This window comes from Hippocampus bargibanti, linkage group LG03 (genome assembly GCF_051943395.1).
Source record: "Hippocampus bargibanti isolate YZ-2025 linkage group LG03, ASM5194339v1, whole genome shotgun sequence".
NCBI classification, from domain to species: Eukaryota; Metazoa; Chordata; class Actinopteri; order Syngnathiformes; family Syngnathidae; genus Hippocampus; species Hippocampus bargibanti.
In genome coordinates this window covers 20916323-20977270 of record NC_142736.1, presented here as the reverse complement: position 1 = coordinate 20977270, position 60948 = coordinate 20916323, and the positions used below count along the sequence as shown (strand labels likewise).

Sequence of the window (60948 nt, the reverse complement as noted above, 5' to 3'; positions counted from 1 at the left end):
TCAGGAATGGCGTTCCATGTTATTTTCAATTCCCGAATACATTTGGGAATGGCAGTGAATGAGTTAAACTTTACCTGTTAAGGTTATAGTTTAGCATTCTTTGACTCGAGTGAACAATCCAGTTTTATAGACTTAAACATAAAATGACCCGCCAAAAAAAATTCCATGAACATTTTGGTGTTTATTATTGTTTTCAGCGACTAACCTCTCCTCGTATTCACTTCAAAAGTCTCACTTTTGTTCTCTGGTCTGTTAGCTGCAGTAACATTTTGTCAAAAAGTGACCTCATGGCATCGCCATGTGCCAAGTTGAATAAAACAAACGGCCACAATCCTAAACATACACGAGTAAAGTGACTGCGAGGCCCCCGTGCTGTCAGTTTCAGGGGTAAACTCGTGACCTTGGGTTCCCGTGCGAAGGACACGTTGTACTCTACACGCTCCGGCAGCTGCTTCCAAATTCACCCAGTGAGGCCCTTTTAACTCACATAAGCATGTAAGAAGCATGCTTCCAATGACATCGTGCACGCTTGTGCCAGTGAAGCTGTCAGCCTGAATTTGAGCGCCACATGAATAATTACAGGCTGTTGAAGCCATTCTAGTCTAATATTTAAAGTCGGACCACCATGGCCTTGAAGTTGGTATCTAATTTGACTTTGAGTGGCCACAAAAAAAGCATTCCCGAATCTGAAATGTAATGCGAGGGCCTGCGGGGGGTTTGCCCATGTCGTTTATTATAATGGAGACCATTTTGCTCAAAAAAATTCTTCCATTTGAAATCTGAGCTGGGGGATTAAAAAAAAATGTCTACCACTACAACGCTGCTCAGCATGTCCAGAAACAATCAATGCCCTTTTCATGTTGACGTTAAACGCACCATGTACGTGTGTGTGGTTTGCACAAATCAACAATAGTAATGTTTTATTCTGCAAAGTGATATTTAACCTTACACGCAACACCCGTATCTTGTGTATCCAAGTTACTTATTGATGTTTTGAGGCTTGTGATCGTGTTTAAAACAATCTCTTCAGCCAAAGTACGTAAATTCTAAGTTGTTTACTGGTAACATAGTTTCCCCGCTATGCCATTTATCTTGTAGGATATTTTCAAAACCTCATATCACACACCACCAAAAAATGTCACCAAAAATATGCATGCATATATAAACAATGATAATCTGGTCTCAATTTATTCACAAATGTGTACTCTGTGACAGCTGAGGCTGTTAAGTTGAACAATGCACGTGAATTCACTGGTGTCAAATTACGGGCCACTGTGGCTGGTATACTGCATGTTTTCAATGTTTCCCTCCTTCAACACAATTCAGTCAAGTGATCAGCTTATCAATAAACTCTGATTATCCTTCTCATTTGAATAAGGTGTGTTTGGAGGATGAGTAGCATCTAAAACATGCAGGAAATGTGGCCCTCGAGGACTGTAGTTGGACACCCGTGTGTTCATCGGTCCGCTGGCGTTTAGTGGAAGATTACCGTATTTTCCGTTGTATAAAGCGCAACTAAAAGCCTTGACTTGCTTCAAAAGATGACCCTGCGCCTGATATGTAAAGTATTATTGAGCCACAACAGGTCTCGCAACTCCTGTCAGCACCCACGACTCCATTTTCCACCATAGAAGAAGCAGTGTGAAACTTCAGACGCTACTGTAGCGCCTTACAATGTGGTGTGCCTTATATTTGGAAAACATTTATATATTTAGAAAACTTTTTTCATTCATTGAAGGTCCGTTGTATACTCTGGTGCTCCTTATACATGAAAAATGTTTGAAAATACACCATTCACTGAGGGTGCGCCTTATACACTGAAAAAAAAACCGTAACAGCCTGTCACTTTGCATCCCTAACAACGATAGATGAACAAACATTATTTTTTTTTCGATGGATAGGTATTGTTTCATTGTCTTGCGACGCTGTGGTTGAGAATAACTTGTTTGTCCATTTTTATAAAATACCACATAAAACAACACAATTCCCTAAATGAAAGAAATTGGAAAATTGTGTTAAAACCAGTGAATTATTGGATTGGATTGGATTTGCCTTTATTAGTCTCGCAGTGGAGAAATTTACATTTCACAGCAGCAAAGTTATGAAAGAAATGAAAGTAGAAAACCATCATATTGAGTCATCTGGGGTCCCCAAGGCAAACCTGCTGACATTGCCTTCCACATCTATTGTGTACAGCAATGTCAAAAAAAAAAAGAAATCTTGTCGGTAATACAGAAGAACATAAAAAAATATGTAACATAGTTTAACAATTTTGGAGCACTTTAATACCATGTAGTTTCAAAAATGTCTGAGTAAAATGTGGAATCAACTCTCCACTTTGTTTTATGCAGTGCTACTTCATGGAACTGGCAAGAGTGTTTGTCTCCTGCTGTTTTCCATCCACGCTTGGTGTCACTGTGAAAAATGTCACTCGTAATTTTGATTAACAAAAGAAAAATGTTTCCATTCAACTGGAATAAAAACGTTTTCAAATCTACACATGTCCAGTGAAAGACAAGAGTAGTTGAAACAATAATGAAATATTTAAATGGTGAAGTAAGTACATGAATTAATACGTCTGTGTAAGCTCTCAGTCGTACAGGAGTGGTCATCTGTACAAAAGTGAAGGTTTCGGACGTTTCGCCTCCTATCCAAGAGGCTTCGTCAGCGAACTAAAGTCTGACTGGTCGTATCGGCCCCATTTATATATCGCTAATGTCCAGACATGGCGGCGCCGGACACAGCTATGATAGGTCCCTACTCTCAGGTTGGGGGGGCAGAGGACCCCTCCCTGTGGCCCCACTGATTTTTCCTACATTCCTGACTAACGACTGGCCTATTACCCCCACTCCCACCGGTATCACCTCATCAGCATAACGACCCTCATCAGCATTACGAAAGTTGCCTCACCTGTTTTGCCTAAGCAGGCTATTGTATGAACGATCCAAATTGAACCTCACCCCACCAGACCGGTTTAATGAAGGATTCAGTTGTTTTATGAGAATCACTTCTTTTACCCCCCTTTCAAACCATCTATGTTCTTTCGCTAAGATTTTAACCTCATTGTCGTCAAATGAGTGGTTGCTAGCTTTTAGGTGCAAATGTACTGCCGATTGAGGCCCACTAGTATTATCCCTGCGATGTTGATAAAGTCTTTTTTTGAGAATTTGTTGAGTCTCCCCAATGTACTGCTCTTTACAATTTTCATTCTTACAATGTATTGAATAAACTACATTACTTTGTTTTTCATTTGGTAGCCTATCTTTTGGATGCACTAATTTTTGCCTTAACGTGTTTATCGGTTTGAAATAAGTAGGAATTTTCTGTTGCCAAAGGACTCTTTGTAATTTTTCCGAAACTCCTGCAATGTACGGTACTGCTACTCCTCTCCTTTTTGTATCTTGAGAATTATTGGTTTCATTCCCTATTCTTTCTATCTGACATTTGTTGAATGACCACTGAGGGTACCCACAGTTAGTGAGTGCTCTCCTGATATGTTTTGACTCCTGAATTAATACTAAAACAATGTTTGCCTTAAGCTTCTGTTTTTATGTGATGTTTAGGGCGGCCCATAGAAACCTTAGGGCCCCGAGCAATAACTTGTTTGCCTGGTTGTAAATCCAACCCTGTTTGTATTCTAATAGTAGCAATACAGTACTTGTGTTCAGGATTGTATAGTCTGTTACTCAAATCACTTTTGCGCATTACTTCTTCTCATGCAGTGACTGTGTTGATGTTTGTCTACACAGCTCTAAATATGCCCTACTGTGATTGATTGGTGTCTCTCATCTAGTCACCTTGAACATGCTCCAACTCACCCTGTTCCCTTAACAAAGAAGAGCGCAATAGAGAATGAATGAATAACTTCTTGAAATAGCGACACAGGTGAAAAAATGGCAAGTTCATGTAATTTTCTTTCAGATATACGTAGTCTCTTTCCAAAAAAATGTTAAATGTTAATCGTATTATTGGGGTTGTGTATGCGATATGCCTATTCTCATTTTCATGGGATCATTTCTCAGCGTTCATCTTTTTGGTGAGTTATGATGTCTTAAACAACCGACGTCTCCGGACAAGTTGTGTCCATAATTTGTAAAATGGCTTCAAATGACTTCTACTGATCGTATTTTACAAAGATTCCACCGCATATAGCTATATTTTACGTTTTAAGACTCTCTCTGTCTGACTCTAAGACTGTCTCTGTGTTGTCATATTATTTTACTTTTTTTTTGTTCTTCTGACTTAAATATGGTGCTGCGATAGTGGCTGCCTTTCCAGAAGCTTTTGTATTTAATTTTTGTACTTCTTTCCTTCCTTTTTCTCTTCCTTCCATAACTTTGCTGCTGTGAAATGTAAATGTCTCCACTGCGAGACTATTAAAGGCTAATCCAATCCATTCCAATTATTTGGGCCTCAAAAAAGGATTACATCTATAGTAAAGGTGGTATTAATACATAGATGCCATTATTTAACTGAGTGAGGATTAAAAACAGTTCAGAATCCCTCCTGTTTATTTGCCTTTTTTAATTTTAATGTGTGGGAACCAACCCTCTGTTATTTGTTGTTGAGCTAACAAATGTATAAAATACTCAACTCAACTGCAATCGCTTAGTATCAGAAAATTGCGATCTATCACTCAAATGTATGTAAACACGTGTTCTTTTGCCCACATCAAACTCAAAAGCTCTTTGCTGTACTGCATTCTCTACTAACAGCGTCTTCCCATGCCAAGTGCACATGACTGTGTCCTTTTGTTGTCCAGACAATTTGTTGCTCCACAGAGCGTCATAGTCTGGCGCAAGTTCCCTGAAAATTAGCCAATTGGAAGGGTATGTTTTGTTCTAACTTAACTAAAACCACCTAAATGTATTACAAAGCCAACTCGCCGAATTGATTTCACCAAAAGTGGCGTGGGGTCCAATTGTGTCGATTATTTTGACTTGGAGTCCAGGGTTGCCCTTTTGCTGCGTCTTTGACCACAGGTGAAACGTAAGTCAATGGAAACCATAAAAGTTGCTCAACTTTGTGGCGTCTTGCAACCTGTGCGGATGTTTCAATGCTTTTCTGCGGTTTGTTTTGCTAATCAGCTTCATGTTCAGCTCGTCTATGTGCGTCATGTTTAGAGGTCCTCCAAACCACATCCTCCTATTTAAATAAACCCGTGCACTGTAATACATATGGAATACAGTGTGCGTGTGTGTGCGCACACGCGTGTGCCTGTGTTCGTGTGTGATGGTGGTTCCCCTTGAACGCCACAAAAAACTGCAATCCCACCTGCTTATGATTATATAATGCCTGAGAAGTTTCCACTGAAATTGTATGAATTATGTATTGAAGTGTACACACAAAGTATGCTACTCACCCACTCACAAAGTGCAGATACTGTACTTTTAGTGTAACGTGAATACATTTTTAGAATATAGTTATATTTTTTATCACAAATAATTTTTTCACACAAAATGATGTATCTTCTCTTGCCTGTTTACTCTGTTTCCAACGTCCATGGATAAATCGATGAAAAGGTTTCTTCAGCCGTCATCTGTACTTCTTTGAAGGAATCGGACGTTTCGTTCCTCATCCAAGGAGCTTTGTCAGCAACCTAAAGTTACGTGGTAACGACCTAAGAAGTCTGTTATATGCACAATCCAAATTAAACCTCAGACCACTATGGCGATTTAGAGAAGGGGTTTGCTGGTTTGAAAGGGGCGAAAAAGAAGCTATTTTTTTGTATTCTATTTGCTGATATTTTTAAAAGGTGAAGTGTAAACTGTTCAAAAGAACTTGGGTACCAACAGAACACCTTTCTCTCAAAAATGAATGAAAGGTGCATCTTGTTCCTTGTTGTGTGTCAATGTCTAAAGTAAAGCAATTATTCTTTCAAGTAAAACACGCACGCACATTCATTCACATCATAACTCCCTGCCATTTTTACACAAGAGGAGTAGAGCTTAGCAAAGAAACATAAAATAATAAAGTTAGCACGGTTCTCAGTTTTATCTCAGAAGTCTGACTTTATCAGAATCGTGACTTTATCTCAAAATTCAGATTTTGAAGTGAGGATTCACTTTAAAGTCTGACTTCTGAGATAAAAGTGAGAATCCTGCCATACTTTCTTTTCTTCGTTGGGCCTAATCCTCTTCCATACACTTTGACCCCATCAAATCCATAGTAGCATTTTAATCACTGTCTCTGTCATGACATTTGTTTCCACATGATGGCGCAGTGGAACATGAGGCCTCATGATGCAGTGGCCAAAAAGCAAACCATTTGGATGGAAAGCGTCATTGCTTCATGATGTCTCATTTTGCCATGACGAACATCTAGTTACAATGTATTTTTTAAAATAATCTGCACCCACTACATTTTCTTTGGTAAAAGATGAACCAGGATGTTATAGTAACATGATAGCTTGATGTTTATCGATGAGAAGGTTTCTTCAGCCGTCATCTGTACTTTTTGAAGGTGTCGTCCGACACCTTCAAAGTTCAGTACATATGACGGCTAAAGAAACCTTCTCATCGATGGACCACTCCTGTACGACTGAGAGCTTACACAGACGTATAGCTTGATGTTGTAATTTAAATGCAACTACCACCAAAGAGGTAGTGTGGAAAACCCAGAATTGCCAAGTGTTACTGTACATTTGTGTCATTCATGTGCCAACTAGACACTTGCCACACTGATTGCTGAACTGGATGATGGCATAGATTTTAGTCTACATTCATCTCAACACATCGATAATTACACATATTTTTAGCCCCCTTAATCAATGAACCATTCAATCAGGATTTAGGCAAAACCCTTTATATCACAGGTGTCAAAGTCAAGGCCCAGGGGCCAAATCCGGCCCGTCACATCATTTTTTAGGGCCGCGAAAGCAAATCAAACTTGTGAAATTCCATGATACTTGCTAAGATCCTGACCAAAATGTCATATTTTTGAATGTAAACCACAATAACAGTCATTATTCTTGACTTCAGATTTGAAAACTAGTTTTTCATTAATTGGTTGTGCGCTCTATATGTAATATGTGGAGGGGCTTAAACATTCTAATGGCCTCCCCAAATTCATAACGGCCCTCAAGAAGAAACCTTAACTATAATGTGGCCCGCGGCAAAAAATGACTTTGACACCCCTGCTTTAGATCCTTCCGAGATTTTCTTTTTAAATCTTATTTTAGCAAAAACTATGTTAGCATACCTACTAACATACCAGTTTTGGGAAGGTTCATTTGGGTTCAAGGTCCATAAAGGAGGAAGGAGTGCAGTGAGGATGAGTGGACAAAAAAATAAAATAAATCCATCCCCTCACACTCTTAACATCTTGTGCAAAATCTTCCTTTCATTGCTGCAAATGATTGATGATGATGGATGGCAACTGCATATTTCATTCAAATTTGCATTCCCTGTCCCAATACTTGAGTTAGTTGGGGGTGCCAAAATGGATTCCCCTGCTGACATTATCAAAATGAATCCATCCATATTATCGAGTGTTTGTCCTTGTTATAAGTTCCAGGCGAGCTGTGGTCTATCCCATCTTACTTTTAGGCAAAATAACAGGGTACCAACTGAGGAGTTGGAGGTTCAGTTCCCGCCCGTTGCGAGAATGTCTAAATGTCCTTGAGCATGATGCTGAACCCCCAGCTGGTCCTGATGTCCCGTCATCTGTAGGTCAATGAGGTAACAGTTTAGTAGCTGATGTTGAAAAAGTAACAGCCCATTTCCCATTTAAACACCAATACCTCCAACTGGATCCCATTTGTTTATATAACACCTTAGACAACCCTGACATGAAGTTGTTAGCCTCGATTTGAAGATTAAAACATCCTTTGTGTTCGTGAGTTCCTGTCAAGTGCTTGCACATGCACAAGTGAGCAAAAGTCAGTCAGCCGAGCTCCATTCTGGGCTCCTCATCCAGCTGCTCGACTCATTTGTCAGTGAGATGATTAACATTATTTGTAGTTTTCCCTCCTGACGCGAGGCTGCCGCTCATATGCACACAGAGCCAGGAACATTTCAGGGAAGTTGGTGTGGCGGAGGCTTCCCCCCCCCCCCCCCCCGCTTTCCCTTCCCCTCCTCTGATCCTGAGGGGTCCTTTCTCTATATAAGGCTCTTCAAACTGCTCCCACTGTAGACACATCCTCCGTGCTGACAACTCTCTGCCGGTCCTCACACGGGAATACAAGACAGCCCTCAAGCAAGTGAATCGAGACCAAAGACGAGCAGAGGTGAGATAACAAAAGTTTATTGTTGTTGCCTGAATCTTCCGTCAGACATTTTTTTTCTCTTTATTAATACACGTTTTGTCAGGTGCGTTCCATTCTGTCATTGTACAGTTGAATGATGATGAATTTGGTTGAAGGCTCTCTGCAGCCCTCTCAACCCTCATTGAAATGGATGAGAAATCAACATTGTAATCCAAGATGAGTTTTGGAGAGCTAAATTATGATTTAAGAACTTCTTTCACGTCTGTCATTCATTCTTTTGTGAATACATCGACAGGCAAACGAACTCAGCCCCAATATCACTGTCATTCCTCTCATAATGGAACTACATAAGGCGTAAAGAAAAGTGATAAATGACATTACCTAATCATCCATTCAATTTGAGACTATTTTCATCCAGCCTGAACAAGCTGGTATATGTTAAACTAATCGCCTGTCAAGGCTAAAATATTTATTTAGTGAAAAATGCTTTCTGCAATGTTTGATTTTATCAGACATTGGACCATTTTTACTAACTTTAGGCTCACAATGAGACTTGGACAAACGTAGTTGGCCCTTGCCTGCCTGGAAAAGAAAGAAAGATGGATGATCATGTAGCTAAAGGATTTGTTCATCCCGTGAGGGAAATTAAATCTTTGCGAGAATGATGAATTAAAATAAACCCGATTTGAAGTGCACAGTGTATGAAATCTGACACACAGAAAGTTGCACATTGTCATTTGAACAATGAGCACTACGAAATGAGATGTAAATTTGAATATAAACTGTACAGTACATGGATGTCCAAACTTGAGAACCACATCCCAAAAATGGGAGGAGGAGCAACAACTTCATCTTGTGTATTTGACATATGTCATACTAAAAACCCTCCAACATACAGTCAGTCAGCATGTGCTAAGGGGATACCAGATATTGTGCGACATTTTTGTGATAAAGCTTCGTTAAAAATAAGTTTTTTAAACTCATTCACTGTCAGACGATGTGCAAAAATGTGTCCACTCCAGTGTCAGAGTTTTTGTCATTTTCAGTAAAATTGCAGGACCCACAGAATATTGAGTTTTAGGACAACATAATCATTCAATGCAGCGCAAGTAACCTTAGACTCTCTTCTTTCATCAGACAAAAATATTTAATTCCTAAGTTATATGTGTCTCGAGTTTGCTGAGCATGAAGTGGGGGCAGCTGTACAAAAGGCAAATGCTGCCCCCTCGTGGGAGGGAAAAACATTGCTAGGGGGCTGACCGGCACTTTATCGGCACCCCTGCAAGAAAAACCAAAACCGTGAATGGTGCTCCACGTCATGCTTTTCAATTTCCAAAGAAATTTCGTAATGAGTTAAAAACTGTTATTTTTGTTTTATTCTATATTTTGTTCAATTGTAATCAAAAATGTTGGCACTGAATCAAATCTACATTAGTCAGCCCAATTTTTTTTTAACACAACTCAAGAAAAACTGCACTCAACTGTATGGGACTGTATCGTAAATTACAGTCATCACATTAATTCCCCATATAACAGAAAAAAGTGAGCACAAAACAAGCATGCTCCCAAATCGCTGCATTAATAGTGGCTGGATGTTGTGAAATATGCTGAAGAGCTCTCAGTGAGCGACCGTCTGAAGCGCGGCTCATATTTTACTTGGATATGCATAACCAACACTGGTGAAGAGATGACTTGCATCCTGAATAATACATTTGTCTTGACACTCTCGTATGAGAAAATGTGTCACCAACTCCCCCCCCCCAAAAAAAAGGCCATGATATGGCCCTCCGGCCTTATTTTGAACACCACCAATGTGACAATTGTCGATGTATATATATGGTCAAGCTTGAAATTATTCGTACCATTGGGTTATTAATGACTGTGTATAATGAAGGCATAATGTATGTTAATGGGAAAATTAATAGTACATACACGCCACCTTTTATGACTCGGGAAGTGGAGTTTACATGCAAGCGTGCTGCTGAGGCGAACGAAAGGTCAACCCCATCCCCTCTGCAGAGAGTTCTCCGGAGTTCTGCGTGAAGCAACAGTATGCATTCATATCTTCTCGCCCCATTTGTCACTAGAGTCTAAAATTCAGGAGACGCATGAGAAGGGCCCGGGCAGCGACACCGCTCTCGGTTGAGTGCGAGCAGCAGCAGTAGGGTGTGGTGCCTGGTTCCTGATGTAGGCATCAGGAACTCAGCTGGCACAGCGTGTTGACACAGAGACGGTGCCAGACCTCAAGCCGCCTCTTTGCAGCCAGGGGGAAAGAGTTGAAGGGATTCAAGGATAAGGAGCGAAGCGTTGCAAGCGAGAACTCGTGTTTATTTTCTTGTCGGTTCACACGGACCCGCTGCACCTTTCTCGCTTTATTTGAAGAAGTCCTCCCTCTTGTTAGACATTAAATCATTATTGGCCGCAACATTAGCGACCAAATGAGATCCAATACTTGGCTCTGGCCACCCCAAAAAAATGGCTACACAGGATAATAATGTACGTAATAATGTTCGCTTTTTATTGAGACATCAGAATGATGGTCTTTTAATGTGGTGCAGAACACTGTTTAGTATTGTAGCTGTGATTTGCAATTAACAAATCCCTGCAAGTCTGAGTTTTATTATCAACTGTTATCTACAATGACTGAATTTTTTTATAAAGCTGGTGCTGTCAGGACTTTTTTTTAATGAATCACCCTACAATTTAAATGCTATCAAATGATGACTAAAACTAATAGATTAGTAGACTCATTCACTGTCAGACAATGTGCAAAAATGTGTCCATTCCAGTGCCAAGGTTTTTGTTATTTTCACTGAAATTGCAGGACACAGAGTATTGAGTTTTAGGACGGCATAAACATTCAATGCATCTTAGGAAACCTTTGACTCACGTCTTTCATAAGAATAAAGAGTATATGGGCCTGGCAAACGCTGCCCCCTCATGGGAGGGAAAAACATTGCCAGAGGTCTGACCAGCGCTTTATCGGCATAGAAAAACCAAAACCCGAACAAATTCGGGAATGGCGCTCCACGTCATGATTTTCAATTTCCGAATACATTTGGGAATGGCAGTGAAATAGTTAAAACTGGTAGATTAAAACTGGTAGACTCAAACTGGTAGATTACCTTATAGTGGTTCGTTGAGATGTGTATGTTCCTTGACACTGATCGTAATCGATCGTCTATCCTGATGGGAATGTCATTTAATATTTCCAGCTTCTCTGAAAAACCCGACAAAAATACACTCTAGAATAATTTTCTTGTAAGAAAATATACAGTATTTCAGTCATTAAATAGAAAGTTAAAAATTAAGCTGTTTTGGGCAAGTTCTTTGCTTCTGTTCAATAGACATTGTGCTACTCTGCTGGTGTGCTCACCTTGGCCACCTGGGGACGGTAAAATACAGATTACATGGAGGCAGCTCAGCTGATTCAGCAAGCTGCAGTCATATTAGTGATTCTATACAGAGGAAAAAGAAGATATGCCTGTGAATATTTGTCTACATGGGGTTGCGCTCCCGTTTGTGTTCAAATATTTATTCCCTAACGGGTTGCTGAACTCAAGCATCAACGCTATTAGTTAGCATGTCAATGGTCCATTATGTGTTTAGCATCAAGACAGAGGACTTAATGTTTTAACTCGAAACATAATGCTGCATTGTTACTGAAAAGTGATTCATCTGGAAATAGGTTATGATGCATCTGAAGACCGTGTGCAAGCTAGAGTCATAATCACTTGTAATTTACATTCCAGTAGACAAACTGAGATCATCTGTTTAAAACGAGCCATTTGACACGTATGCTCATGATTGTACATGAGTCACGAGTGCACAAACGACAGCATTTCTAGTTTATCCTCTTGTCACATTACACATAAGCGGTTATGTGTGATGCGGTTAAAAACTGCGATGCAGTTAAAAACTCAAAACAAGAGGAAGTTTTTAGTGCATGAGCTGTGTAACCCGTCAATGATTCTAATTTGTACCCTCACAAAAGGGAGAAACTGATGAAATGTTCCCCCCTGTCAGGTGGTGTCAGGACCAGCCCCCACCCTCATATAAAAAAACACTGCTGTGTTCAATCCTCACAGTGTCAACAATGGCCTTCATCCCTCTCCTCACCGTCCTGCTGCTGTCTTGGCTCGGAAGCTCGACGTCGGTCTTCCTGCCCGACTCCAAGGAGCTCAGGCAGCTGTTGAGTCGCTACGAGGACCAAGAAGTGGGTCACAACAGCACCGGCCAAAATGAAAGGGGCAGCAGGACCACACGTGCCATCCGCTGGTCAGACCGGGAGGAAATCCTCCAACTGCACAACAAGCTGAGGGGCTCGGTTTACCCCAGTGCGGCCAACATGGAGTACATGGTGAGGCACACTTGGGAAGCTCGTTGCGCACGACACCATTTGGATAGGTCAGAACCAAAAATTGCCTTTTAAAATACCCTCAATGTCATTCGTTTTTGCTGTTATCACCCCCCTCCCCCCAAATATTAGCCAAAATGCTTTTCTGAGTCAACTACAAGGGATGTTTCATATTTTCATTTGTTTACGAATGAAGGTTTCGGTGAACGTGCATATAAACTGGTTGGGTTCTCAAAATAGCAAAAGAGTCAAAATCATTTAGCTTTTTTTTCTTTTTTTTTCATGGGAGGGTGTTCACGGGGCAGCTTGAAGCATTCTTGACAACTGGCTGAGTTTCGACCACATTTGCACAGCATCCTGCAGACATCTGCACTTTTTTGTATCCTGGGGTTACGTCAAAACAGTGAAGGTGAAAAAAATGCAAGACTGAGACTGTATATACAAAGCATCAAAAGTCGAGTGTGCCTTGACGCAGGCACAAGATCAAGTAGCACATATGTGCAATACAGCAAATAAAAGTGAACTGTCCTTGTTTGCTGAAACATTGATGAAGGGTTAATCATCCATTCTTGATCTCAAATTATGAATCTATTTTGAAAATCTTAAAAAAAAACAATTTGCTATAGACAATGATGAGTATAAATAAACTGACACTTGGTTAACCACGGCGCTCCATTTCATGTAATAGATTAGGTGGGCATGGAAAGTGAAATGTGCTTAAGGATGAAAATACCTGAACAAAGTGCTGCTGCATATATTAAAAAAACATTTTCTCTCAGTTGGAAACAGGCTGTCATGACGGCACACTAGTACCAGCCTGCTGTTTCTTTTTAACAAGCTCGAAAATAATGCTGACTTTGTACCTGCTTCATGCTGGAGAAAACAAATGAGGGAGGGAGGGGGGCCTGTTCGGAGCCTACATGGCACTGGAGTTTGAAAAGTAGAGCAATTATTGTTTTTGGGACTCCTCGAAGGTTAGACAGGGTGATGGGTTTTGTGTGTGTGTGTGTGTGTGTGTGTGTGTGTGTGTGTGTGTGTGTGTGTGTGTGTGTGTGTGTTTGCTCACCAAATGACTGGAAATTTACTGAGGTGTAAAGTTAGGTGTTGTCTCTGCTACGGAGAGCTGTTTAAGCATTTATTCAATGGCCTCAAAATGTACGACCTTTCTATGAAAATATAAGTACGCTCCTTGTCCTCACTAATAAGATAATTTAGCATCCCAGAAGACTAACGCGGGTGGACTAGTATACTGAGGGTCTCACTACTAGTACTTTTTTCATGCCTGTGTGACATATCTGTATACTTTGACAACTATGGCATACTAGTAGGGAAACTACAAATTAGTGAACCAAAACTGCACTAGTTAACGCATGTATTGTAATTTCCGCTCTATAAGGCATACCTAAAAGCCTTCAAATTGTTCAAAGAATGACCATATGCCTTATAATCAAGTGCACCTTATTCATGAAAAAAAAAGTGGTAAAATATGCCATTCATTTAAAATGCACTTTGTAATCCGATGTGCCTTACAATCCGGAAAATACGGTGCATCAATTGAAAACTGTAATTAAATTAGTGCGGAACTAAGGAAGAAATTGCATCACTTGAAATGGCATCAGAATGACCAAGTGCGCAGGACTCCTATGAAAAACAAGGTCTTACTAATACATTTTTTTTTCTCCCGACACTGAGTCACTTTTGTTTTTTGGTACACAGACATGACCAGGTAACTGCTGTGCTGCACTTGGCCCAAATAGTAGGAATCCGTCATACACTATTCAGAGTCCTAGATCTTACTGGGGACAACCCAGATGTCCACTCATAGCTTTGCCCAATGTTATATGTAGTTAATATGCAGGAATGTGAAAGGCAAGGCAAGTAAGGCCACGGTCATTCTTTAAATACCCCGTTGTCCATTACTCCACTTCGGTGGAGGAATTTTTGTGAACTTAGACTCAAAGTTCAGATGTGAAGATGGGTTGTCCAAATGAACCTTCCGAGTTGATTCACAGGTGTGGGATGACGAGCTGGAGAGGTCTGCCACTCACTGGGCCGAGGTGTGCCAGTGGGATCATGGACCTCAAGACCTGCTCATGTCCATCGGGCAGAACCTAGCTGTTCACTGGGGCAGGTGAGACCCTTTCAAAATGTCTTCTTTTGCCCACTTTGATCATGATGAGATTTATTTTCCATGTTGTAGCTGTTCCTCACTGAACATTTTCAGACAAACGTGTGTTTACAAGTATGAATCACATTTGTAAATAACAAGCGGTGGCTATCAGAAATGTGACTGACTACTACTGGCCCAAATTTAAAGGACAACCGACGTCTCCGGACAAGTTGTGTCCATAATTTGTAAAATGACTTCAAATGACTTCTACTGAGCGTATTTTACAAAGATTCCACCGCATGTAGCTATATTTTACGTTTTAAGGCTCGCGCTCAATATTCAGGAAGTCTTGTTTTTGAGTTGGTGATGAGTCTGTACGTGACGTCACGAAAGGACCGCCCCTGACCGTAAAAAAAGACGCATTGTAGGGAAGGAATTTATCAGCCTGTGGAAACAGAGATGGCCACAGCCATTTTGTGCCTCTTTTTTTAGGTGAGAGATTTCCCCCCAATGTTGCCTCAAAATGGCACAAATAAATTATTTAATCGATTGCAAACATGTATGCTTTCCTCTTCAGAACTATTTGAATCATATGCATAACTGGAGGTGTAACAAGAAAGCATATACTCCGAATCTGAATTGATTCACTAGCAATGCAAGACGTCTTGGCGTGACATCACGAACTGGGGGCGGGACTTTCTGAAAATGCCCAATTCGCAGCTCAATTTTTTGCAGATTTATTGGTGTTTTGCATTTGACTAAAAATATCATCCTGCGTGTTTTGGGTATTTTAGACGCTATAAAACGTTTTTCTGATGTCAGTTAAAAAACAAAAAAGTGCCGTCGGTTGTCCTTTAAATGATGAGGAAAACCGGCGTGTGTTGGGTTGTACTGCCAAACCGTTTGGTTGTTTGTAAGTCGGTTTGATAAAACATGCTGGTAGGCAACAGCGCACTGTCCATTTCACCATAAAAGGAGCACATCAGGGCCATGAATTCCCAACACATCTATTTTTGAATCAACTCACTTGACCTGATGTTTTGTCTCCCTTTGATTTGTTTCACGTCATGGCATCAATCCAAGTGAGAATTCACACGTCGAAACTACAGTGGAAAAGAAGAAGGCTATGTTTATCATCCTGTTTTCATGATCAAATGACATGTAATGTTTGATAATTAATGATAACAATGAGGAAAGCTAATGCCGAGGCTACCCAGGAGAACATGAAATGTCTCGTAGTTTATAAATATAAAAATAGTATATTTTTTTAATTAATTGCCGATAATCCACTAATTACTTCAAAATCAATAGTTTGCCTTTAAAATGTAGCACTTGGACACTAAGTGACTCCTTCCTCCTCCCGCATAATCCAGCACAGTGTGTGTGTGTGTTAGGCTAATTTACACACAGTGTCACTAAGTGCATCTGCCGGTAACTCATTTCACGTTGACATTCACTGGCAATCACTTAAGTGTTGTCGACAGGCCATTCTGGCTGAGAGTTGGTGACAATTGTGCCAATTGCAAGAAATCATTTTTCCTGTATCCGCTGTTGGCCGCCACCACACTGCCATTCATGTGAGCTTTTACTTTCCTCCTCCTTCCAGAGGGCACTCTAAATTGAGCCAAAATTCAGCCAAACTGTGCTAACTGTTTAAAATGAATTTATTGGCAGTTTAGTGTTAACCATGTGCATGTTGTTGGGGGCGTCTTCTGTCCACCATTAAGTCGCTGAAACATATTTCCACTGCTCCTACATTTAATATTTCATTTTTTTGGTCAACTGTTTTGGGTCGACACAATATTTGGACAAAGATATTGGGAAACACCACCATCCATCATGTGCCGTTTGGTCAATGTCATGTCCAGTAAGTCGGGGTTGACTGTTGTATGTTTGATCACAGTAGGCCTCTGTGCGTTGCCATCACAGCAGGTGCCCTTCCAGGAATCTGCTCTGATTCTCACTCAGCCGTCATATCTCCCCCCTTTCACTTCTTTTCTTCCCTTGCCAGCACACCCACTGAGGATTCCCTTTTCCCGCTCCCTTGGCTCTCGCTCCCCCCCCCCCCCCATCATCCTACCCCCAACCGCTCCACTACTCGCTGTGCTCTTCAATACCCTAAAAAGGCATGTTTACATAATATAATTTGTCAGACGGTGGGACAATGTTTACTTATTCTTTGTAGTTATTTTAATTTCCCATATTATGGAGGGGAAGAATTGCTGAGAAGCTCTAGTGGTACTATAAACTTTTTGACCAAGCTTACTTTTTTATGTGTGCAGATACCGCTCACCCGCCTTCCATGTTCAGGCCTGGTATGATGAAGTGAAAGACTACACCTATCCCTACCCTCATGAGTGTAACCCATGGTGTCCAGAACGCTGCTCCGGGCCCATGTGCACCCACTATACACAGGTGGGGAAAATCCAAAGTCACCAAAGGTCACTAAAAAGGCATTAGAAGGGGAACCAAATGTGTGAAGAGCAGACAAATCATTAAACAAAAAAGTTAGAAGCTCATATGCCCTATTGAAAAATAATGAAAATGACTACTAATAAATGTCATAATGATTTTGACAGGTTTTGACAGTTATCTATATTGTAAGATATGATATTGTCACATTTATATATTCTGTGGGCCTTGAATGACACCACTCCCATCATACTGAAGGGCGTCCTAATCTGAACTCCTCTTTCCCCGTTGAATTGAATGAAAATGCCAACATCTTTACGTACCCTATTTTCCGATGTATAAGGCGCACCCAAAAGCCTTGATTTTCTTCAAAAGATGACCCTGTGCCTTATACACAGGTGCACCTTATACACCGGAAAATACATAGTCATAAATATTAAACCAGAAAAATACATATAACATATACACTGAAAAAGTAACAAAGATGGATGCACTGCTATAAATATGTACCTGGAGACAGATAACTTATATTTGGAGGAAATCTCAGTTTTTTTTAGTAAATTCAACAAAAAAACATTTTTTTTTCAGTGTAGTCGGCTCTCTTCTGTTTCCCGGTCAGGTCACATTGCCCAGCCATGTGTCGCCAGACTGAATTTGTGTTTAGCTGCATTTGGGGAAAATCTTCCCTTCAAAGTTTACCTTGAGCCTGCTGTGATGTGTTTACCGAAACATCCGGACTCCTACGCCTGCCCCTTAGCTTGAAATCTGATCAGGCCCATCTGGTTGTCATTTTTTCTCATCCCTGCATGCTCGACCTGGATTCCTCCAAAAGATGTGGCACTCAGGGGGCAAGTTGAACTGAGCATCAAAACAAAATTTACAGAATGCATACATGAAAACTTCTGGCTAAATGGTGCCTAGTGATGCACATCAGTTGAATAATGCCGACCTCCCCAAGTATTTAACTCATTTACTGCCAGACGATGTGCAAAAATGTGTCCACTCAAGTGCAAAGGTTTTTGCCATTTTCATTCAAATTGCAGAATATTGAGTTTTAGGACTACATAAATATTCAATGCTGTGTTAGAAACCTTGGTCTCACTTCTTTCATGAGAAACAAAAGTTACTTCCTATGTTCTATGGGTCTGGAGTTATCTGAGCTTGAAAAGGGGGCAGCTGTACAAAATGCAATACAATACAATACATACATATTGATTTATATAGCGCTGAAGCTTAAACAAAGCGCTAACATGGACAAAAGTCAAATGCTCCCCCTCGTGAAAGGGAAAAACATTGCTAGACAAGCGCTTTATCGGCACCCCCGCAAGAAAAAACAAAACCCAAACAAATTCGGCAATGGCAGCCAATGAGTTAAAAAAGGAACAGTTTTGTTCGTTCATCATTGGTTAATCCTGCACAATTACAATTTGTGCAATATGTACTTATCTAACTAGCTATGCTACTACCTGAACATGCAACTTTTCTCCAGATGGTCCACTCGTGCACTTGTTTTAGAGTGCTTTGTTGTGAACATCAAGGAGAGAAAATGGCAAAGTGAGTCGAAGTCTAGCTTCATAACCCCCATGGGAAACAGGGCTATCCAAAAGCAAACATACTAATTATAATTAGTATGTTTGCTTTCGAGTGCTTCATTGTCGCTGTGTGGAAAAGCCCCATGACGAATTGTCGGGATTGATTCCAGCCACAGGAGATTTTAAACGGATATATTTTTACAGCTGCAGCATGTATTTAGACATTGGAAAGGTTTGATACAGTACTCTATGTATTTCACCACTTTCATATGCCCCATTTAATCGCCGATTTTTTTTCCACCTTCACATTCAGCGAGATGGTTAACAACACTCTTCTGTGTGGTGCGTTAGATTTAGTTTACATTACTGAAACAAATTATTTGCATCACTGGACAATACACTCCAAAGATAGAGACTCCTCATCTTAACGTCGCAGCACATCAGACAAGACTTCTGCTTGCTGACTCACTGCTTCCAGTGGCCTCGAAATGTCTCAACTAGGAAAAAAGAAGGACATTCCAAAGAAGGGAGAGTGCGCACACACGTTTAGAAGGAAAAAGAGGAAAAGTTAGGAGTTTTGGAACCGAGAGTGTCGTATTCCCCTTCAAATGGCACATCATTCATCTTGAGCAGTGCTGCAGCAGTTTTCCGTTGAATAAGGTGTTTTATTTTACCTTGGACGCTTCCGAGTACGATATTAGAGCATGACGGCTTTTCCATTTGGTTGATGAGAGAGATGGAGGCAATATCCCAGAGGGCAAAGTGTGTTCGTACGAGATGAGCAGCTAACGAGGGCAGAAAAACAGACTGCCCACTCGGTTGTGTCCCACTGGCCTCGTTAATCTTGACCGCATGTCTGCTCGCTTCCTCTGGAATGATCCATTGACCCAAAAGCTCAGGGTGAGAGACGGCTTGACGAAAAAAAATGGGCCGCCGCTTTTATAGGTGAACTGACTTTTTTCTTTTCATTCATTCATCCAGAACCTCCAGTTTATGTTGGCCTTTCTTTCGCTCCCTTCTACGCAGGTGGTTTGGGCCACCACGAGCAGAGTTGGCTGCGCCGTACATGTGTGTCCCAGGATGAACGTTTGGGGGGATACGTGGGAGAACGCCGTCTACCTCGTGTGCAACTACTCCCCAAAGTAAGAGCGAAGATTCAAAAAATGACACCTTTGCGCTTTGCTTACATTTATTCCTCCTAAACGTCCTGGCAGCAAATTGCAAGTTCCTAAGGTACTCCCAGCTGTTGGCTTGGTCGCTTATTTGAACGCTGAATGACATTTTTGGGCCACAAATTCATATAATTCATCCAGAAGTCAGAAAATAGAAAAAGGATAATGAAGAATTGGGAAAGAAAAATGAGTGGTTGTTTCCATTCCATTCCGGCACAACGAGGAGGGCTTTTATTAGCCTCTTAGGAGTGTTGACCGCAGGCGAATGGTGTTCGAGTCATTACGGCCAGCAAAGTGATGCTGACATGTTCCAAAACTCAGTCGACATATGCGCCATGTGTTCCTGCAGGGGCAACTGGATCGGCGAGGCTCCCTACAAAAATGGCCGCCCGTGTTCCCAGTGTCCTCCCAGCTACGGAGGAGGATGCAGAAATAATTTGTGCTACAAAGGTGAGACAATGAGAGTGAGACAGACGGTGTTGTTAGTTATAAACCCAAATCCATAAATACAGTGTTTGTCAAGCTCTTTATGAGAATAACATGCACCATACTGAGTTATAATAAAAAACACATTATTTCTCTATATCTAATGTTAGACTCCCAGCGCACAGAGACAGAGGATATGAATGAGGTGGAGAAGCCACAGGTGCCCATTGTGCCTCGCACAACTGCGAAACCTGCACCCAAACCCTCCACTCCTCGGAAACCCATGTCCAGGCCGTCCACACCGAGCAGCCCATCCTCAAGGAATCCCAGTAACACCAACTTGGGTAAGTATTAAAATACTGCATGATATTGTACTCTATTGTTGTACCTCAATTTTCAACTTTTTTTGTCAGCTCAAAGTATCAAGTGTGAAACCAGACTGAGAGACAAGTGCAGAGGAGTCACCTGCAATAGGTACAATTATATTATTTTGATTTGTTAAGTTCCTGTGCAGAATTGTACACAGAGTGGTCACCTAAATCCATTCGTATAGCCTGGATTGTGAGAGCGTTAAACTCATTTTTATCATCATAGTTAAGGCTTTCTCTCAGAGCTTCGTTATAGTGGTAATAGAAAAATGAACTTGAATTTGGACACAGACTTTCAAGGAACCCAATATAATTTATACTGGATTAAGACTGTGAAAATTGTGTATTGGCAATCAAATATTCAAAAAAACCATTGATTCATTGACATCTAATCTGTTTTTGGATTGGATTAGCCTTTATTAGTCTTGCAGTGGAGAAATTTACATTTCACAGCAGCAAAATGATTAAAGTAAGTAGAAAGGAAAGGATGAAGTAGAAAAACAAAATACACAATCTGCTGTAAAGGCTGCCACTCTCGTGGCACCATCTTGAAAAAAAATCAAATGAATAATGATTTTGATAATTTGTTACTCGTTTAGACACCTTTTTTGATATTCAGCCTCTCAACAGTCAATCGCTCTCTCTCTCGCTTGGACATTGATGTTCACATGTTTTTGACTTGATCTTTTCCTCACTTCGTAGATACAAGTGTCCTGCTAACTGCATGAATAGAAAAGGAAAAGTTTGGGGAACGCTCTACTATGATGTGGTGAGTATAGTTGCCGCCGAATGAAAATGGCTAATCGATTGATTCTAATGAATGAATGGTGGCTAAAAGAAATTGTTTTGTCATTGTTCGGGTAGCAATCAAGTATCTGCCGTGCCGCCATTCACTTTGGTGCAATCGACAACAATGGAGGACTTGTAGACATCACAAGGATGGAAGCAAAGGTTCCCTTCTTTGTCAAAGCCACCAAAAATTCCATTGAATCATACAGGTAAACCTCAAAATTGTATCCTGTGATGATTTGTGTTTTTTTTTTTTTTTTTTGTCTAAATACACATTTGAACATGCTTTGCAGTAAATATAAGCCTGGAAATGCCTTTATGTTGGCCAAAGTACAAGGTAGGAGAGGACATACTGCACTGACATAAAATGGCCTGTTTAATCACCTAGTCAGGCAAGGCGTTTAACAAGTGTATGTTGTATTTTCTCCTTCCTCTCTAACAGAAACTAATATTGACTGCTACACGACAGTGGCCGAAATCTGCCCATTCAAAAAGCCCCTCTCACATTGTCCGAGGTAACTCGCCTCATTCATTCACTAAAGCAGGTCAGACTAAACTCAAAATGAAGTCTCGTCTATTTGTGGATCGTTATAGTTAATGTGTTATAGTGAATGTTTATGTGGTCCTGAAACTCAATATTCTGAGGGTCCTGGAATTCGAGTGACAATGACAAAAACCCTGGCACAAGAGTGGACGCAATTTTGCACGTCTGGCAGGGAATGAGTTAATATATATTGATGATTGACTGTTTATTGGAGCCTGGGCTGGGACTTCCGGGAAGAGTGAACGCTGGCGCGAATGGCTGCCGCTGCTCACACGTCCAAAAAATCCCGTGACTGTAAAGTGTCCTTGAGAGTTTTGAAATGCGCGTAGAAATTAAATGTATATTATTATTATTATTATTATTATTATTATTATTATTATTATTATTATTAATGACATATCTACTCATGTAGTCTAATCTTTTTCACTTCCGCTGAGTAATGCCCCTCACTTTTTTTTCTTTCTTTGGATTATTAAAATGATTTATGTTGGGGCACATAATTTATATACAACCACCTAAATACTGCTACAATTTAAAATATGTATGTCAAGACATAATACAAGGAATACATTACAAAACCAGCTCCCCTAAAAGAATGTGTTACGTTTTTATGAAAGTTCGTCATTGAGGGAGGGAAAAGCAATATACTTGGCATTTTGAATAATATTTAGGAATCACTTTTACAGCAGATGTTGTTGCATTTTAATCCAGGATAACTGAAATGCATGTATGCAAAATGTGAAACTTTGATACTCTGGATCAAAAATGTCCTCCAGTTTTGGAATGATCCTTGTGCTCTAATAATAAATGCATATTATTCCAAGCAAATTAGTTCAGCTAACACCTTGATATAGCTCTTGCTTTTGCTCCATTTTAACAATCACGTCTGTCCTATTGCTTCTTTAGAGTCTTCTGTCCTTCTGACTGCAAGAGTCAACCCTCTTATTGGTCACCGGTTATTGGAAGCAACATCTACACAGATGTAAGTGATAAGGTTTTGGTAAACACATCATAGATTGATTCATGGGTGGGGGAGGGATACCACACCATAACAACCTTGCTTTACTTAAATGCAAGACAAGAACATTTATTTATTTATTTATTTATTTATTTATTTATTTATTTATTTATTTAGTCATTCATTTATTTATTTATTTGATTATTTATTTATATTTAAACCGGGCAAAGGCAGTGGAGTGAAACAAATGGAGGACTTAGAAACAAACATTGAGGAAATCCTCGAAGTCATTGTAAAAGCTTTTCAGTGTGTGAGTATTGAACTTGAGAACAGAGATATATAAGAAATTCATTACAGGATGTAACCTGAAAATAAAGGCGAGCACAGAAATAAATGATTTTGGTAAATAAATAAAGGATCTTAATGGGAGCAACATTGTAAAGATTAGTCTTCATGGAACTTTTTAATTCACCTCTGTTGTGTTTTTGATCATTATTTCCAATAATGGAATTCTGAGAACAATATTTTCTAGTAAACTGCTTCAATTTTGTTTTAGTTATTAGAACCTGAAAAGTCGTGATCAGGTGATGCAGAGTCCCCGACACTTGATATTAGCCATTGTAACCCTTTTTCCAGAAATTCCCGGGTCTTGGTGGGGAAAAAGAACCTCCGAACTTTGGGTAACAGCGGTATCTTGATTGAAATAATGCATTCCCTAACCTTAGGTGTTTTGTGTTTTGACTGTGTCAGTATCGGTTCTCTCTGATGACTCTCAATCCATGTTCCATGAAGACATGTTTTACTCATGACCACTGCAAGCTCTTCTGAGCCATGTTGAAAGTGGATTGCTTCACGATAAAGCAGACTAAACAGTGATGTGCAAGAAGTCACGTCACCTCCATGAGTCAGTGTGTTGAGTTGGCACTGGCACTGACACGTAACGTCTACGTGAAGTTTAATAGACTTTCACCTTGTACGAACTTCGCGTACGATGACTGGCTACACACCACCGCTCCCCAGAGGGACCTGGACTGTCAGTCCCGTTACACGTCAACAGTCACAGACACGAGCAAGCACTGTGTAGCAAATGTCCCCTGGGAGGTCTCCTCAAAGAAATGGAAACCTGTGGACAAGGTGTTAAACGGTGCCCATTCTCTTTTTCTGAACAGAGCTCCAGTATTTGTAAGGCGGCCATCCACGCAGGGGTGATCCCACCAGACGGAGGGTTCGTGGACGTCTTACCTCTGGACAAGAGAAAGACTTATGTTGGTGTGCTGAAAAATGGCATCCAGTCTGAAAGGTAATTTTTCCGTTTGTTAACTTGTCATTGCCAATACCAGAACAACTTTCCAGGCCAGAAATGACTCATTTAATCTTAAAATAAAGATCAGACCAATTGAATGTTTCGTATCCAAGATGTTGCTGATCTAAAATCAGATTTTTTGGGCTTTGAAATCTAGTCAGTCAGTGCGATTGATTTCTTCTTTTTGTATTTTTTAATCATTATTTTTGTTTGTATTTTTTTAATTTTATGGTAATTTGTAGTGTTCAACTACTGTATAAGTTGAAGTGGATGAGGGATCTTTTTTGGTCCCAAAAGCCAATTGTAAACCCTTTTGGTATTTTCAAACATTTTTAATTCATTCCTCTTTTTTAAATAAGAATGTTTGCTTTCCAGTAAAAAAAAAGTCCAATTGTGGAATGGGTCAATTGTTATCAACATCGTTGCTGTAAGATTAATTGATTACCACATGTTACTTCAAATCTATGTTTGAAAAAAGCCACTTTCATTCCATTTTACAAATATGATTGGACATTCAACCTCTTTTAAATGAGTAGCAAGACAAATGAAGACGCAACAAGCCCACAAATGGTTGCTCAAGTATAATACAATACAATACATATTGATTTATAGAGCGCTTTAACAATAGCTGAAGCTGTAACAAAGCACTTAATGTGGACAGCTTTTGCTTACAGGGAATAAAGCAGTCACAAAGATAGTAGAATGCACCAGGGAGTGAAACCAAGTAAGGGAGGAAGTTATTGTCCACAGTGTTGGTCACAAATGCTAGATTTCTAGGTAACAAGAACTGCATTATGCAAGGCAAGGAAAAGATATTGGTTATTGTTATTTGACCAAGTCGAATTTTGTTTTAATCTTGTATAATTTAATCAAAACTTTGAGAGCCAAATATTTTCCTGGAAGTTTTTTACATTGATTTTACTCCATATCCACACAATCTATAAGGAAATAATTTGTTCAATCACTTTATTGAGCAAATGGTCACAAAATAAAAACATTCACAAACACAAAATCTGCAAATTCGTACATGTGATTTTGCGGCCACAACTGACAATCAGCAACATGCAGACTGGCTAACTGTTACCTACTTTGTACTGTCATTTGCTGACTCTTGCAAGCACTTTGCCAAGTAGAACAATGTAAAATGTAGTTGATCCAATTAGTAAATGGGATAATCAGTTGAATCTTTGAATCTAAAAATATTCTGTGGTGGAAGTACTAGTCAAGTTGATTCAAAAACTTGCTTTTTGTTGGTTTGCTTTATTGAAGTTGATTAGAATTTCTTTGCTTAAACCCAAGAAACAAATCTGCTAAACAAATGGTGGTGTGTGTTTGAAACCAGGTTAAGAGAAAACCTTGTTCGGTTAAAGGCCTTACGCTGCACGTAGAAGCCTGACTGTGGTCAGAATCATCCCGCACACTGGATGCATCTGAAAATGAATTCAAGACCATTTTAATATCAAATAAAACATAATATTTATCTTCTTCTGCACTGTGGTAATGTCCGGCCAAAATGCATTGGATACAGCTCAAAGTTGAGATCTGTGTGAAATGAAGGTACAGATTTATTCATCACACCAAAGCTGGATTTATATTTGTGTGTTTAAAGCACACAACCGCTTGCTTGAATGCACATCATGTTTCTCAAATCGCTGCGGCCGGCTCAGACGTCGCAAAAGTAGGCGAGGGAGGCCTTTGTGGCCAGCCCAGTTGTAAGAGTAATGGTGCGGTTGACTGTGCGGATGGGCCACACATGGGTCTTTGCTTACTTTATAGCCTAGCATTTCAATTGAGTGTATAAAGTGCTGAGTGGTCCAAAAAATCAGACCGGTCGGACTACAATGAAAGTATTAAAACAAAAACAAAAGAAAACCTTCACACAATTGCGCTCGGCGGTTTCGGGTCAATAAATGGCTGGAGTGGAGGTCCGTACTCTGGGCCAACAGTACGGTGGCTACATTGCAGTAGGATTATATGGACCAGTAATCACCATGGATCTGATTGCTCCTGACTGGAATTACTGACCACCACCTAATCACTGCTTTCCTGTACAGTAAGAATAATTATGTGCAATATGATAGCAAGCGCCCCATCGTCTCACTGGTGAACTAATTATCAAGGTGTTTTAATGTTAACGCATTGTCAGAGATGTTTGTTGGGACACTGTCAACAAAGGCTCGAACACAGGGAAATTGTCTTTTACTGCCGGTAGGGGACGCAGCCTTCATGACTGACGCCCAACCTCTGCAGCCTTCTGCCATGCTATTTATTGAGAATATATGCAAATTTAAGTGAAACATTAGTAAAACACAGTCTTCTTGATTTGAATACCACACCCCTCGGCGTCTCATTGTACAAGCACCAACATCCATAAACCAACAGAACATAGATATTTTAATGGATTGTCTTTCTAAGAATTGAGAGATTTGTAACCTAGCTAATGAGCTCTTCCTGCGAAGGAGTTTACCAAGTCCTAAATTCCGCCTAAGGCTAGATCTCCTACCTGAGGATGACAGTTTAACAGGCTGTGTTAGTTCAACTCAGTGTGACCCCAGATTGTCTGTGCTTCCACTGTGTTCGGCCAACTAAGCATACAACAGCATGACACTTTTAAATATGATAACTTCTATTCTGTCTATTCTCTATCACACGTTAACAGGGTCGTGGCAGTGATATGTCACAAAATACCTCATTTTCAATTTGGTTGCAAATAAAGGCTATGCATGAAAGCATCTTAATATTATTGGTCTGTGTAAGCTCTCAGTCGTACAGGAGTAGTCCATCGATGAAAAGGTTTCTTCAGCCGCCATCTGTACTTCTTTGAAGGTGTCGGACGTTTCGCTTCTCATCCAATAGGCTTCGTCAGCAAACTAAAATGTTGCTGGTAAAATTTTGCTACCAGCAAAATTTTAGTTCGCTGACGAAGCCTCTTAGATGAGAAGCAAAACATCCGACACCTTCAAAGAAGTACAGATGACGGATGAAGAAACCTTTTCATCCATCTTAATATTGCCATGTTTAATGTTAGACAAATACAGTACTAAGCACAATAAATGTTATTCTTTCTTTGCGTAGTAAATTTAGTATAAAAATAATGGATAACCCCACTCCCCCCCAATCACTGTATTGGTCTGTCTTTGCAGTAAGAGCAACACAGAGGGAGGCTCCTTCCGCGTCTTCGCCGTGAGGGAATGAGGCCTCTGTCAGTATATCCGAAAATCACCTCACCTGCTCTTGAGGAGCAGGGAGTGCTTGCAGGTTTGATACCACAACCATACACGTGCTTTCGGCGGAAGCTGAGCGCCTCCACACAGTCTGAACTCTTTTCCCCCGTTCAAGTAAATCAAGGAAAGCACGTTTTCCCACATACAGAAAACCATTAGAAAGGCCTCACGTATGAATGTTGTAAATTAAAATACATTGGACAGCTGGTGCTGGCTCGATGAAAGTTATTATGTTTACATTGGTGTTATTAATATTTGTTTTTCATATGCGGGAATGTGTACTGATCACACTTTATTTAATCAGCGTGTACATAATATATATTTGGAAGAAGTACCATGTATTAACATTAAAAAAATATATATTGTCTCCTTTTGTAACACTTCCATGCTCATGATTCGTTGCTGTTTTGCCCCAAAGAATGTTAGCAATTTTGTGGTTACAATTTATGGCATTGGATCACTTCTGCATTTAATTGTCCTGGCTTAATTTCCAAATGAAAATGTTTGTTTCCCCAACCCCACCCAAGGCAGATGAATGTGTCACATTACAATTACAGAGGCATTTTATGTGTTGACTTGGGAGCCATAATTGGCAGTATGGAAAGTTTCATGTTCAAAAAATCCAAATCATTTTGTTGATGCACTTTGGTAATATTCTACACCTCGCTGCATTTTATGTGAGAAATGTGTGCAGAATGGACAAAAGTACAACCACAAGCCAAGATGATCCATTTTTCTGAGCAGTATCTCCTGCTCTTGTTTATATCATATTCAAGTGTGGCCATAAAGAAAATCTTTTCAGTGTTTATTTCTTTATTCTACCTCAATCCTATCGCTATTGCTAGGCAGTCCGGTCTTTTACATACCGCAATTGTAATGGGAAGTGTTTGATGGGTTTTGTAAAGTGCTGAGAATTGTAAATAATGGTGTCATTTTGGTCGTTTTATTTTTTATTTTTTTTGGGCAGCGAGGTCATGAAAAGAATGTGTGACTGCGTTTCTATTCTGTCGATTCACTTATTTTTATATAGGCATGTATACTGTAATTTTTTTTTTAATATTTTTCGCACAATTTGAGAATAAAATTGAATTTTAAACATCAACACTTAGTGTTTCTTTCCTATTAGTTATCCTAATAGCATATTATTTTCTGATTATTTCATGAAGGGAAAAGCCGAAAGGAAAAGAAGATTAAGATTTCAACTTTGGAAAACAAACACACACTACACACGAACACAACTTCAACAAATAAAAAGAGTACAGTTACCAGGATTCAACTTTTGCAGAACACAATGACCTGATCAGATGTAAAAACAAAATTCTTGTCATGTCATTTTTTTGAGATGGTATACTGAAAATACTTATTTAGCCGATGAAAATGCTAAAGCAGAACACTAGCGAACAGCTACAGTAAGACAAATCTTATGCTTGGATCCTGATGCGCAAAGGAAGACGAACCAACCATGTTCTTGATTTCACTGACTTGGCCATGCCAATTGAAGCCACACACAAGACAAAAAAACAACTCAGTTCATTTTTCTACGTTCCTGTTTATTTCGTTTTCTTATATGTCAAGGTTACTGGTCATGATATTCGTCACTGTCCTAGGTAATCATTTCACCGAATATTTCTAAATGTACTTTAGAAGTGCGCTGCATCATACCGGGAGCTGTGTCAAATTGTAAACAAACTGAATAATGGAAATATTGATTGAACTTTCCAGGTCAGAGAGGTTATAGAAATATTGTTCCTACAATTCAGACAGGACCTCTGGGCAGCTTACAAGAACATGTCATGGACTCCACACTCATAAAGTCCAGATGTTGTGATGATCTATAGCCATTTGATATAAAGTAATACATCGATGATAGAAATCCAGATGGGATAGGTCTGTGTGGGGAAAGACATCATCAGTACAATCACTGGTCATGATATCCATCCATCCATTCTCTGATCCCCTTATCGTCACAAGGGCTGCGAAGGGTGCTGGAGCCTATCCCGGCTGTCTTCGGACAGTCGGCGGGGGACACCCTGAACCACAGGGCACACAGAGACGAATGAACAATCGTCCACGCTCACACTTAGGGACAATTTCTCCTTTGACAAAGGTAATATTGCTCACAGGACTGCACCACCCACTCTGTGTCATGTCTTGATTCTGTGTGACTGGTGATGTTGATATTGTTGACCGCTATTCACTACTGTCTGTTCCCAAGTTGGCAAAGTTCTGCTTATTATGAAAGCAACTATACATTACGAGTGAAGAAAAGCTTCTTGTGGGCACTTTGGTTCTCCTAGTTTGATCCAGGAGGCAATTTGTGCTGACGTTCCCCGTATTTGAGAGAAGTAGTATTCCTTGTGCAACACAGTTGTGTTCTAATTAGGTTTAATGATGTACTAGTTGGCTGAAAGTGGCACAAGTACTGTAATAGAAAAGCCATTACTAGTATTGCACTTGAATGACCACAGTCATTCTGCTGGTACACTGAATTGTCTTGCTTCTGGGGAAAGCGAGTGTGTTAGCACATAGACCTTAAATCAAGGATATTTAAATGCGTGTTTATATAGTTTAACATTGAAAGAAGCAAATTACATAACATACATGATTATTTGACACAATCTTAAACTGTGAGACTAATAGGTGTCATGATCTGGTTGGCGACCAACGGGTGGCGCTGTCGGCCCCGCCTGCACCTGCATCTGCACAGGTGCTGGTCGTCCCGATCAGTGGTGGACTGCCACGTTCGGATTGGCGAGTAACGGGTAGCCACGTCAGCCCGGCCTGCAGCCTCGCAGGTGCTGGTCGTTTTAATCAGTGACACTTAAAAGGACTCCCGGCACGACCATCCGGTGTCGGTTCATTGTTTGTTGCATGCTTTGTCTGCAATTGCAGGCTTTGTATGCTGTGCATGTGTTTGTTTAACCTTGGCGGACTTTTACACTTGGTTTTCTTTTGATACTTTTTTTCTGTTCAGATCATTTTGATGTTTTACATTTTGTTCCTGCTGACCTTTATTTTAATACAATTTGTCAAACAACCTCCTGCTCCCTCCTGCCTGCTTTTTGGGATCCGCACCCGCCATCACCACCTCGCAAAACGTGACAATAGGATGTTTTATTGTACCATACATACCTGATTCATTTGAATTGCAGGGATATGAAAAATGAATATATTTCATTCCAACTCACTTACTGCAAATCAATTTTCTGTTGTTTTTAAAGCTATTTTATGTTTATGATTGGTCAAATGAATTGTTGAAGAAAGTGCAGTAGTATTCCCACAGACTGTTTATTTAGTTTAAACCGGGGAGGTCTCACCATAAAATTGATTCAATCATGAAGGACGTGTTATTCAGATATTCTCACCACCACAATGCTGCCACAACGATGCCTCCAAATCTTTCATGCATTCCACATCACTGTTTCAACAACTTTGGCTTTCTTTTGTTTGTCCTTGGCACTAGAGACAGCAAAGTGAATCCCTGGCTCCAATCCACAGGCACTTTTGGCTCAGGGGCAAGCGACCCCAAATGCAAGAACAATGGCTTTTGCGAGGAGAAGATCAGGAATCTGCGGTGCAGTCAACCAGCACGCACTGGAGTACTATCACAATGCGGTGGGTTCATCTGGGTGCTGCATACTGTGGTCTAAAATGACAAGAGCTCAGTCATCAGTGCTGACAGTTTTTCTTCTACCGCCACTTTGATGAATTCCTATTCTGGGAAGGGAACATTGAGGATTCACAGCACATTACACAGACATAAGAGTGCGTTCCATTCGTGTCACTCACCAGTCAGCATTTTGTGGCTCAAGCCGTAATTCCCTTTTATCCACCACTTACGGATGAACAGATATTTCACAAATGATTAAGTAATGGTTGTTTTTTTTCCTTGGGATGGGGACATCGAGCAAAGGACATGTTTAGTCCATCCTGCCATTTTTCTCTCACAGGGGAGGAGGAGGTGTTGGTGGTGGGGGCTAACTTTGACCGATAAGGGGGAAAATAGACTGAGAAACACATTGATTTTTATGACTTTGCTTACTTGAGAGAACGCGTGCCTTCTTTTGTTTTGTAAAAACTGTAAATTTATAATGATGAGATGATGAAAATGAAGACTGGAAGGAGCAATACATTGGGGACACTAAACAAATGCTCAAAAAAGACTATCAACATCACTGGGATAATGCTAGTGGGCCTCAATCTGCAGTACTTGTGCACCTAAAAGCTACAACCACTCATTTGACGACAGTGAGGTTAAAATCTTAGTTAAAGAAAATAGATGGTTTGAAAGGGAGTAAAAGAATCATTTTTTGTAAAACCGCAACACCCTTCACTAAATTGCCATGAAGGTTTGAGGTTTCATTTAGATTGTGCTTACAACAGACTTCTCAGGTCGTTACCACGTAGGCTTTGTCATGCTGATGAGGTGATACTAGAGCAAATGGGGCAATCTGGCCAGTCGTAGTCCATAATCAGTCAGGACAATAGCGGTAGTCAGCGTAGCCTCAGGGAATAGTCCTCTGCTCCCCCCAACCTTAGAGCAGCGACCTATCATAGCAGAAGTCTGGCACCACCACCTCTCGACAGTAGGGATATACATATAGGGTCAGAGCGACCAGCAACATTTTAGTTCGCTGACGAAGCCTCTTGGATGAGAAGCAAAACGTCCAACACCTTCAAAGACGTACAGATGACGGCTGAAGAAATCTTTTCATCGATAGACCACTCGTGTACCACTGAGAGCCTACACAGATGTAAATGTATAATACACACTCCTGTTGCACAGCAGACGATTTTATTCAATATAGGTGTGAATTTGCAGAGTTTTTTACCCCACTGTCCACTAGCCGTAATATATAATGTCGTTATATCCACATCATTGTGCACTGCTTCATGTGGCAGAAATGCCCAGATTGTATGGCCGCATTACCTCGTGTTTTATGCTGTTTTGGAATACCTCTTGCAATACTATTTTGAAGCTCCTGCACCGATGAGATGTGACTGGTGCTCCTTCAGGAGTTGGACCGGGCTAATTTTTCCAATCGCCCTCTTCTTATTTACCATTTGAAAGATTCACTGTGACACTCATTCGTGATGAGCATTCATTGACGCATTACACAAACTGTGTTTACACTGTGTTGGGCAGTCACTAGTGACTGCCACATAGTTGGCTCCACAAGTTTGTTTATATTGACAACATTATTCTAAATGACGAGGTTTTGTGAAAGCCATAAACACATATAGAGTATCCTATATATCGACTGATATGGAAGTTACATAATCCAACTGTGATGAAAGTCGTCTAATGATGGAGGAAGTTTGTTTTTGTGAGTACAACAAAGAAGATACACACAAGCCAGTTTTAAAGAGCCGACACATTAATCGCTGGTTCATCATGGTCGAATGCTTCTTTTGATCATCCTTTCGTGACATTTTCTCCCTTTTGATAGTCTCCTAAGCCAATGATTGGACCGTTTGCCGCCATTTTGGTGTCCGGTGAGCAATAAAACCAGTGGAAAGAAAAGCCAACATAAACATGCTTGAAGACCACAGCTGTTAGTTTGAAATTTTCAACCCCGAGGGGACTTGCTGTACTACCCAGACAGTCAACCACAGAACTAAAAAGAAGATGCTTGGGTTAAACCCAAGTTGTTGTAGAAATGATAAAATGGAGGTGCTTCTCCAATCTTTGCTTCTCTGGGGTTGAGTTTGTTTGGCCATTCTTGATTAATCATAACACAGTGGAAATATTGTTATGGTCATTTGTTTCCAAGTTATCAAACAGAAATTACAAACACAAATGCCCTATTTTTGTGCCTAGGGCAAGTGCAGTCAAACTGTCCGATGGGTAGAGTTTTCTCTCATTTGGTATTTTGCTCAACTAGCGCAGGTAGAATTGAGTGTTTGTGCTGGTGTGCACTGTTCCGTGCGGGAGCGCTGCCGACTCGAGGACAATCCCAGCAGCTCTCCTCAGTTCCGTTAAATACAGCACAGAGAAGAGCTGCGTGTTCTAAATTGCTTGTAGATGCAGGAGTTTGGAGCATGCAAAGTACATTTAACTCATTCACTGCCATCCCCTAATTTATTGCGGACATTGAGCGCCATTCCCGAATTTGTTCGGGTTGTATTTTTCTTAGGAGGGGTGCTGATAAAGCGCTGATGAGACCTCTGGCAATGTTTTTCCCTTCCACAAGGGGGCAGCATTTGCCTTTTGTCCATGTTAGCGTTTTGTTACAGATTCTGCTGTTGTTAAAACGCTCTTCTTCTTATATTTCGGCTTTTCCCTTCAAGGGGTAGCCACAGCAAATCAGTGTCCTACATCTTCAGAGGTTTGATTCACATTTGTTTTGGCCAAGCTTTTACGTCGGAATGCCCTTCCTGACACAACCCTCTGTATTTAACCGGTCTTGGGACCGGCACAATAAGACACTGGCTTGTGTCCCCTTGTGGCTACAGAACAAGCAACTCTATGAACTTAATAAAGATAAAGATACTCAGTAAAAGGCTCCCAAACACAAAATGGTCATCGGCACAGCATGTAAATCAATATGTATGTATTGTATTGTATATTTTACAACTGCCCCCCTCTTGCGCCTGATGTTACTCCAGACCTATGTAACCTAGGAATTAACTCTTGAGAGAGAGAGAGAGTCTAAGGTTTGTAACTAAGGTTTCTAACGCCGCATTGAATGTTTATGTAGTCCTAAAACGCAATATTCTGTGGATCCTGCAATTTGAATGACAATGACAAAAACCCTGGCATTGCAGTGGACACATTTTTGCAAATGTCTGGCAGTGAACGAGTTAAAAGGAATTGCAAGATCTCCACTTGCGGATCATGTGAAGTTTGTGTGTGTGTGCGTGTGTTCTCGTGATTTAATGCATGCTCTTGTTTAGGGTGTCAACGGGGGTTGGGTTTCGCATATGGTGCCATTCAAGCTGGGACCCACCCACACTTATCACAGATCTCAATTATAGACCTCATGATGGGTACAATGAATTAGACCAGAATTATATTCAAGTAAGATTACGCCTTATTGTGTCTCTGTCTGTTTGGAAAAATGTTTTATATGGCGTTCAGATGAATTAAAGTGTATGAAGTATACACATTTATATTAATAATAATGTACAGTAGGTATATTGCCCTTGGATTTTCAGTCACAGTTTTGTCCATGTTACATAAGGCTGTTGCCGCACTGGGTATGTCAGGGCATGCGGAGCGCAACGTGTGTCAGATCTTGGACAGGGTTATGAAACTCATCCACAGCAACCACTGTATCTCTCAGGCTTTTCTCATAAGTGAGGTGGAAAACATAGCTCACATCCATCTGACCTTCCCCCTTCTGAGAAAATAATACTGTACCTGTTACTGCCAACCGCCGACTTAATACTGTTGACATCAATTACGCGACACTCAATAGAGAACAGAACACAGATGGGATGCATTTCTCACACTTGAAGAAGACCTCTTCAGGATGAAGCACGGTTATGTAATAAACAGTATTTCAAAGTGTCATGCATCCCATTTAATGAGATCATTGTGATGGACAGATAGTGGTTCATGTTGTTGGGAGTTTGTTAAAAATGCAATTTATAAATATAAGCACATAAGACATTTCGAATGGCACAAACATTTGACCTTCTCTCTCATTTGATATTTAATTAGAGTTGCTGCAGATTTACAAGAGAAAAACAAAGATGAAACTTTCATATTACAGAGAAAATAAACGCACACATGTTCAAATTCCAGGATTTTGAAAAAGAAAATAAATCCAAAAGGTATTTTCCACTATTTAATGTAGCATGTAACCGCTAGAAGTAATATATCGTATACCAATTTATAAATAATTTGGTTGCACACCCATTTCTAAGTAAGTGTTCGAAATTAACCGGTACTCCTTTACTTCATATCAACTGTACAGGCAATGACTTTGAAAGTGTGTCTGGATCATTTCATGTATTTGGAGCCACCATAGCTTTTTTTGGCCTATTTTCTTAGCTGGAATGGTTGAAAGTGGCTTCAGGGATATTGACTCGCCTCAGAAATGGTTTTGCGGTCAGTTCACACGTGACCGGTTTGAGTTGGGTTAAAACAACTGATTGCTATTGAGGTCGTGAGGTGACTAGTCAAGCTAATGTCAACACCTTGGCGCTTAATAAAAAAGTGGAGTACAACCACTTGTTTATGAACAGTGCTGTGGTTTGGTTCAGTTCAGGTCAAGTGTCTATACTGCATGGAACATATACAATTTCCACATTAAAAATGACAGTAGAGTTCATAGGGAAATCAAAAGACTACTGTGCAGCTGTTAACATTTACACAGACATCCTAATGATTCCTCAGCAATATTTGAAATCATAAGATAACACAAACATGCTGATTTGCTGGATCCCAAGCCAACCACTTCTTACTTTGGAAGTCTTTTTAAACTTGACCCCAGGGATGTTTTTCGTGAGGCAAAATCTTGTTTCATGAGCGTGGCCATTTTAGAAAGAGGTGTCAGCCTAGTAGTCGCAATGACGAATCAAGAGAGAAGCTGAGTGCAATTCATGTAATGGTCTTTGCCCGTGTAGGGCAAAATTGAAACTAAGCCTCGTTTTTGAACAGGGTACAAGTGAAGACATTTTCAGCAAAAATGCCGTTAGCGCAGTCTTGGTCTCAAGTGCTGAGTCTGCGTAGGACTATCATGCAGTTTTGGGTTTAAATCATTCTGTGTGTCGTTTTCATGTTCACTCTGGGGTTGCGTGGCTGCTTAATGGATGATTCTAAATTCCTCAGAGGTGTGAATGTGAGTTTGACCGTTTGTTTGCTTATGTGAGCCCTGAGATTGGTTGTTGACCAGTCCAGGGTGTACTCACTTAACCCTCAGCCAAAAATCAGTTGAGAGAAGCACCACCTCACTTGTGACCACACTAACGAGAAGCAATATAGAAAATGGATAAAAGGCTTGGCTGGAACTCAGTAGGCTGATTATCTTCTTTCGACTCCCGAGTTGATGCTCAACGTTGCACGTCAACTTTTAGTCTGACCCGAAATAATGCTAAATCAACTGGGACCAAATGTGGGATTGAACACTCTATTATTAGTATGATGCGCCATATAATTTTATGCTTTGATCCAGACCAAGCATAAAAACACAGCTTTAAAGTTCCGAGTAGAGTAAAGTGTGTTTTTTGCCAATGTATTTTCGGTTAACAAAAGTCAGAAATGTGGTATTATCATAAGGGAGAGATTTAAAGTGGGTTCTAGTCTTGGTCTAATTGTTTTGTTTTTGTTTAATTCTGTCTTGTACACTGCACTGAAGTATGTAAATGCGTATGTGGAAGTGTGCAGACGTCAGTGCAGCATTTTCAACTGGAAACCAGTCATTTACTGATGTTCTTGTTCAAGAGTATCCTTTAACTAAATAGTCCCAGCTGGGGCAGGACAAATTAGCTTCCCTGCCAGTCCTATGTCATTAATACAGGGTCGAACTGAGCCAAATAGAATTAGCATCTCAGATAATACCCTTAGGTCACTTTTCCCATGTTACTGATGTCACTGAGCTATCTGCATTCATGTTGGCACTCACAACTCGTGCCAAGACAAATGTCAGTCTGGGCCCTGCTCCCTTGAAACCAACCAGCGTTGAGGTTATACTCTTTGAAAATCCCTTGCCTTTTTGCCCGGCGGCTCCTTATGGGCTCTGGGAAATGTTTGCTTCCCAGACAGAAAAGACTGAAAAGCATCCAGCTTGTGACAGGTTTTCGAGGATTGTTGGGAGTTTCCCTCAAGTGGTGAATTATGCGGGCCCTTGTTGACAATTTGAAACTTTTGCTTCTCTTTCTCGGGCTAACCCGTATGTGGATCTGTAAGTTAGCTTTCGATATCACTGATGAATGCAGCCCATATTTACTTTAGTCTTTGCCTTTAGAATCAGCGACAATCATCCTTCAAGAAGGTTTCTCAAGCTCAATCTGGACTTGATTTGACGAGCACTGGTTCGTGTTAAGTGAGCCAACATTATGTTAATCACGGTGTAACACACAAACCAGTGGAGGTTCCTTTTTTCTCCCTTCTTCAATTCAGAGTCACTAATTATGATAGTGGGTGGATGACTGTATTTGCAAGTGTAGTTATATTTAAAATCAAGTTCAGACGAACAGTCTGTGGGCAGAAGACAGAACAACATTTTTGTTCTGGTCCCTCCAAGAAAAATGACTAAATTATATTTTAGGACTGGTGGTTGGATTTGACGTCTGAGTTAACCCACGTACTCTCTTTTTGTGGCATTGTCTTTTTGGAACAAATTTACACAGGAAGAGCTGATGAGACTGCAGACAGGAGTGTGAATCCTGATAGGCCTTCTGACGCACATTAACTTCATGGAGACTAATGGAACCTGCGTCAACCAGGTGGGGGGATTTTAGGGAGGGAGAGCACTGAAACCAATGACTCAATGAGAACTGGAAAGAAATCAGGTGCAGCATGTGATTATACAGTAAAGTCTCGTTATATCGATATCGGTTATATCGATAGTACCGCTTATTACGATACTATTTTCATTTCCCTTGCACATGTCTAGTCTTTTTATGTATAATTAGTACCGTTTAGTACGATACCCGGTTATTACAATAATCCGGTTATTACGGTGCTCCTTTTCATCCCCCGCCGGCCATTTTTGTTGTTTATATCGATATATCCGTCGCGCCATTGGTCAACTTGGTCACGTGTCTTGTTACGTGAGCCGCCATCGGTCGCGCTATTGGTCGACTTGGCTGTGTGACTTTGTCACGTGACACGCCATCGGTCGCGCCATTGGTCAACTTGGTCAGGTGACTTGGTTACGTGCCCAGCACCTGTGTAGCAGAGCCATTTTCATTTTCAGACGCTAGCTCGTGTGTAGCAGACGAGATTGAAGTGTTTGTGTTAAAAGGTAAAAATGGGAAGCAGAAGAAGATTGAGGACTTTTTTAAATTGTATACATAATACAGTAAGATGTAAGCGTTGCAGTTTCCCTGTTGTGTTATGTACATGCCCACTGTACTGTATATGAATGCAATCGTTTTTTGCAACAATGTTTCTTGTTTTGTCTGCTGAAGCGCGATGATTTTGAAAATTATTAACATTCCATACTGTGTATTAAAGGACAGCCGATGTCACTTTTTATTCAAATGCAAATAAAAATGACTTCACGCCAAGACGTCTTGCATTGCTTGTGAATCCAAACAATGGCTTCAGATTCGGATAATATGCTTTCTTGTTACACATCCAGTTATGAATATGTTTCAAATACACTGTAGTTCTGAAGATTAAAGCATACATGTTTACAATCATTAAAGAATTATATGTGCCATTTTGAGGCAACATTGGGGGAACATCTCTCACCCAAAAAAAAAAGGGAGCTAATGGCCAGCTCCGTTTCTTATATGGCGCTTGGCTGCCCTCTTTTGGCGGCTTTTGTTTAATGCAGTTCGGCGCAGGATCGGATATATCGATAGTCCCGGTTATATCGATATTTTTTCGGACTCCCTTGAATATCGATATAACGAGACTTTACTGTATTTTAATTCTGATAATGGAAGATTGGAAAATAAATCTGAAGGTCATCAGGACTGGAAAAAAAGAGAGTCCGTTTTTACTGTACATGATAAAGTAGGACCCATAAACTTTATTATCAAGACCAAATTCACTGCAAGATCATCTTGTTTTTCCAGCCCCTCCAGAAATATATCATGTCAACCTTTTTTTTTAAATCTTCATCTTAAATAATGTCAAGAAACTATGTCAAAGAGATTTCATTCTGCCGCAAGAAGTGCTTTGCAACCATCTTGATGACATTTTGGTGCCAAGAAACTGTTGACGTGCGCTGAGGAGCTTTACGTGGACAAATTCTTACTTTGTTGCCATTCTGTGGCTTCTATCTGCAAATAATCTTATTTGTTGAAGATTGAAATCATTTTCAACTTCCAGACATAGGTACTATATTTACAAATACAATACATTTGAATGTAGAAGTTGGATAACAGAGTGAAAAGACAAAAAATGTCAAATGGAAGAGCATGACCTTCTAGCCAGTCACCTCTGATAAAATCTGTTAATTAAGGCACATCGGACTATAAGGTGCACCTTCAATGAATGAAAAAAGTTTTCCAAATATAATAAATAAGTACCCAAGTTTTCCAAATATAAGGCACACCACATTATAATGGGCTACAGTAGAGGCTGGGGTTACGCACGTCTTCTACATGGGGAAATACCGTTGGGTGACAGTAGCCACCCATTGTGGCAAAATATTACTTCACATATAAGGCACACCTGTGTATAAGGCGCAGGATCATCTTTTGAAGAAGATCATGTTTTTTTGGTGCGCCTTATACAAGAGAAAATTCGGTAATCGTTATTGAGCCAATTTTTCAGAATTTTTGAAAAAAAAAAAAAAAAGGCATGCAGATATTATTTTTGGAAGGTGATGAAATTCTGCTTTAGAATTGAACCCACCATATATTTTTATACATTTTTGATATTGACGTTATTTTTCAACCTCAGTCAGGCTCCTCGCATTTTGTCTTACGATTGAGCCACGGCTCAAGAGAAGGAATACTTTTTTATTCAGCCGGGAGGACCCCCAATAATTTGTGGATTTCGGTGTCCTCAATCCTGCCCCCCTTTGAGATTGATGAGTTTCTGGGGAGATTATGTCACACAGGAATTTAGCCAGTAAACAATAAAGTGTGACTGGGCTCCATAAATATAACATATCTTTGTTTCCACTGGTCATTTGTCACGCCATATGACATTCAAGTCACGCGTCTTCAAACATGTTCAGTCTGAGATTCAAATTCCATATGGAAGCATCAAAAAGAAAAAAGTTTAAGTAGATTTTTTTTTTCCATCGGATTATAACGAGAAAACTGTCTGAGATGCTCGTGTGGTCGTCTCAGATGCAGTTTTGACATCAGAACGGGATTGAACCGAGAAGGAACACTATTTAAATCTCAATTTTGACCAGGACTTCAGTGAATGTCCTTTTTCGCTGGCTACATTTTCTGGATTGGAGTAGATTCAAATGTGAACTATTTTAAAAGTGAATGAGAGCTTTCAAAATAGATTTCTTCATCTAGGCTAAATTGTAAAAAAAGATAGACCGAAGCCTCCGAATGATGGTAACGTGCAAAACGTCAAGAACGCCATGCAACCTGTTTGTACCACATTCCTTAAAGTGCGTGTGGCTTTACCACCAACCATAGGATCTTGCCAGCTCACACGGTTGGAAAAAAGTCAACTTACTTTTCACTTCACACTTTTCCAGACTCATTAAAGCGGCACCTCATGTATGTCTACGATGAAGCATGGTGCATGAATCAAGGGCATTAATGAATGTGATATTTGTTTTTTGTTTGTCTTGATGGTGGCCAACAGACTTTGGCAGCTCTCATATGTTGGCATTGGTAAGTTGTAGTCGAGAGGGGCGTACTCGCATCAGGAGTTTATGTATGTTTGCTTGAGAAATTTTATCAAGATCCAGAAGCTGATTTTCACTTTTGCGGTGGCGGGAAGGAACCCATTCACTTGTTGAAATGATTATGTGTGAATTTAACACCAAGTCATTTTGACAGCTGATTGTGTTGATACCAAGTCTCTGTAGAAATTCTTGGGAAAAGGAAAGATATGATGGACTCTTGACTGAGTTTTGTCCCCCGCCCCCGCTCGCTCGCATATTTAACCCAACTCGGTGGATCCGTGGAACAAAAATACCAAACGTCACTTACTGTTTAACTCCCTGTCTGTGCCATCGCTGAACATGAAGCCAGACCACAAGATGTTGAATAATCTTGCGTCACATCTGACGTTGAAGGAAACTCATGCCAGAGACAGATTGAAAGTCCTGAAAACCATGATATATGTAGCATCCAGTTCAGGAAAATATCGCATAAACTTGCACATGGCTTTACGCTCCAACAGGCCGTTAAGATAAGATGATCTGTCTTAATTACGCTGGCGATTGTGTAAAAAGAGACCATTCCAGCAATCTGCCTTACTGCAGTGGAAATTCCCCTTGAGGAATATTGAGGTTTGTCCCTTTGGGAGGGACTTGGTGTTTTTTATGTAACAAGGTGACTTCAAGGCCCCCCGACATCATGGTGGGCCACAAACCTCAAGGTCCTCAGAGCGTTTAGAGCAACAAAGCTGGTGGAAATTCAACACTTTGAGCTTCGAAAGGTGAATTGGGATGGTTCTAAGCACACATCACTGCCTCGTCCTAGCAAACGCAGCTGTATCTGCCCTGCGAGTTACACATTACCCAGAATAGCTAGGCATGAAACTGTTAAACAGGTATTTTATTCAAGACCCTCAAATGTAAAGTGTCCTCTTTTGTTAGCTTGTTTCGTCTCTATTGCTATACATTTAAAATGCTTGTAAAAATAGTGATCCCCCAGAGCAGAAGCTGCGTCATCTCATAAAAAGAGACTGGAGTGTTTATCAAGAGCTCTGAGGGCATCTTGTACAGTAAATTGCACTATAAAGCTTGCACAACAATTTCTTAATTGTACTTAACAGCTCAACTCACCGCTGGGCGAATACCATTTGGACCTTGTTAGACTACTTTGGTTTTTCTTACTCACATTTTGAACATTTTATTGGAATGGCTGAGAATTTAAGAGAAAAGGAAGCACAGTTTGCATTTGGTGTTACCTGCCAGCAATATGGTCTTCTGCTATTGATTTGAACAACAATTGCTTTGAAAACAAATATTTCAAGTGCCCGGAAGTTACTTAGATATTAATATACAAAAAGTACAAATATCGGTATATAAAAATACAATTTGACTTTACACTGATCTGATATAGAGGAACGAAATTGTTCGATAGTTTCCATTTCATGCTGGATCGATGTTTATTTTTCTGATTGATACATTGCTTCATCTTCTGCCCGGATAATTTTTTTGAACTTAAAAAAAAAACACATACAAAAAGAAAAATAAGAAAAAGAAAAATAGTAGAATTAATAATCGTTAAAGTATTTAATCATCCTCAGGGTTCAATGAGACCAACGTAAGGGGCGACTCTTTGCATGGCTATATTTAGTCTGAAGAAGTTTCCAGGCATGAATACATAACACAAAGAAGACTGCTGTCTGTTTCAACCACTTGAGAGTCTAGTGAAAACATTTGGACACTGGACTTTTTTTCATAAGGGCAAGCTCCCTCGCCGCCCAAACGAACTGACTTTTTTATGAATGGCTGACCATTGGAAAGGCAAACTTCCTTGGCTGTCATGGGATCATATGAAAGGATAAGCCCACTCGCATCTTCAGTCATATTTTTTCTGCATTATATATACAGTAAAGTCTCGTTATATCGATATTCAAGGGAGTCCGAAAAAATATCGATATAACCGGGACTATCGATATATCCGACCCTGTTTGCATGTAATTTTCTCTGTGCGTGCATAGAAATAGTATCGATATAACCGGGACTATCGATATATCCGATATCGATATAACGAGACTTTACTGTATATATATATATATATATATATATATATATATATATATATATATATATATATATATATATATATATATATATATATATGTGTGTGTGACGGGTGTCACAACAGTGACTGTCTTCATCTCCACGATGCTGCCGTATTAATGAAGACGAGACGTGTGGATGTGTCTTTTTATTTCTTTTATTTCTGCAACACAGTATGGCAGAAGGGATGGGTGAAGTCGCATGGGTTTCGTCTTGTGATTAACCTGAATCTCCTCGAGATTGTTCTCAAATGCAAAACATTGTAGATAACAAAACAGAATTAACGTGTGATCGTATAGTGGTTATTTACAGGAAAAGAGAATACAACACAAGTTCACTGTTATTTACAAGATGTCCCTGAACGCATCATGGGCGGAGACTCGGCAGAACACGCGGTGCGCTTGTAATGGCTGGCGCACAGTTCAACCCGCCACGGACACTCACGGGCAAATGAAACACGACACAAGAAACTAAATATTGTTCAATAAAAACGAAATGAAACAATTATTACCTGCAACACAGTATGGCAGAAGGGATGGGTGAAGTCGCATGGGTTTCGTCTTGTGATTAACTGCGCAATAGAAAAGCACATGTGCTCCAAAGTTCCACTCGACAAAACGTGAAGTAAATAATGACACAAAAAGTAATCTGGACTCGAAATGAATAAGGGAACTGTCCGGTTAAAACTTCGTTTGTCTTTCCTGGTTCGCGCATTGTCTGGAGTTCACTTGATAAAAATATCAGCAAGTACAATAGATGGTGAACAAAAAACTACTTTATTCTAATGAGACAGAGAAAGCACTTCTCGTCTCGGTGGGACGAAGACATGAGCACAAGAGCACAAAAGAACAAAGAGAAAGAGCAAAAGAGAACGAGCTCCCGCTCCGACAAGTTTTTAAACATACAGAGTGGCGATCTGTTGTCCAATCAGTTGCGAACAAGTCGACCTTTCCCGTCCAATCGGTTACGAGCAATTCAGCGTTGGGCGGGTCTCAGATTGAAGTTGGAGCTGTTGCTTTTTCTCCACGACTATTGACTAATAAGACTGATAGTTTTATTTAACTAAATTAGACTGAAATTAAACGTGCACAATTCATTATATATGCTAAGCTAAACATGAAAAAACATATGTTTACTTAATCTAAACATGAAATAACGTAATATGTTTACTAATGTGCATAAACACTCTATCAGGAACTAATTAGATAACACTAGACAGTACAAAAGGGGAAACAAAATAAGATATTGTCATGAAAATGCGCGTTAATCAAGACCAACAGAAAATTGCGACTCACCCTGAATCTTCTCGAGATTGTTCTGGAAACTATGGGCGGGACATAGTGCCACACTGTGCGCCGTTGCGTCACTTCCTTCATAATTTAATAATCTAAGTGCACAACTCCGTTACATACACCCCCCTTAAATTATGCAGAAGTGAGGCAACATACACACGGAATACAATATAAAGACCAAATGAAATTTCTATAAAAAGAAAAAAAAATAATTCGTTTTGCGATGTTTTAGCGACTAATTTTCGTTCTATTTTCGATCTTCGACCGTGTATAAGTATATTCTAGCTGTTCTTCATTAGTATGAAATTGAATTGGCTCTGCCTCCTCAAGCATGTAACTAATTCGACACTAAATTTGAACTGCAGGGGTGTGCGTTTCACTATACATTGCTAACTTAGCAATATTGCTAATATCTTGCTAAACTCATTGTTAACGCTAAAAACGTGTCTCACTAAACATCATTTAGCAATATTGTTAACGCTTAGCAATATTGCTAAATAGCAAAGTTTAGTGAAACGCGCCCCAGGTTAGCCGACTCTGCTCATACAACATACTAATAATTACTTCTTGATCTTTTTGATCCGTTGTAGATTTCACACATATATATGTAACGGAGTTGTGCGCTTAGATTATTAAATTATGAAGGAAGTGACGCAACGGCGCACAGTGTGGCACTATGTCCCGCCCATAGTTTCCAGAACAATCTCGAGGAGATTCAGGGTGAGTCGCAATTTTCTGTTGGTCTTGATTAACGCGCATTTTCATGACAATATCTTATTTTGTTTCCCCTTTTGTACTGTCTAGTGTTATCTAATTAGTTCCCTTATTCATTTCGAGTCCAGATTACTTTTTGTGTCATTATTTACTTCACGTTTTGTCGAGTGGAACTGTGAAGCACATGTGCTTCATAGTGCTTTTCTATTGCGCAGTTAATCACTAGACGAAACCCATGCGACTTCACCCATCCCTTCTGCCATACTGTGTTGCAGGTAATAATTGTTTCATTTCGTTTTTATTGAACAATATTTAGTTTCTTGTGTCGTGTTTCATTTGCCCGTGAGTGTCCGTGGCTGGTTGAACTGTGCGCCAGCCATTACAAGCGCACCGCGTGTTCTGCCGAGTCTCCGCCCATGATGCGTTCAGGGACATCTTGTAAATAACAGTGAACTTGTGTTGTATTCTCTTTTTCTGTAAATAACCACTATACGATCACACGTTGTTAATTCTGTTTTGTTATCTACAATGTTTTGCATTTCAGAACAATCTCGAGGAGATTCAGGTTAATCACAAGACGAAACCCATGCGACTTCACCCATCCCTTCTGCCATACTGTGTTGCAGTGTTGCAGAAATAAAAGAAATAAAAAGACACATCCACGCGTCTCGTCTTCATTAATACGGCAGCATCGTGGAGATGAAGACAGTCACTGTTGTGACACCCGTCACATTGGTGCCGTGACCCGGATCACAAGTGACTCTCCACTTCGGACCGGGACCGCGATGCTGCACAATGAAGACGCTGTGCAGTCCCATCACTCGGTGGACGGTGTGTCGACCCCCGTTTTGGAAATACATGTAGTGTGTTAGTTGTCTGACCTGCTGTTTTGCAATTAGTGTGTTTTTTTTCATGTACGTGTTTTCGTGTCTTAAGTCTAAGAATGAGCTCCTTACAAGTAACAAGTAGCACACCTTTGAATGAGTGTGTTGGTAGAGGTAGAGGCTTCCCAACCGTGTAACAGTTGTGTAGTGTAATCCAGAGTGGTGTAGGTTGTACAGAGGGGAATGGGCAGGTTCAAGCTGAGGCCACTTATGTTAGTGGGGACAGAGTTCCTTCCCAGACCCAGTGCAGTGCATCTACGACGAGCGCACAGACAACTGATACACCAGCAACAGATACCTTTCTCCAGTCTGTCACAGTTATGTAGTGCTATGCAGGGTGATGTAGTTTGTACAGAGGGGAATGGGCAGGTGCGAGCTGAGGCCACTTATGTTAGTGGGGACAGAGTTCCTTCCCAGACCCAGTACAGTGCATCTCCGACGAGCGCACAGACCATGACACACCGGCGACAGATCCCTTACTCCAGTCACCTGACGTAGTTGGTCAGATGAGTGACATAATTAGACAGCATTTTTGTACATCCTTGCCCGATAACCTTGTCTATTGTGCCAAGACACTATACACAGTGTTACCTAATCCTCTACAATTTCTGATTTAGTCCAATTCCGATCACCAATTAAGTATGATCATTCTTTATGAATGTTATTTTTTTCACGGTTGAAGATTGGTTACAATCACACTCAAAAGTAATTATACTATGTATTTGAATTTTCAATCTTAAAGAGCTGTCATTTCTATTATTCATAACATTTTTAGACTCTGAATAAATATACATCAATAGTGGTGTATTTAATTGCAATTGTATGTTTTGGATTATAAAAAATATATAATCCAAAGCATATCTGATCTTGAAAATTGAGGTTTTTGGACTTGTCCGACTTCACATCGCGCCGAAAGACGACGTGAGAGTGAAGTAGTTGTCTTCTAAAACATATTTAGCCACAAAGTATTAGAATTTCGTCGAATACCGGAAGAAAATCGACGAAAAACGAGCAAAAATTATTCATATGGTACGGAACTGTGTCAGAGGCTACAACTCGTGACGTCACGACCTGGTGACCGCGGCCGCAATGCTATTGCCTCCTTTGGGCACTTCTAAACCTATCTATTTCTATGGGTGTGTCAGTCTTAGCCGTCAGCTCATTGTCGTCTCGGTGCACAATTTTATTTCGAATCTTCGAGTGGGTGATGACGTAGTCTCGTCTCGCGAGACATCGGGCGAGCCACGTGCGTTACGAGTCTTTGGGTGCGGCCACAAGCGAAGTCGACCCACGCTTCGATCCGCCCTTTATCAAAAGTTTTACCTGTTGACTCTCCACCTGCCTCGGAGTCTTGTCACAGTCGGCAGATAACTAGAAAGTACGCTTCAAGGAATGGAGCAGTGACGTGCAGTCAGTGGAGGCAGGTGAGGCAGTGCCTCACCTGTCATCATGGAAATCTGTCATGGAAATATCAAATGAAAAAATAAATTAAACAGTTAGATGTATTTAGTGATTTGTACTTTAAAGGTCTTGTCCATTTAACTTCACCGTTTTAGGATTTTTTTCAAAATCGCTGAATTTTCACATTTACCGTTCCACATTTACCTAAGTAGAGACGAGCGGTGACGTCACTTATGACGTCAGTGCCTCACCAGCCATGAACCTCACCGCACGTCACTGGAATGGAGAGCACATGCCACAGGGGAAAGAAGAAGACAAACAGAAATAGGTTAGTCACAAATGACAGTGCAGTGAAAAAGTATCCCTCCCTGTCCTGATTTCTGTATTCTTTGCAGATATCAACACATAAGTTCATCAACACAATTTTAATATGACAGTGCGACTACACGCTGAAGGCAGTTTCAGGGGTGCCAAGAGTATCAAAAAGACAATCACAATGCCCACATAACAATTTCTTGCAACACTAGAATTGCATTTGCAATGATAAAGATGGAATAAACTCTGTGCCTTCATGAATTTGAATGAAAGAACTGTTTTGGGTCCAAGAAAAATCTTCAAAGAAGTACACCTGAATTGAATTTATCTTTTAACTCTTCAAGAAATAATGTTCCATTAGCTCAGATGCTTGATTTGCTTTATTGGGGGGGGGGGGGGGGGGGTGAGACGCCATATCACTCAGGTCTATTAAAGACTAGATCTGTTTCAGTTTGTCTGTAGGTTGACTTCTTTGTAATCAGAGTTCCTTCTTACGCTCCTCCTCCTGAATGGTGATGTTCTGACTAAAGCACAGCTATTCAGTGGCGCTTTTCAGTTAGTGTTCCCAAATGTTTTTTCAATTCATGTGTGCCACCGGGTAATCCTAAAGAGCTCAACATGATGATTAAGTCTGACGTATGCAATTTGGGACTTAATTAGTTTTGATTTTGTGATGTCAGTGTGTCCAAACCTTTTCCCGGCAAAACCTTTCCACACCAACCTAATCAGCATGACTAGTGCGTAGATGGCAACTTTTTGAAGATTACATAATATTTATTCATGGCCAGACTTCTGAGGGACTCGACAATGTTTGGCCGCCTGTCTGTTGAAACTCTCTCAGTGATGCAGAAAATGGAACTAATGTGAGGACTTTGCATAAATTTGTTTAAAAACAATGTTAACTGAGAGCAAATGTTGAGCTTTGAGTGTAGACCGCTGTGCGCTCTTTGAGCTCGCCGAATCAATGGGATGCCGACAAAGCGCCCCCCTGGGAAAGGAACCAACATCACAACAATGAAAGGACAACAACCAACCACCGGTTTGTGTTTTGTTGAGTCCAATTAACGCTTTGGAATCACTGAGAGAGAAGCAAGCTCAATCAGGATGTTCTGTACTAGTCCACAGGTTTATTTGAGAAGGATCTCGGCACATCTTTGATTGTCCTCATTTGTTCAGAACAAACTCACCGGTACAATTTAAGGCCACAAATGGATAAAAGTAGTGTAGAATTTTCGTTGTAAAATAGGCAATGTCCTATTTGTTCATAGCAATGCTGGGAAAACTTTTATGTTTGGTTTGTTTGCAACAAGCTTCGGCATCGAAGGAACATAATATTTGCCGGTAATATCAGACTCTTCACAGTGTAAAAATATGACGGCTTGCAAGAACAACTGAGAAGAGATAAGATCAATGAATTGCAGACAGGTCTGAAGTAGGGAGCAGTAGGAAACAGCAGGCAATTGTCATACAGAGGCAACATGTCAGTGAAGCAATGGTAAAAGTCAGCAAGCTAATAGCTTTCTCTGATGTTGTATGTGTTTCAGCACTGTACTTTGTTTGTAAGGTGTGTCCATAAATTGAATTCTGATTTAAACAATGTGTAAGAGATGGGCAGGAATTAAATTTAGATTTCATCTGCATGTGTAAATGTTTAAAAAAAATAATTTCTTTATACATCTTGGTCATCGTAAAGTGCATGACTATATTTTTCAAAACCAATTACTTCTTAGTGTTGTGCCTTTGTACAATCAGGCGAATAAGTTGCAACTCATAGATGTGAATGATGAAAGAAAATTGCACATTTGTCTAAGGAAATCTCAGGTGTTTCATGATTTTTTTGGGGAAATTATATATTATTTAAATATCAAATTGTTCCCAATGTTCTCGTCCTTCTTATACCAAAACAAAGGAAATACATATTATTTAGGTTCCTTATAACATACTCTGTTATAAAGGCGGAAGTAGTCGCCGAAACATGTCAGCTATTTGAACACCTACACTGTCTGTAAGTAAAGAATCTGCTTAAAATTAAATTATACTCTGTTTAAATTTAAATCCTCCAGCCCACTTAACATCTACCAAGGCCGTATGGGGTCCACAATGTGAAATTAGTTTGACATCCATACTCTGAATTGTCCTTATATGTGACTGTATGTGTGAATGCAGAGTCTGAGTGATGGGTTAAAAATGATCCTTGCCTCTATTTCATGGCTCTTCACTGTGTTAGAAGACGATGATAAAATCAGCAGGAACCAAGGTGTTGCACAAAAAAGATTATTTTAATCTTGTAAACAGTCGAGACATTGTGAGGTCGGTTGAGGAGGGCCAGAGAGAGAGAGATGGGGCGTGTTGGGAGAGCTTTTATAAAGACGGATAGGATGTAACGTCATGTAAAGGCGGGCAGGATGTGACATGACGTCCAAGAAAAACAAAATGATGCGAAAGGAAATAGAAAAGATGTTTAAAATGTGTTCGTATAGCGAATTGCCTTTACACTGAGTGCCCTGTGATTGGCCGCCTACCAGTTCAGGGTTTACCCCGACTGATGGCCAAAAATGTGATCGTCTTCATCACGCCCACAATTTTCGTGGGATTAAGCGGCTTGTATAATGTGTGGATGGATGGATGGATGGACGGATGGATGGGCAGGTTGGGTGGATGGATGTATGTATGAATTGGAATTTAGAAACTTGACTCAAAGGAGATGTAAGACAGCAGATATATTTTTAAAGCTCAAGTTGCATCACAAAATATAGGCCGTTTTAAATGTTTAATTTTGTTGTGATGTAGTTCCAATTAATGAGAGGTAAAAGTGCACTTGAATGATATCAATTTCTGATTTTATGGTGATTAGTCATTGCTAGACGATGTGCAAAAATGTGTCCACTGCAGTGCCAGTGGTTTTGTCATTTTCACTCAAATTGCAGGACCCACAGAATATTGAGCTTTAGGACTACATAAACATTCAGTAAAGCATTAGAAACCTTAGACTCTCTTCTTTCATCTGAAAAGAACAGTTAATTCTTGTTGTTGAACTTTCTATCTCCATAGTTCATAAAAACTAGCATCAATGTAAAAATAGCAATATGTACTGCAGTTATGCAAAGCACAGCATTATCTACAAAATGTCAAGATCCGGAGGAAAATGTGACTGAACGCCCTAAACCTTCCCTCGTTTGGGAGCTGACAGTGTAACAGACTCATTTTCACACATAATTTGTATCCATCTCTTTCCTATTACTGCTTATCTCAAGCAGGCTGTGCCTGTGCAGCTTCGGTTGTAAAATAAACTCCCGTTGCTGGCAGTCAGCGCGCGTGTGTGTTCATCCAAAAAGTGCATCTTTCCCCCATTTGCTCGCCCCCATATATCCCATCTCCATAAAAAAAACAGCCTTGCCACAGTTTAGAAGAAACTGTTCTCGAGGATGAAACACACTGTCCTGATTAGGGCGCGGCTATATGCTACGTGTGCCGTCCGTGAAATCTAAACTCGGGAGGACCTACACCATCGGTGGGGAAAGCTTCCACTCCGGACAACCTCTTATTTTTATGGGGTTACATAATGTTATATAACCGATTAAAACGTGATTCCACTAATTGCGTACAGCTGATGTCACGGGCCCGAAGCAACTGGGAAGAGAAAGCTTCACTGTTTTGCTAAGATGATTGCTGTCTTGCTTGAGTTTTGATTATACCCATTGCGGTGGATTTTGTTGCCATCGGTTTGATTTGTTACTGTGTTTCTCAACGATATCTTGGATAAACCAGCAAAATGGGGAGAAACACTTTCTTAATGAACTCGCATAAGCCACCCAGAGGCCCTTCCCCCCTTCTGATCAAACTCGGAACCTCCATTTATGACTTCCGGAGAATACATAGAATTTTAAAAAGAAATAAATATTATACTAAAAGGGTTTCAGAATGACATTTCGTCACTGCAAGACAATACGGGATCCAGTCAACGAGCTTCAGTATAAAACACATTTTGGGGGGCTAAAATTCAAATTTAAGTCAGTACAACTTGACAATGATTGACATTAATTGCAGGAAGCGATTGGCTGACAACCGATTCAGGGTGTCCCCTGTCTGCTGCCTGAAGTCTGCTGGGATAGGGTGCAGAACTTCCGCGATGGTCGTGAAGATAAAGCAGATCAGAAAATGGATGGATGAATAATATGCTACATGTGGGAGTATTGCGACAAACCCTGACAAATCCAAATGAAAGAAATAAACAAATAAATGCATACAATATTATCTTTCTTGCGCTTATGCATCCACAGGTGAAATAATGTACCTACCCCATGTGGTCCTCATGGGACATTTCCAGCCTCAAAAGTAACTTGCAATTTTGCCGGATAATGTTGCAATGAAGGCCCTCAAGTTGTTAATATGGGCACCATTTTAGCCACCGTGCTGCCCTCAAAAATCAGGAAAACTGAAACAGTTTAATAGTAAAGGTGGTGTGTACACTGAAAAGTTTTTTTTTGTTGAATTGACTCAATTTTATATCAGCAAGTGGTTGGACGGAATCAAATCATCTGGATTCAGACATTTTTGAGTAGACTCCATATCTCCTTAAAACACTTATGTGGATCTAGATGAATTTATTTTGTGCAACCACTTGACAATATAAAACAAGGTGAATTCAATACACCATTTTTTAATGTATGGCTCCACAAGTGAGAGAGTTCTCACGCCAGATGAGAACTCACTTGTTTTTCTATGTTCTCAGCAATTACCTTCAAATGTTTCCGACCCAAATAACTGAATTCACTCTCCAGTTTCTTTCATAGGTTATGTTCAGTTGTTGGGAAATTGGCTGGCACATCACCAATCACCTTTCTCACGTTCCATAAACCATTGCAGGTCATTTTGAGACTGGCAGTAGAAGAGGTTTTTTTGGCATCCAGAGGTACTGAGCGAAACTGGGCCCTCCTCGTTAATTCCAAATAATAGCACTGCTTCAAATTAGTGAGGAAGTGACTCTAAGTGGCCATATCTGCCTTATTGATGTATGAAACGGAGGGTTAAATGAACCAACAACAAAGCAAAGAAATCGATACAGTAACTGACAATACAGTACACGAGGGGCTTCGAGATGAAATTTCCAGACAAGGCTAAAATGCACGAGAGCCATTATACTTTAACTTAAATAGACCTTTTCTAAACTTTTAAATGCCGACCAACTTTTCATTGTTCAGTTCTTTGCACAACTCCTGGCTCTCTGATTTGCTCAGCAGCAAAATTCACAAGTATATACACCCTTGTGCAAATTAATTGCACCGCCCTGTTTTTTGGGAATAAAATTGATTGTGAGAAGTGTGTCCTCCCTTGTTCTTTATCACCTCAGTGATGCGTTTTGGCATGGAATCGACCAGATTTTGACAGTTGGTGATGATGTCGGGTTCCCTGTACCAGGTCTTAATTATAACACAAATTAGGTTTTTTTTTGTCTTTTTCACGCAGACAAATCTTGATTATTGACCATAAATTCTCAATCGGGTTCACATATGGTGAATTGCCAGGCCAATCAATCACACTAATGTCCTTCTGCGCAAAGAAATCTTCTTAGACGAGTGACACGCTGCCATGGTTCTTTCGCATGGGTTCGGTAAGGAGCTGTTTCTTCACTGGACGACGTGCCGGATTGCCGGCTTCTAACAGACGTCTTCGAACTGTACTGTCCGAAACAGACACTCTATCCTTCTGCCGGACGTTCAGGGCAGGACTGGTCAATCCTGGGTTCTTTTTGCTGTCGCGTACCAGCATTTCGTCATCTTGTGGGGTTGTCTTCCATTTCCTGCCGCACTGTCCATGTCTTTGTGGGCTGGCTGATCCCGTCTCCTCTTTCCTTTTGAGTATCCGGCTGACTGTGGTGTGGCTGAGACCGAAGATTTTGGCGATTTCTCGATTCGATTTGTTGGTGTGTTCCTTTAGCATTATAATTGCAGCGCTTTTCCGTGGTGTTGTATCCATCTCGTTGAAGAAGAACTGATTTACAAGTAAAAACCCTTCTTTTTATACCCAACGGAAAGGTGATTAGGACATGGCAATCCATTAATTATCCAATCAGAGGCCTGGCAAACAACAAATTAGGGAATGTGGTTGGTCATGTATATCAGACAGACTCCACCCCGATCGTGGCTAACATTGTTCTGAACTTTTCACTAGCTTTGGAATGATTTAAACCAGCAAACAGTCAAGATCACTGGGTGGTGCAATTAATTTGCACAATGGTGTAATATTTTTCTAGTGTCTGTATTTATTTTTCTGATGACACAGTAAGATTTTTCAAGCTTAGTGTCCACTCCCCTCAGGGAATATGAAGTTTTACTGCAGGTGTTATATGTTGTCTTGGCAAAGATGGCAAATGCAAGTCCAGAAAGTAAACATGCTCTCATAGCGTCTTGGTTGAATGATGGCAAAATGTAAACAGTAAAACGAACAGGATTATTTAAATACCAGGATAATTAAGCCAGTAAATGTATTGTTCCATTCAGGAATCAAAGTGAATCTTTGGTGAATTTTGCTGTTCTGCTTCTTATGAGAAACCTGCTAGCAATGCAAAAATCATGGCAACATTGAACACATTTATTCAATGTTCAATATTAAAACAGTTATGGCTTAGTTGTGATTGTTACAGTGTTATACTGCCCTCCACTATAATGTGAGTAGGCCTCATAATTTTTCAACTTCTGAAATAGCATTGAGGATAAACATACTCGACCTACCTCGATAATGCAAACATTTGTATGAGTTGATGTCAGTGAGGAAAATGTTTTTGCACTTAATTTTATTTTTTTTTGTGATAAACAGTTTTGTGCCTGACTTGAATAGCAATAAGAACACTTCTGGTGTGAGTGGGGTGGGGTATTACGTGTTGCTTTTGTTCAAACCTGTTGCAGTTGAAGACTGGATATTTTGTATATTAAATTGCTATATGTAATTTAAAAAAATATGGTATAAAATTGTATTTATTTATTTTTTTGTCATACAGCTGTGCATGTGCGTGTGGCCAAGCATGACTGGTAAAGGCATTCGAAGCAATGCTGATATTTTACATCCACCGAATTTTATAACACACTGGAAAAAAATATCACTTTTCTCTCGAAAAATCCATAGACAAGTACCGTGACCTACTGTTAAAGTTTAATACAGTAATGTCTGGAAAACGACTTTTCCCTGCGTCACACATATTCTTTATCCCTATTTATAGTGGAAAAAATAATGGAAACGCATCTCCTGTGGTTTCTGCAGTCTTTGTGCACCCTCTGCTGATTACAATATATATTGCACGTCAACGCTCAAACACAAGTTTAAAAGAAATGAATAAAGATAGTGAATAGTTAGACAGATGACAACATTGATACAAAAGTAGTCTGATTTGTCCAAATATACCTCACCATCCAAAGTTAATTGGTTCTTGTTTTGCCAGGTCGCATTAAATCGTTTTGGTGATTGTTGACATGACTTAGTCTGTACACCTCAGTGCCAGTCAGAATGGGTAAACCACTCGGAAGAATTGGGTCAGATGACCAGACAGGGAGAATGTGAGGACAGGAATTTAGCAAGACACTCCAAGACAGCTCGCTTTCAACACCGTATTCGAATGATTCTCACCCAGACAGAGTTATATTTCACCGTTGGCTTCCAGGCTGTTGTGTCCATTTTGTCTTAACCCTGCAGCTGTGCTCAATGGAGTGTCCATCAAAATTGTCGAGTCTCAATCTTGCAGGAGAGGCAATGTCAACAAAATCCCAAATAACATATTATTGACTAGATGTCAAAATTAACTATGAACTGGAGACTTGGTGTCCAGAAACTAACAAAATTCAATCTTCAATGAAGCACTCCTTTTCAGAATAAGAACATATAAACGTGTTTCTTCTCAGAATTCAAATTAGGAAAAGATAAAAAGCACTTGTTAGTGACATATCGAATGTCATTACTTTCACATTGGTTCTGTCCAGATGTCTCTGTCCGATAGTGTTCTATGAGAGCAGCCAACCACTATGGTTCTTTGACTCCTCTGCTTTTTTTCTGCCGCAAAATCCTTTTCTTTGCAACCACATTAATATTGAACCACTTGTATTTATTTTGACGGCTGAGATATTCTTTTGTCGGGAAATAGGAGGGTGGTTTATGCAGATTGCAGATCACTGACACAAGCCCTTTAATGTTGATGAATTTGGCTTCACTGACAGCCAACATGTATGTGTCACGTACATGGCATGATTCAGACAATGATGATACATATTCACTAAAGTTGTCCGCCAAGTGGGAACATTTCTATACATTTATTAGTGAGTGATGCCCACTGAGTACAAAGTGACTAATTATTGACGATATTGATGAATGTGATTTAACAAGATTTCTGACTTATGATTTCTGACTTACTTAACTCTCATAAGGTCTTGAAATTCAGTGTGACTTGATTTGCTTGGATTTTGTCACAGCAGAAGTTTATGACTTGACTAAACTTTATGAATCACATGCACAATATGTGATTTACTCTGATCACTGATTCATCACTCAGTGACAAATTATTGCATCATTGCAAGACCGTACATCAGTTTTTCAGGGACTAATCTTCCATCACCAGCCCGGTCTGTCCCTGACCTTCCTGCCTTCCTGTAATTCCCTCTGGAATACTCTCAGAATCCCCCCAGACTACATCTTCCAGTTAAGCAGGCTTTGGTGTCCCTCTGGCTGTTTTGCTACAAGGATAACTCATTCCCAACGAGTTAGACTCTTTAACTGGCCTTTGAAGTTTGGTGCCCTTCTTTCTGGACTTTGAAGTTAACTGTGTTGCTGGCTCCCTGTTTTTTGCCCGACTTGTCACAGTTGCACCTTTTGCTGTCTAGCAGTAGAGCATCAAATAGCTCTCCTGGTCAATATATGTTGCGATTGGGTGAAATGAATGAATGAATCCCTGCAAAACTGATGTCATATCCTGCTTCAAAGTGGTTGGTAATCAAGGCCATATCATTGATCAATAGGCTACAAAACATACAGGTAGTTGATCAAATTCCACCAGTAGGAGGAGTTGCTGCTTCACGAACTCCAGTGCAGGTTGTCCTCCTCTGAGTTATTCCTTGAAGGCTTTCCTGTTTACCAACTGGAAGCAATCAGCAAGGGATTATGTCGGATGGCAGCGAGAACAGGTGATATCACAATGTGGGAATGAGTCTCAGAAAACGTGTGAGATTATGTATACAATAAAGTTAAGGTGATAGATGGCAATGCGAGTTTGCTCACTGGGAGCTGTGAAGGATCACGTTTGACAATCATCTGATGTATTTTCGATGCGCGTGGTTGTTATGGATACATAGGAAGGCAGGCATGCAATCACTGAGCTAATGGTGCAATTAATCCGGTTTTAATTTGATGGGTTCCCAGGGCAATTAACTCATTTCTGAGTCCAGCCTACAGCTAGACTTTTAATACAACCTACACCTTTCTCATAATTGTACAACGAGGCAAGCTGTATGTGGTGCACAGGGGCCCACTCTAATTTCCTTGGTTCTGTGCATACTGATGCAATCTCTCTTATTCCGAATGGCTAGCTGCAAAAAAAATCCTGTCAAACACGTTGGTTAAAAAATATATATCTGTGACCTTGCTTAGAGGCACTTAAAAAATCACCATTCAAGAGACAATTGCATTACACTATTAAGGATAGTTTGGTATTGGGGAGTACTCTGCCTGAAATGTGCGTGGTTGGTTAAAGAGTGTCACATTCGAGTAGGATTTCTTCAGGAACTGAAAGTACTCCTTTGTAATGACCTCTCAGAGGCAACATTATTCGGAAATTTGAGAAAAATGTCCACGGCCAGATACAATGTGTGTATGTACAATGTGTTTGTCGTGATTGTCACATGCAGTTAGAAAATGCGACAGCTGCCAGAATATTAGGGTGACACATCACAGCAGCATGTGAGACTAATGTAAGAATATTTTTTGGGAATCTTCACTGACATTCTCTTTAATCTATAAAATCATGAAATGAATCGTAGCGAGCACAGAGGTAAACTCGGCAGCTGTGTCCACAAAGTGATTTTAAGGTCCTCTGTAGCTTGATGGGCACACTGCTTGATGTGTCTGTTCAGAGCAGCTGTGATGATGGTGATGATAAAAGCAAAGGTATATTGTAGGTAGAAATGTGTCCCCAAGAAACAGTTATTACGCTGGAGGAAGAGAAAACACATTTAAATTGGAGCAGTTGGATGCGCGGGACAATCCAAAATCCACAAGTCTCTTTAGAGTTTTAAATCAAGCCTCCATCTATGTTACTCCGAATTGCATCTCGCAATGCTTGATTGCTGGCAGATTGTCTCTCTTTAAAAAGCACACTGAGGGAGCAGTCTTCTCGCACCGATGCTCATACTGTTGATACCTCAGGCTATAACGTATGTAAATTGCATGCTTAGTTGAGGCAAATGAAGCACCGAGGGATTACAATTTAACTAGGAAATGTTTTCTGTGGTCAAAGATCAGTTTGATTGAATTAGAAGAGATTAGAATCCATTTGGCTCACAGTAATCTGGATTTGAGGAGCGGGCTGTTGGTGAAGCTTCTTCATTTTACAGTGAAGTGGCAATCCAATTCTCTGATTCAACTCTGGCACTAATTAGAACCTGAGAATAAGATTACAAGGGAAATTCAATCATAAAATGGAGCTGAAAAGATGAGTGCAGCAATCGATTGTGTAGAAGGGAGTTGAGCCAACAACCTATTAACGTTTTGGAAACAGACTTTTTTATAGTACAATAGCTATTGGTAATTGTCAGATAATATAATCTATTTCTGGTCAATAATCAATTGATCGATCAGTAAATGAGTCGATCAGTGATTCTATCTATATAGGTAGCTATAACGAGGGTAACACTATCCAATACAAATTGGAAAAGTGGTTTTGAATCCAGCCATTACATTTGAAAATCTTTTTTTAAAATTTATTATGATGATGATTTTTCCCCTAATAAAAGTTTCAATGACTGTTGTGGATTTTTGGTACTTTTCTCCCACAATTAGTGGCGGTCAACTGTGAATGTTTGCATGTTTTTGATGGTTTTTACAATTGTGATGTGATCTAAAGAGATGGATTCTAAAAAGAAAGAATAATGATAACAACAAGAATAGTAAAAACAATAACACTGCTACTACCGTTAAATCAGTTAATTCCTAAATGAATGTCCAAACATGAAAATGCACAATTTACCATTTGTACAATATATATATATCATTTACTTCCTAGCATGCATTTCTCATTTACCACATTTTTATTAATATGTCAGATCTCAACACGGGCCGAAATCATCATCAATTACAGTACATGCCAGGTTGCATTTCTGTTGAGGTGAATTAATGGTTGTCCAAATTCCAATGTACTAGCGACTTCATGAAGTAGTGCATTTGCATGAGAATGTCTTGAACCTGAAGATCCCCTATGCGCGTTGCCTTTTGGCAGCGATATGGAATTGCACCATGTTACGCTGGGAGGTGTTTTAACAAAATATCATGGCTGACTTCATTATGAAGCGAAATGTCAGCAATAAGATAAGACCGAAGATTGCATGCTTGAATGTCTCTTTATCCAATTGAGCTAAAACCTTTTATGGTGATATTCTTTCTTGTACAATCGTTTGGAGACACAATAGTTATAAAGTGCTCAGAGCGTGAGACCTTTTAGTAACCGTGTGGCCAGTGGCTGATTAACCTTTGCTTTAGTTTTGGGATAATATATTCAACACTGCCGTAACCTCATTTCAAATGGCTTAACTGATATTTGATCAGAATGGAGTCGATTTTCGGAATGGATTTCTTCATTTTGACTTTTTGCACATTTCTGAATTTAATGTTGAGTTTAGAGAGGTGTAGAATGTTACTGCATCCTACTAAGAAGTATTCCTAATTCCGTGGTGCAATACAAATATAATTAATTCATCCATCTATAATTAATCGGTTCCAGCGGCAACAATTTTATGAAAATATCCATTGAGTTATAACTTTGCCACATCCATGATAAGTGTGGTGTTTCCCATTATATGCTGTTGAAAATGCACTGAACACTATTCTGCACTACTAAATGCACTATTCTATTTCTTTTGTGTGTAGTTGGACTGAAAACATCAAATGAGAATGAGGAGATGGAAGGCTTCTTCTAAAGAATATTTACTGACTCAACTTCCCACACTGTTACTTTCTGTGATGTAAGTCATTGCCAGCAAGTCAAAGCAAAAAAAAAAATCCAAATGTAATTTAGGGCACCACTCTATGGGCAAATTCTTTCCTCATCTCAATGGAACCGAGCAACGAATCACTGACTTTGTTGGTAGCAAAACAAGTCAAAAACTTTATCCATCCATCTTTCCATGTTCATCATAAATGCCACCTATTCTTTGTCGGAACCCGTCTAACCTACATAGACAGTGAGGAGACATGAGCGATTATCCCAAACAATAACGAGAGTCAAATGCAGTATGGGAAGTAAAGTGTGATGAAATCAACCTAGTTCTTCCTCCTAAAAGCCCAACTCAGCGTCTCACAATCAAAGACAGATGAGTCCTCCCGCTGTCACTCCTGATTCAGTCAGTGTTATGACAGAAATTCGGGGACAAAAATGAAAGACAGGCATAAAGGTGAATGTAGACACACAATTTTTATAAATTTAAAACAAATTATATGTCAGGCCGCATATGAGCTGCCTGGACCGCGATATCCATCATACTTGGATATAATGGGATTTCCTGGGTGAGCAGCACTCCTTCCTTGAATGGCACGCTGGGCCGCAGGTCAGAACCCTCACCCCACCACACCCACCACCCTCGACTGGTGCGCACACGTCAGCTTTGCTTGTGTGATTGATAGGTCATAAAAAACAAGTGCCAAGATGACTGCCAAATATGTCACTCGGCGGAGCTGAATTCTAGGGTGAGGAAAAAAACACAAGTGAACACTCATTGGCTTGCTTGCTGACAGCAAACATTTTAAGCATTTTGCTCTAAGATCACACTCAGAGGTACATGTGAATTTTAATATCTCTCCAAGTATGTACTAGAATCTAGTACATACTAGTAACTAGATTATGTTTGGATGTGATTCTGTTTCATGAGCATCATTTAGACAAGAACTGTGTGGGGCCGTTAGGGGGAGACAGAGTACATTAAATGTATCAATACAACACCAAACTTGTCATGCAGCGATGTTATTGCAAGGGTAATAAAACAGCGAATTAAAACCCCTCTTCCGATCATATTGCATCTCATTGATAAACTATTGATTTTCATAAATGACAGTGTTTTCAGGAATAAATAGACATGTGACAACATCATCACAGTTTTAGATATTCGTCTTATCTGGAAAGCTATACAATTTCTGTATCTCGTCATTTTCACAGTTGCTGCCAAAGCTCAAGATCATT

General features: G+C 40.1%; 1 protein-coding gene and 1 long non-coding RNA gene across 3 annotated transcripts; both read left to right on the top strand.

Moving 5' to 3' along the window:
- The first annotated feature begins 8123 nt into the window (after window positions 1–8123).
- Window positions 8124–28503, top strand: crispld2 (cysteine rich secretory protein LCCL domain containing 2). Of its 2 annotated transcripts, none has more exons than XM_088992508.1 (15): window positions 8124–8227; window positions 12233–12566; window positions 14576–14694; window positions 16956–17088; window positions 19644–19759; window positions 20139–20239; window positions 20386–20559; window positions 20629–20689; window positions 21286–21352; window positions 21448–21581; window positions 21666–21709; window positions 21815–21887; window positions 22823–22898; window positions 24044–24174; window positions 27321–28503. In XM_088992508.1, the coding sequence occupies exons 2-15, from the start codon at window positions 12303–12305 to the stop codon at window positions 27370–27372; spliced, it is 1545 nt and encodes a 514-aa protein (XP_088848634.1). In that variant the 5' UTR covers window positions 8124–8227; window positions 12233–12302; the 3' UTR covers window positions 27373–28503. The 2 variants fall into 2 exon arrangements, with proteins under 2 accessions (XP_088848634.1, XP_088848633.1); XM_088992507.1 differs by having other exon boundaries at window positions 8132–8227; window positions 12295–12566.
- Window positions 28504–44812: 16309 nt separating this feature from the next.
- LOC148900637 (uncharacterized) lies at window positions 44813–45551 on the top strand. Its single transcript, XR_016114364.1, has 2 exons — window positions 44813–44931; window positions 45141–45551. It is a non-coding gene; the product is annotated as an uncharacterized LOC148900637 (long non-coding RNA).
- The last annotated feature ends 15397 nt before the right edge of the window (window positions 45552–60948 follow it).

Excerpts from the sequence above, each read along its gene's own strand:
- crispld2 (XM_088992508.1), top strand. The coding sequence starts at position 12,303 with ATGGCCTTCATCCCTCTCCTCACCGTCCTGCTGCTGTCTTGGCTCGGA. Across the intron at positions 12,567-14,575 it reads CGGCCAACATGGAGTACATG|GTGTGGGATGACGAGCTGGA; the intron begins GTGAGGCACACT and ends GTTGATTCACAG. Across the intron at positions 21,353-21,447 it reads GAACGCTCTACTATGATGTG|CAATCAAGTATCTGCCGTGC; the intron begins GTGAGTATAGTT and ends TTGTTCGGGTAG.